Source organism: Medicago sativa, chromosome 4 (genome assembly GCF_051527215.1).
Source record: "Medicago sativa cultivar Bolivia chromosome 4, Bolivia_mono, whole genome shotgun sequence".
Lineage (NCBI taxonomy): Eukaryota > Viridiplantae > Streptophyta > Magnoliopsida > Fabales > Fabaceae > Medicago > Medicago sativa.
In genome coordinates this window covers 61523079-61595167 of record NC_140752.1, presented here as the reverse complement: position 1 = coordinate 61595167, position 72089 = coordinate 61523079, and the positions used below count along the sequence as shown (strand labels likewise).

At 32.8% G+C, this 72089-nt stretch overlaps 2 protein-coding genes, 2 long non-coding RNA genes and 3 pseudogenes across 7 annotated transcripts; 3 read left to right on the top strand and 4 right to left on the bottom strand.

The window, feature by feature from the left end:
- Positions 1–12918: 12918 nt before the first annotated feature.
- LOC146930439 (uncharacterized) lies at positions 12919–16863 on the bottom strand. Its single transcript, XM_085701984.1, has 3 exons — positions 16709–16863; positions 16519–16609; positions 12919–13348 (listed from the first exon to the last, which is right to left on the bottom strand). The coding sequence occupies exons 1-3, from the start codon at positions 16779–16781 to the stop codon at positions 13087–13089; spliced, it is 426 nt and encodes a 141-aa protein (XP_085558110.1). The 5' UTR covers positions 16782–16863; the 3' UTR covers positions 12919–13086.
- A 12782-nt stretch (positions 16864–29645) lies between these two features.
- LOC146930438 (uncharacterized) lies at positions 29646–30399 on the bottom strand. Its single transcript, XR_015008333.1, has 2 exons — positions 30202–30399; positions 29646–30069 (listed from the first exon to the last, which is right to left on the bottom strand). It is a non-coding gene; the product is annotated as an uncharacterized LOC146930438 (long non-coding RNA).
- Positions 30400–33876: 3477 nt separating this feature from the next.
- On the top strand, positions 33877–36474 carry LOC146930437 (protein indeterminate-domain 7-like). Its single transcript, XM_085701983.1, has 3 exons — positions 33877–34393; positions 34564–34963; positions 35397–36474. The coding sequence occupies exons 1-3, from the start codon at positions 34249–34251 to the stop codon at positions 36346–36348; spliced, it is 1497 nt and encodes a 498-aa protein (XP_085558109.1). The 5' UTR covers positions 33877–34248; the 3' UTR covers positions 36349–36474.
- An 8255-nt stretch (positions 36475–44729) lies between these two features.
- Positions 44730–45997, top strand: LOC146930436 (fasciclin-like arabinogalactan protein 11 pseudogene; annotated as a pseudogene). The gene has a single exon (XR_015006380.1). The product of XR_015006380.1 is annotated as a fasciclin-like arabinogalactan protein 11 pseudogene (transcript).
- A 10729-nt stretch (positions 45998–56726) lies between these two features.
- LOC146930435 (fasciclin-like arabinogalactan protein 11 pseudogene) lies at positions 56727–57881 on the bottom strand (annotated as a pseudogene). Its single transcript, XR_015006379.1, has one exon. The product of XR_015006379.1 is annotated as a fasciclin-like arabinogalactan protein 11 pseudogene (transcript).
- Positions 57882–60550: 2669 nt separating this feature from the next.
- On the bottom strand, positions 60551–61656 carry LOC146930434 (fasciclin-like arabinogalactan protein 11 pseudogene; annotated as a pseudogene). Its single transcript, XR_015006378.1, has one exon. The product of XR_015006378.1 is annotated as a fasciclin-like arabinogalactan protein 11 pseudogene (transcript).
- An 8284-nt stretch (positions 61657–69940) lies between these two features.
- Positions 69941–71878, top strand: LOC146930433 (uncharacterized). Its single transcript, XR_015006376.1, has 2 exons — positions 69941–70087; positions 71586–71878. It is a non-coding gene; the product is annotated as an uncharacterized LOC146930433 (long non-coding RNA).
- The last annotated feature ends 211 nt before the right edge of the window (positions 71879–72089 follow it).

The following is a 72089-nucleotide window of genomic DNA, read 5'->3' as shown; positions in this document are numbered from 1 at the left end:
ATTCTATTTTTTTTTTGAAGAGAAAATCTTTTGAAGGCTCTTGTTTTTCTACTTATTTTTTATTTTTTTTTGTAGACCATCATTTTAAAGTTTCATCTACATTTTTATTTTTCATATTTTTTTTCATAAGCAAGCTCTACTAGTACCCCACCCGAAACTTAAGATGTTGCTAATTCCAAAGAGAAATCCTAAACTTAATTTCAAACCATGACAAGTATTTCAAGAATCTATCTAACTCCAAATAAATCAAACAAATATATCATTATAGGGTTCAAAAGTTGTGACATGATTCAAGTCACATAAGTAACCAAGAAAGAAATATTGCATGGAGGCTTAAAGTGGTTTCACAAAGGATATAACAATAATAATTCAGGGTGGCTTGAAAAATTCTCAAGGTACAAAAACAAGTGCCTCATGCGTATGATAATGTAACCAATAGTCCATAGAGAATGACCATAATTTCGAGCAAAAATAACAATCCACATGGAATACACATATAGAAAGAGTTATAGTAGAGAGAGTGTAATATATATTTGGCTCAAAATTAATATGGTGAATATTTTTGAGTTTTTCCACAGCACGTCCCAATAGTTATCGTGGTCTTGAACTTCGGAAGAAAGCTAGACCGCTGTTGTTAAAGGTTGGAACAATTCTCCAAGACTAAAACATCATTTTTAAAGTTCTTGGAAAAGAAAAGGTTATGTAATTCATATAAAAATAGCAACCTAGTCACTAGTTAGCAAACAAAAATATTAAAGAAATTGTTAGATTGAATGGCTATGTAAAATACATGACTGGAAAATAAACTTATGGGTTGCCTCCCATTTAACACGTGTTTAATGTCGCGAGTTTCATGGATTTGTCTATGTGAGCTAGGGAACCCCAAACCTTCAGGCTCCATGTCTTCTTCTTCCTCATCTTTATCATCTTCTTATGAATTTGTCCATCCATACTACTCCCCTAATTTCTCCACAAATCAACCCATTCCTTAAAAAAATTGAATTTTCTTTTTGGGAGGGGAGTCAACTTGTCTTTGCTTGGTTTTTCCCTTTCAGATTCTTCCATAAATTGCAACTTGGATTCATGGAATTTAGTGAACCATGTGATGTTGTTCCAGATCATGACATGTTTCTACCTTATCTCATATTTTAAAAGCTGGTTTTTCTTCAAAAGCTCATTCGGCCCCAGATAGCTAGATATTCCCATATGCTTGTTTTTTCACCTAGCTCTTCCTCTGACTCTTTAGTTTGTTTAACTATGGGCCTCTTGAGTGTTGTAGTTTTGTGTGAATACCTTACCCTTTCCATCTTGCATCTCTCATCAGAGGGTTGTCCTTCTACATTTCTAGCAACATTATAGGTCTGAGAATCACCATTCGATCTGATCATGATCTTCCCTTTCTCCAAATCTATGAGTACTTGAGCACTAGCAATGAATGATATTCCCAAAAGAAGGGAACACACTTGTTAATCTGTCATCCCCATAACTGTCATATGTGTAGGAAAAGAAAATTCATGTACATCTTTGACTATCCCATCTACTTGGGTTTTTGAACCATTTGCAAGTCCTATTATATCATTGCTTGGTTGTAGGTGCAGCCCTCCAATATTTTCAATAGTTTCAAAGGGTACCAGGTTAATGTTGGACCTAGTTCACATAAAGCTTCACCGATGTAGGTTAAACGGGGAGATTGAAACAACTTGGGTTTTCTACCTTCTTGAGGTTTTTTCACTTGGAAAAATTTGTAACTTCTTTAACAAATTCCCTTCTGGGAAACTCCAAATCAGAAATCAAATCAATCACAGGACACTCCAAATCTTTTGGGAACTCAATAGCGGAAGAGACTAGTGTTTCAAGGTAGATCAAACCATACTCTTGATACCATGTTAACAGAGACAAAATAGAGAATGCTAGTATAGGAACGACAAAGACGACTAGGGTTTTGTCATACCCCAATTTTTGACCTAAGGTCCCACATTCATGCGCCGTTTGACCCTGATTAGTCTCTGACTTTTTAGTGAAAATTCGGCAGAGAGGTATTTTAAAATACCTCATGTTTGGTTTCAAGTCAGGCCCTCTTCTCTCCTTTCTTTTTTTTTTAGTAAAATTTTCATCTTTTATTAATTTTCTTGTAATTTTAATTTTAATTTTTAGTTATTTTTATTCTTTTAATTTAGTCACTTTTTTTTTCCTTTTTTAAATGTCCAAAAAACATAGTTCAAGTCTTGTTTACACCCCACTTTCAAAGGCACAATCTCAGAGTCAGAAACTTTCTTTCCTATTATTTTCCATTTTACCTTTTTTATTTTTAGTTTAATTACTTCTATTAGTTTTTTTATTTTTTATTATATAACTTTTTTTTAATGAGTCAAAAAATCCAAAGTGTCCGGGGTCCAATTTTTCTTTCTTTTCTTTCCCATGCCACAATCATAGGCAATCACCAAAGTCATCCTATTTTCTTTCCATTTCAAGCCAAAACGCGTTCCATTCCATAAATTACCATCAAAAACCATTAAACCACTTTTCCATTCTCATCAACCTCCTCACCTATAAATAGAGTCATCATTCCACACTTTAAAACACACCAAAAGTTCTCTTGAGTTGTCAAAGAACTTTTCTCTCTTCTCCCTCATTTAGCTTGTGTTGACGAGCTATTCTTTTCTTCTCCCTCTTTTTCTGTCCCTTCGGAAAAGTCCCTTCGGAATTTTGTCCCTTCGGTACTTTTGTCCCTTCGGTTGTCCTTTTCTATTAGTTTCTTTTATTTTTTTACTTTTTAGCATTTTTGCCATTTTATTTTATTTCTATTTAGCATTTTAATTATTGTCATTTATTTTCTAGCAATTAGAATGTATTTAGGTCCAATGTAAATATAAATGAGAAACAATGTGTGTGTGTGTGTCTTTTATTTCTTTACCGCTTTATATATATCAAAAAATACAAAAAAAATTAGATTAGGGATTTTGTGGTGATCCAACGTCACTACGAAAATCCACGCGCTTTTATTTTTATTGCTCCGTTAGTTTAATTTTCATTAATATTCAAAAACAACAAAAACATTCAAATAATCAAAATCACAAAAAATATTTTCATAATAAACCTTGATCCAAGATCAAGTGATCGTTCTTTTTATTTTTCTTTCTTAATCCAATTCCGAATCAATTTTAATTCTACTTTGAGTCTATTTCTTTCAATATAAAAAATACAAACCAATTCTTATTTACCACTTGGCTTTTCACTTTAAAACTTTTTTTTTTCAAAACTAATAAAAAACACACAACCAATCAAACGTCAATTTCTACCCTGAACTACGAGGTTTTGATCCCTTACGGGTACGTAGGCAAAGGACCATGTCCTTCCAAATCAATAAAAAATGTAAATAAAAAACTTTCCTTTTCTTTTATTTAATCATCACTCTAATTTCTTTTTTTAAGAAAAAGCAAGCAAGTTTGAGCACAAAAAGTTAAATAAAATCAAGAGGTTCCCGTAGGATACTACGGACATAAAGGGTGCTAATACCTTCCCTTTATGTAACTAACCCCCGAACCCTAAATCTTTTCAAAATGTGGGGTAGTTTGAACTTTTTTTCCCTTTTTCCTAAAAAATAAAATGTTCAATCGTGAAATAAAAAAAGTGAGTCAAAAGCTAATCAAATAACCTTGATCTCCGAAAAATGACACGACAGGTTTCATAGAATATCAAAATCTTAACATTAAAAAGATTATAAGAGACTATATAATAAAACATAATAGACTCTAACTTACTAAAATAAAGGCTCAATAGATTAAGTCTAATACTTTATTATCTAACATCAATTGCCCCTAACTGCAAAACCCTAGAATATCACAATCTGACATACGAAGAACTTTCAAATAGTAGAATGTAGAAGAAGAGGTTTGAGAAAGAAAATTGTGAATATTCATGTTTTTAGAAGTGGCGAGATATTTCCTTTATTTAGGTTTTTGAGACGAGTGAGAAAATGAAGTTAAATAATATGTTGCCAAAATAATAGGGTGGATCGATTCACTTTGAGGAGTGAGATGATTTTCTTTTTGTTTCAAGACATGTGAAATGATTCACATAGAAGGGTTTGTGAATCAAAAATATGGAGGGTCGTGCTTAAAATATGGAACCGGTGCCCAAACCGAATACAGGTTAGCAAGACCTAACTATTTAGCTGTTTTTCTTCCCTCCTTGCTGTTTTAGGAGGGTTTGTTTCTTTTTGTCGGATTTGTTTCTTTTTGGTTCTGTTTCTGAGACTTTTTGTATGAGGTTCAGGCTGCACCTGACAACATTTATTGAATTTTTAGCTTTATCAAAAAAAAAATGACTCACATAGAAAAACATATAAAAATATTTTTCTGAAAAAGAAGTGAAACGATTTAGTTTGAAGAGTGAAACTGTTGTTTTTGAATTTCCAAACTGTTGTATTTGGATTTCCAAATTCTATTATCTACCGAAGTTGTTACTAGGTTGAGTCACGACCAGGTCGCTCTCTTTAAGACGTTTCGTGGCACTACCCAAAATTGTGCAAGGTAGACTATCAACCACGCCGCCTCCAGGATAAAACAAGCCCAGCTACAACTGTGCGGTTAACTACTGCACCGTAGAAAACCGTTCGAGAATTACACCTTCAAATATGGTACTAAGACCACTCATTAATACTGAAACCAATTTAATATGGTATTATTACCATTCTATATGGTGCTAAGACCACTCAAATATGGTGTTTCCACCATTCTAACTTTTAAGTTCTCCAAACTTTCAATATGGTACTACGACCACTCAAATATGGTGATACCACCATTTCTCCTCAATTAGAAAAATATTTAAATAATTTATATACTGTTAAGATCATTCATAATTCCGACGGGACATTATTATTACGAAAGGGACTATGATCTTAATAGTACTCTTTATTCCGAAGGGACATATATTATCGAAAGGGACTATGAACTTAACTATGAACTTAAGACCACTCTTAATTCCGAAGGGACATTAAACCGAAAAGGGACTATGGTCTTAAGAACACTCTTAAAATATGGTTCAATCGATTGATCGAAGCCACTCGATACGGTACGTAACCGCTCTATTTGAAACCGAAAGGGACAGAAAGGAGTAGAAGCAGAAGAAACTTGTTAACACAAGTCGGAGGGAGAAGAGAAGAAAAGAATTCCCGACAACTCAATGAAATTCTTTTCGGTGTATAGAATGCACTGTGTGAGCTCTCTATTTATAGAGAAAATTCACAACTAATAAGTGAGAAACTTTGGGAACAAGTAATATGAGAAACTTTGGGAACAAGTAACATATTACTTTGCGATTAAGTAATTCACATATTAGATCTAGTACGAAAATATCTTAATTGAGTACTAAAATATATTAAATTTAGTACAAAAATATATCATATTATGTACCAAAATATTTTAGCAAAACTTGGGGACTAAGAAAGCACTTTCTAATAATGATTAAATTAATTATTTAATTTATCATTTCCAAATAATAAAATATATATCAATATATATTTTTTCTCTAGTGCTTATGTACCCCCCATTAATTAGAGGTACACCCCCACTATATAAACACTACTAATGTGTGTGTTCCATCCGATGTGGGACTTCCACTTTTTTCAATTCACACAACACTAGTTCTACCCGACATGGGAATTTGTGTTTAGTCTTTTTTTACTCAATTTTCACACATGTTCCAACAATCCCCCACTTGAATTTAAAAAATGGTTTCAGAAATAACGTCAAAAACGTCTCCATAAGATTTGCTAGTAAACAAAGGTGTCGCCTACAACTTGAACCTCTGCATAGCGAGTAAAATTCTGATTAACAAGAGTTGCTTACAGCATTGAACTCTATCTCAGACATAGAACCCACACACAAACCTTTTCATAAGGTGTATTCTAAAAGCCCGTGCGTTTATGGCCTTGCACGTGTATCCCGGTTTAACGAACGCTCTAGGTATTCTGCCCCGAATCCCATAGGAACCGACCCTTAGTTCCACATTCGTATAGGTGAGTCTATCAAGAGTACTCCTGTAGCTATGTACTCCACTCCAAATAGAGTATAGATCTCATTAAGAGTTTCTATTATCTCATCCTTCTATCGCTGCAGGAATCATGCTTTCTTACCTTTAACATAGCATGTTCTATCACTTGTGACTTGTTATTACCCATTGAACCTATTTCTTGGGATCTCCAGTCATGTAGGTCGGGTTACCATCACTTGTGACCTTTGGGCATTAGTCCCATCCTATTGGATGTGTTTAGGACTTTCTTTTTAGTAATTCCTTTCGTCAAAGGATTAACTAATTCTTTATCAGTACGTACATGATCTACTTTAACCGTTCCTTTTGAGAGTAGCTAGCTCTCTAATCCTTTATGTGTTCATGCCTTAATTATCGTCTCTTACCATTGTGGTAACGATTCTCAATTTTGTAATAGCTGCAGACTATCACAATAAATTAACACTTCTGGAAACGGTTTTACCCACTAAGGGTTCTTAGCTAGCAAGCATCTTATCAACTTGCTTCTTCACTAGTTTTCTCTAGTGTTCTCATCTCAGATTCATTCCATAGTAGACTGAGTCAATATTATTTGTTTTAACAAACAACTCCTCTAGTGATGCTCAATGTGCAAACACTAGTCGCTAAATATTCATCTAAAAGATGTTCTATTTATATCTTGTACCATTTAATATGTTACTCCTCATAATTTAATCTTAGAGTCATAGTCTTCTTAAGGCACCTCATGACTCTTTCAATAGCATGTCAATGCTTCTCATTTGTCTACTAGTAAACTTGCACAAGAGTTTCACGACATCAGCAATGTCGGGTCTAATACATTCAATGACATACCTAAGTACTGTCAATAATGCTCACATATTATGTTTTTCTAACTCCATCTCAAATGTTCCAACACTTGGATCATAATATATGATTGCAAGTTTACGGTCAAATAGTTACATTTCCTTAAGATCTTCTCAACTTTGTGAGATTTATCAAAAAGGTTCTCTTTTATGATCTAGTAATCTTGAAACCAAGAATTACTTCAACTTTGTCTAGGTCTTTCTTATCAATGTTGTTGATAAACAATGATTTCACATAATTCATAACATGAATCTTTAAACCAAATATGAGCAAGTTGTCTTCATAGAGACATATGATTGTGCAAATATTCTTTGTCACTTTCATTCACTTTGTACTCATTCGATAGCATTAGAATGTCAAATTTTCCATGTCATTCCTTAAGAGTTTATTTTAGACCATACAAATAATTATCTAACTTACAGACCTTGTTTTCTTGTCCTTGAATCGCAAAACTTTCAGGTTGTTTCATATAGATTTCTTCTTCTAGTTCACCATAAAAAGAGGCAACTTTCACATCCATTTGGAGTACTATCGAGTTATGAACGGCGGCTAAAGGGACTAGTACTCTTATGGATATGATTTTCGTGACTGGTGAATGAACGTCGAAGAAGTCTATATTTTTCTCTGTCTAAAACCTTTGATTACAAGGAGGGCCTTGTATTCATAAACCGTACCATAAGGTTTTAGTTCTTTTTCCCAAAATCCAAATACAACCGATTGGTTTTGCAACTATGAGACAAGTCAACCAAGTGCCATGTTTTGTTAGACTCTAGAAAATTCATTTCAACGTTTATTGCTTTTGCCATAATTCAGCATCCATTGAGGATATAACTTCTTTAAGGCTTAATGAATCTTCTTCCAATGTATAAACCAAGTTCATACTCTTTAGCTATTTTAGCTTTCTTACCTCCTTGAGGTTCTATAACATCTCGTATGATGTTTTCATAACTATTTCTAATTACATGAATGTGATTAGATATAGCGCCCCACTAGTTCTTAATTTTTAGAAGGGAATTTAGTTTAGCCCCACTAGTGCCCCCACTATTCTTTAATTTACAGGGGTACTTACTTACTTCATAGAAATCAGCATCTTTTAATTCTATGATCACTTTAACATTTAGGTCCTAAAACCTATATGCTTCGTTATTTATAACATACCTAATGAATACACATTCATAGGCTCTACTAGTGAGTTTAACTCTCTTGGGGTCCTCAAGCCAAATATAGTCCGGACAATCCCAAGTTCAAAAATAAGACAAGTTGGATTGTCTTTTCTTCAAAAATTTCTTAATTAGAATTTTTGTTCTTAGACTTGGGTACTCTATACATTTCAATTTTTGTTATAAAAATTGAACATTCAAGCATATCAATTTTATTTTCCAAAATTCACAGTCATCAATAAATATGATAAAAACATCATTTTATCATTTCTAATTTATGTGTCATCAAATTCACACATATCATAATTTATTATGTTTAGAGATTCATATTCTCTAAATTCTGATTTATATGAACTTTTGGTTTTGGTTCATATATCTTGACTGCAATAAATAAAATTGTCTAATTATAACGTTGGAATTAAATCCAAGTTACTCAAATTTAAAATTAAACGCTTGTTCACACAATAAATTTTTGATATGTCAAATATTAAAATCACACAACTAGTAAAATAGAAGGAGAATTTAATTTTTAACATACCATCAAAGTGCAGTCTTTTCCCACAAGAATGCATGGTACACAAGTCTCTCTTTAAGTCTGAGTCAACTCAGTCTTATTCAATAGAAATCTGAAATTCAGATCTGAAATTCAGATTCTTTCTTATTTTTAGAGTAACTAACTTCCGAATTTTAGCACTCCCTTAGAACTAAAATCATGTTAGTTCCTTCAACCAATTAACCAAGGGCACAATTTTAAGAATATTAAATTTGTGCATTTTTCCTGATGGTTATTCCAAGATATTGTCGAACAATTCACTAATATACCAATCGAATCCATCTAAACTAATTGCATCTCAAGAAATTATTAGCACATTACCATCCATTCTTTAATAGTCACTATTCGCTGCATATGTTGGCTTTTCAATAGCAAGAATGACTTCATACGTAAGGTTCATACTTTTATGTATTTGCCTAAAATATTTAGCAACCACAGAAGTCACATTCTTACTTAATTAATACGTATGAATGAAAAGTTAACAAGCAATGCGACATGAAATGGTTCGAACGTGGCTTCTAATATCAAATAAGATCAATATTTTTCTCCGATGGATTTTAGCGTTATTGTTTAAAAAAACAATAAGCACTTCGTCGTTTCAGTCAAAAGATGTAATTCTTATAACTTTATTTATCCTTAATTTATTTAGGGACAACTGAACCTTAATAAGTAACTTCTTCGGTAAACATAGTAGAACGAAACGTCTTAAAATTGTTGTTTTTGAATTTCCAAACTGTTGTATTTGGATTTCCAAATTCTATTATCTACCGAAGTTGTTACTAGGTTGAGTCACGACCAGGTCGCTCTCTTTAAGACGTTTCGTGGCACTACCCAAAATTGTGCAAGGTAGACTATCAACCACGCCGCCTCCAGGATAAAACAAGCCCAGCTACAACTGTGCGGTTAACTACTGCACCGTAGAAAACCGTTCGAGAATTACACCTTCAAATATGGTACTAAGACCACTCATTAATACTGAAACCAATTTAATATGGTATTATTACCATTCTATATGGTGCTAAGACCACTCAAATATGGTGTTTCCACCATTCTAACTTTTAAGTTCTCCAAACTTTCAATATGGTACTACGACCACTCAAATATGGTGATACCACCATTTCTCCTCAATTAGAAAAATATTTAAATAATTTATATACTGTTAAGATCATTCATAATTCCGACGGGACATTATTATTACGAAAGGGACTATGATCTTAATAGTACTCTTTATTCCGAAGGGACATATATTATCGAAAGGGACTATGAACTTAACTATGAACTTAAGACCACTCTTAATTCCGAAGGGACATTAAACCGAAAAGGGACTATGGTCTTAAGAACACTCTTAAAATATGGTTCAATCGATTGATCGAAGCCACTCGATACGGTACGTAACCGCTCTATTTGAAACCGAAAGGGACAGAAAGGAGTAGAAGCAGAAGAAACTTGTTAACACAAGTCGGAGGGAGAAGAGAAGAAAAGAATTCCCGACAACTCAATGAAATTCTTTTCGGTGTATAGAATGCACTGTGTGAGCTCTCTATTTATAGAGAAAATTCACAACTAATAAGTGAGAAACTTTGGGAACAAGTAATATGAGAAACTTTGGGAACAAGTAACATATTACTTTGCGATTAAGTAATTCACATATTAGATCTAGTACGAAAATATCTTAATTGAGTACTAAAATATATTAAATTTAGTACAAAAATATATCATATTATGTACCAAAATATTTTAGCAAAACTTGGGGACTAAGAAAGCACTTTCTAATAATGATTAAATTAATTATTTAATTTATCATTTCCAAATAATAAAATATATATCAATATATATTTTTTCTCTAGTGCTTATGTACCCCCCATTAATTAGAGGTACACCCCCACTATATAAACACTACTAATGTGTGTGTTCCATCCGATGTGGGACTTCCACTTTTTTCAATTCACACAACACTAGTTCTACCCGACATGGGAATTTGTGTTTAGTCTTTTTTTACTCAATTTTCACACATGTTCCAACAGAAACAATTGACTTGCTCTTTTTGACTAAGTGAAACAATTCACGATATGAAGTGAAATGGTTCACTTTCGGCGAACATAAAAATTTAAAAAACCAACGGTTGGTGAATGAATGCAAGGTTTAAAACAATGCAACCTAGATAAGATTGTGAACACAAGACCACATGACCTAGACACACAAACTCTACTTATAAGTTTCGGCATCTAATCAAAACCATCAACAATATATAGAAGAGTGTGCCGTCATCCATTTCATTATTTCCCACATTTTCACCTTTAGTACTTATTCTTACATTCTGCCCAATATCTCTTTCAATGTTTTAATCCTCGTATCATCCAACTTTGGTCATGTTTCTTACAAATCTTTAACAAACAAATAATTGTGAAAAAATGGCCATGCTTGAATTTTGGTAGCCATCAAGTTGTATCGGAGAAATTTTTCATTCTTACAATTCCTTCAAGTTTACATTCTATTTGCATCATATATAAAAAAAAATGTATGCAAAAATACAAGCCACAATGGAATATTTTAATAGGTTGATACATAGACAAACTAAAGAATTTCTTGAATGGATTGGCTGCATAGAAAGAAAAGGTAGAAGAGGTCATGAAAGAAGAGCGAGAGAGAAAAGGAGAAAATACAAAAAGAAAATAGAAAGAATGAAATAAGGGAGAAAATTGTATGAGATATTGGAAGTTTTCAATTTTTTGGGAGAATCTCGTTAAAAACCAAGACAGAGAGAAACACAACAGAGTATGTCGAGAATTGAGAGTCATATGAAAGAAAGAAAAAAAACTATCAAAACTGATGGAAAAGTAGCTGATGATGAATCACAATCACCCCAAATTTTTAAGACTGGTTAACATTCTCCAATTTTATATTATATTTTCATATTGTTTTACATTTAGTCAACAATTTTTTTTTTATTGTTTTACGTGACTTTATGGGTATAATATGTGCCGGTAGTTATTGTTATATATTTTTGTGCTTATTATATTAATAATAAGACTACGTGTAATTATATTGTTTTAAATTACTTCTAACCATAATCCTATTTTTTTTATTCAAAAAATCATATTCTTATTTTTTATTTTATAACTATATCAGCATATTTTAATTTGGCTTAAACACACTTTTTACATTTAACTTTCAAAATGTAACAATTTTGGCTTCCTATTAAAAAAAAATAGTTAAAGTTTTCACTCATGTTTAGCCCATTTTGTAAAGCAACAATTTTGACCAAGTCAATCTCACGTGTTGCGCCACATTTGTTTTTTAATAAAAAATAAATAAAAAAGAAAAAAAAATAAGGAAGAGCCCGTGATCTTCATCAACTTCTCTCAAACAAATCTTCATCAACATCCCATTCTTTATCACCACCTTCAATTCACACAGAAAAGTAAAATTCAATATTGAAAATAAGAAAGAGAAAAAAGAAAGCAAAATATTTTCATCTTCAACCTCTTTATCTTCATACTCGCCCTATCTATCATACAACAAGAACCTTTTTCTTCTCTCTCAGTAACAACAACAACACTCATTTCTCCCACAACAACTTCAATCCAACTGTTCATCCAAACAACAAAATTTTTTGGGTTTTTACTCATTTATTTAAAATTAACTTTAGTAATTTAAAAAAAAAAGAGCAAAACATTTTCTTTTCTCGGTTTTAATTTGGGAGAAAGAGCATATCTTCCGCCACGCACAAGAAGACTCAGATCTTGTTCTACGCTCCATTGTCGGAGGATCTCCACACTGTTTCCAATTGGAGTGTAACCTATGAGGTCCAAACGTGTAATTTTCACCAGCTGGAGAGCCTTGAGCAGTTAGGGCGTGTTGTTGACGAGGCCCTTCTTGGTAAAACTAGTAAAACATGAATGGGATAAGGCTTTCGAGATTTAGGATGGTTAATTTGAGCTTGAAGAATTTGGGACATGGGATGGTTAATCACTTAAATCTGCTTTTCTTTGCAAAATCATCAATGGGTTGATGAGGATGTGATGATGATAAGGAATGAATCTGGGCGACGTTGATGATTGTGGCATGGTTTGAAAGAGAAATTTGAAAAGGAGTGTGGAATTGAAAAATATTGATAATTTTTGGGTTTGATTGTTATGGGGAAGAAGAGAAGAAGACTCATGTGCTTCTCTCTTTTTATGATTTCCTTTTTTTATTTTTTAAATTCTAGAAATACACACGTGGATTTTCAAAAAAATATAATTCAAAAAATACACAGCGGACAATTTTTTAAGTTATGTGGCATGACACATAGGATTATTAATGTCAAAATTAGTGTTTTGCAAAAGGGTCTAAACATATGGGGGACATTTGCTATTTTTTTAATAGGAGGCCAAAATCGCTACATTTTAAAAGTTAGGGGGTGAAAGTGCGTTTAAGCTTTTTAATTATCTCGACATATTAGTAATGTTGTAATACATTTTCTGATTATGTGTATTTAGTGTAGTGTCATTTTGTTTTTTAACGGCAAACAACATCTGGAAGGTTGAACCACATATCAACATCGTCTTCTTCTTCTTCTTCATCATCATCATAATCATCTTCTTCTTCTACTTGGTCTTTGGTTGCAGGTGTAGGGATACCATCGAATAGTAATTTCTTTGTAATTTTCGCCTCTCTTGCATTGCCTTGTTCTTCAAGAACCAACTTTTGATCTATTTTCTTTAAGGCTTTGACTAATACAACTTTTTCATCCCTTTCTCCACATTTTCCTTTGCATCTCCTATAAATCAAACAAAAAGTAGTAAAATAACATTACAATCACACAAAAAAATAAAAATAAAGACATAAAACCATATAAAACTTAGCTATCATATATATAAAAATTATTTCAATTTAGATAAGCATCATAATTGAATGCTTAGATTTGTTAGAGAATGCACAATAATCAATAAGCAAGCAATTACATGCAGATGTTTCACCAACATTTCAAATTATGTGAATTAATAAATATTCAAGTATAAATATAACACAAATACTCTTACTGAGTATTATATTGGGGTAAGAAGGTACTTATGATTAAATGAAGTTAATCTTGTGATATGATATGTCTATTTGTAATTTCTATTGTTGGACCTATTTGGATATTATGTAACCTTTAAGAAATTGAAAACTCATAGGAAGAACTACTAAGCATAAACTTATTTATATGCAAAAGTATTGTAATTCAAATTGGTTCGAATAACTCTTTTGATGTATGAGTTTGTTATAACATTTTTAGATGTTTTGATCACTGTTTGATAAAATATTTCTCTACACTTATATATGTTACTTGAAATTCATCATTCATTATATAAATTGTAGGTCCTTGACTTTTATGAATTGTTGTTTTCCCTATCGAATACAAAGTTATACAATGTTGAATATAACTTCTATTTTCATAGATAAGTGTTTTGACCATGTTTAAAGTGGTAGTATTAAAATTCATATTTGTTTGTAATTAATTATTGTCATCCAAATATGAGACTTTTAGATTAACTATTTAATTAATAAATGTTGATGTCTTGAAAATTATAAATTATAATAAATTGTTATTAATTTATAGTATATTATTATCAAACACTGATTAATTGATGAATATGTGTTGAATTTTGTTTCTGAAAAAATTGTGACAAATTGGACCGTTCTATTAAGCCCAATATGAGGTCACTATCGTCTACATTTTTTTCTATTTAATTGTTGTCCATTAGACGATTACCCTTACTTAAAACCCTAGACAGTAACAGGGGTAGTTTGTCTCTCAAACTTCCTCTCTCAAATTTTAAATGGTATGTTCATGATCTATCTTTAATGCATTACATAGGTCAAATATCTTATGTGATTTTTCAAGTTAGATATTTATAACAGTTTCATCCTTGAAGTATTTTTTGTTATAAATTGGTCATTTAAGTTAGAAAATATCACTTTGATCTTATGTTCATCAAACTCAGTCAAAAGCGTTTGTGTGGAAACTTAGTTTTAAGTTAGTAGGCCCAAATTTATTGCTCTCAAAACTAAGGTTGATAGGTATATTATTCAGTCTTAATTTAAAATGAAATTGATCGATTACTTGATATAATATTGTTGATGAAATATTTATCTTTAAAATTAGTCTTGAATTCAAAACCAGTAAGAAGAAAATTTGCGTAAGTAATCATGTTTGATATCATAAGCACTTTTGAATTTACCACCTCAACACTAGATGGTCCATAAGAACTTTTTAACAAACTTGGTTGAAAGAATTGGTAACACTGTAAATACTATATTACTTAAAGAAAAAATTTTAACAAAAAAAAAAAAACCATAATGACAAACTTTTTATAAACATCTAACTTAAAGTACCACTAGAGATATTTTGCCCATTAGATATGCCTTAACTTGTATCTATAATTTGGCTATACTATTAAAATTCCATCATATTGATCATGTGAAAGTAGAATTCTTTCCAAAATAATTAATTGACACTCTAATTGTAAACTATTGTAGTGTTGGGATTGGTGGGTGTTGTTCCTTTGTTAGAGAACTTTAAAACTAGAGTCAACAAAGAATTGTGCAATCCTGATTTTAAGTGAGTTTTACATAATCTTATTTATTGGTTTTTGTCTATAAAGCCAAACCAAATTCATGTATGATGGTTAGAGTGTGTGTGTAGACAAAATACACATATTGCACCAAAAAATATTTTTGAGATAGAGAAATTCATTAGAAGATGATGCATTGGTCTGAATTAGATCAACTAATTCACTCTATATATCTCTTCTTTTCCTTTTGTGTCTTGCTTGATATTTAAATGAATGAATTTAATGTGTCGTATAATTTTCTGGTGATGCGGAGTTTTTTTTTTTAAAACTCGGTATTTGATTCAAGGACCGACTAATTCGAGGGGACCAATCCCACCGTCCACTTGCGGGGGACCCGTTCTAAGCCAAAGCTTTGCTCTGTATGGACTTGCCCACCGAAATTGGCACCAGAGGGAATCAAATCTGAGACCTTGAGAGGAGCACACTCCAAGATCCCAAGTCAACCACTAGGCCAATCTCAAATGGGTTTTGTGATGCGGAGTTGATGTGTCATCAAGACAGACGATCATATGTTTATTTTACATGTCATATCTTAACATCCCATAAGAAATGTTAATATATAAACCATTTTGAATCATTGTGTTACAATTTTATAAATATGTTTATCAATTCATAAATTGAAGAATTATTATTTTCTTGATTTAAATTGGTTAATTGCAACTTTAAAGTCAGCGTCTTGTCAGATGACTACCATGATACAAAGTAGAGATCATATCCTTTATACAATTTAAAATCATAGAGATTGGGCTCCCTATCTCTTTTAATAAATATAGAGAATCCTAACTTGTCAATATCGTAATTCTTGAAAACATAATCTACTAACATTATTGCCTTGACTTTTACATATTTTGAATATGTTAAAAATATAAATTATACACATAATAAGTTTAATGTTACATTCAATTTTTTTTATTAAACCAAGGTATTCTTTGAACTCCAAACTCTAATCCTTCAAGATAGCTAAGACTCGTTTAAGAGGTTGAGCTCTCCCATAATGAGTATGATAAATTATTCTATAAGAACTTATGGCACGAAAGTTTACGTTTAGCTCTTTCAAATGATTTATTTAAATACATATTACATGTAAAAACAGAATAAATAATTAATCTATATAATCATATATTACATTTATTTATTAAAGTAGCTTATTATTATTATTATTATTATTATTATTATTATTATTATTATTATTATTATTATTATTATTATTATGTATTGATGTTGGTATTTGGGATATCTTCTATTAGAAAGTGAGAGGCCGCATAAATATAAATCAAAATTTGAATTAAATTATAAATGTAAAAACAAAAAAATAAATTATATATATACTTACAAGTTGAACTCACAAACATTATCAACACATTTCAAATCAAGAGGTGTAAATGTCTTGAGACAATCATCATCGGAAACACAATAAATTGCAACTACATTGAGAAATAAGACAGAAGGATGTTATAAGACGCAATATAATATTGTGTAAAAGATAAATTTAAAATTTAAAATTAGTGTGAAAAACAACATACTTTTATTGGTTACAACATGAGATGGGAAGAGAAAGATGATCAAAGTATAAACAAACATGACAACTTGAGACATATTCTTCTATCTTTGCATGTAATATATAGAATTTGTTTGATCACTTTATAAGTAAAAATATCATTCTTTGTTAACTTCAATTATCAAGTTTTTATCCCTTAGGAGTTTCAAGAAGCCATTTATTAAAGTTAAATATATTTTTTTCCGCTAAATTAAGAGCATAACACACACAACACATTTTGGCCTTTCGTAATAGATAGAAGAAAAGTTCATGAAGAGATAAACCATAATAAATTAAGAAAACAACTAGTTGTTTAAATAACACATAGAAGATGTGACATTATATTTATTTATAATTTAAAAAGTACAATTGAATGATTTTTAGGCCATATTGTTAGACCAATATTGGTTAAAGAATAGAAGCGTTTAACAAACATATGAGAACAATAAAGATAATCTAATATACGTTTAAGTGTTCAAGAAATTTGAAGTAAATGAAGTTCTGCCTATGGACCAAGTCACTGCTCTGGACCAAGAAATGAATCTTCGTGTCATAGATAAAGACAAGGATCTGTATCAAGATCAAGGCCAAGTTTTGTGGAAGTCAATGCTCTGTGGTTCAAGCCTATGGACTAAGATCCTCTTTACTAAATGCTTGACTTAAGTACACGTCACTGATGCATGCAAGGACTCTATGCTAATTAAGAAAGAAAACTTCGTCCTGTCTGAGTAAAATTCATTAAGGCGTGGAGCCTATCAATGATTTTAAGGCGGGGATCCTATTCTTAATTTTAACGCCCGAAGCCTATCAGCTATTTTTTATTTAAAGCTGGAAACATATCCTTGTTTTTATGGCGGGAAGACTATCTTTGATTTTATGGTGGAGAGCCTATTATGAATTATTACAGGCAGGAAGTCTGGTTAAGGTGTGGAGCTTATAGTTGGTGTACAGGCCGGGAGCCTACCATTTTTCTGTTTAAGTAGTACCCCACTTCAAATTTGAGATTTTGTCATATACAACTATCTAATAAATTTTCAATTTTAAGCTATTGCAGCCGACCTTAGTTTTTCAGTGAGAGAAACTTCACCTTCTCTCCAACTCTACCTAAAATCACCCCCATGCATCTTTGTTACTCTTTCTTTCAATCTATAGAAGTGATTTTCACATATATCAACTTTTTTCTTTTGTGTTTTTTCGTTATTTTGTCGTCCGAGTGCGGCACTGTGTTGTTTGTCGTCTTGTGTGGCATTGCTTGATTTCATGAGTTGTTGCGGTGTTCGTTTGGTTCCTATTGAAAGATTAGCTTCAGTAAATCATAGATTCAATCAATGATTTAGATGTCATCATTGCACATCCGAAAACATGGGTATTCTGGTGATTTAGATTTTATCATATTATTTGTAGGCATTTCACCTTTGTATGCTATTAACTTAGATGTTGTGAGTTTGTTCGCAGATTCAGCCTTTACGTTTTTAGCGATAATGATGTATCTTATGTATTATATCAATTTGACCGAATTAAAGTCGTTTTGCTTTTGTTAAAAAAGAAAAATCAATTTTTCCTTGAGATATTTTATTTTCTTTCCAGTATTAGTGTGTCCACCTCGTTATTTTTCATTATTTTCTCACTGGTAACTCACATTGTTTCTATATTATGTTTCAGATATTCCGACTTATTCCTTCGGAAAAAAGATATTCAGACTTATGCTAATCGATCTCTTCCATTAGGCTCATATGTTCTTCTTGTCATCATGTATTGTTATGTGTGGCGACCTATAATGGCTTGCAGTAGGTATACTTTTGTCAGGAACTAGTTACAAACCCGTGTTTCGCACGGGTTCAATAATATATTCGATAAAAAAATACTTCGAAAGAAGAGATGTTAAAACGATGGAACATTGTGATTCATCATAAAATATGTATGGGCTGATTAAGAGAGCATATAATCAGTTTATGAGATTAGGAATTGACATAATATTTAGGATGAAAACAATTGGAACCAACAAAGGAACCAATGATGTGTGAATTTACATATTATCCAAAATTATAAAGAGTGTTGTTGTTATAGAGTTACCAAAAAATGATTGATATCCATATTTACATCAAATGAAATCAAGCAAAGAAGTAGCATCGGTGAGTGAATATAATCTAGTCTAGGATTAGAGTTAAGGTGATCTGTTGAAAATGCGGATCATGAACACCAAATCTTTATTTGGAAACGACTTGAACGTGCATATTTTTAGGTGGCTTCTCTAGATCAAAAATTAATTTATCACCTACCTCTAACATATGTTCTCGGCAAAATTTGAACCATTGGCCGCTTAAGTATTTTTTGTAACTTGCTCTCTTTGCCGTTATCAAACGACACTTATACCTTTTTTGAGCTTGTTTGTCGATGAGTGTGATTGTTTTCCGTGTTCCTTTTAGAAATGTCATTGATATCTCATTTGAGAAGTGTTAGGTACAAAACAAATTGCAGTGTTAATTAGAAGTTATATATATGTACATTTCTAAAACATTTACCAAAGCATTATAAAGATTTACTGTAGGAAAAGAGCATGTTTTATTTTGTTCAAGAGATTAGGAAAACAACATTACAATTAACATGATACTAATTGGAACCAATGAAGGAACCAACAATGTGCAGATTAACGTTACATAATAGTTAGGTTTATAAAAAAGATTGCAAGTTTCATAGACTAACCAAAAAGGGATTTTTGCCAATATTTACATTAGACAAAATGAAAAGAGCAAATGACATCTCAAAGCCAAGATAGTTTACGACTATAGTCCAAAGCGATACGTCAAAATAGTAGAAGTTCAAATAGTTCAACAACAAAGATCTACTTTGGAACAACTCGAATTTGCAAGTTCTTCTGTGACTTTTCGAGATCAAAGATGAGCTTACCACCTTCTTCCATCACTCGTTATCCACAGAAATTGAACCACTGCCCACCCAAGTAATTTTCATAGCTTGCTCTATCGGCGGTAATGAGGTGACAGTTATATTGTCTCTGTGTCTGGTCATCAATGAAAGTGATTATTTTGCGCTTTCCTTTTAGAATTGTTCTTGACACCTCGTTTGGGAAATTCTAAACATGAAAATAACTGCAATATTAGTCTAATGCATATTTACATGGATTAAATGTATGCGAATATAGTTACATATAATTTATAAAATAAAGGTAGCATAACAGATTTTAAGCTAAAGAAAATGTAGCATGACTTCTAATTTATCTTCCTATTATCTTCCTATAAAGTCTAGATAAATGCATGCATGTATATTATATGTATCCCGTTGACCAATTAACATTGTTGAAACAAATGGAAATGAAGCATCACTTCCGCATGTGCGTATATAGCTAGCACCATTTGACATTGATGTCTTTGAACATTTGGTGCAACTCTCATAATACAAATTTGAATTTAGTTGTTTTCTAAATAGTGATGCAGTATGTTTCCTAACACAAATTATGCACATGAAATAAAGAATAATGCAATATGTATTTTTAATTTGTGCGTAAAAAAACTCAAAGCATGTTTGTGTATAAAAAAAGCAGACATTGACTAAGTTTATAAATTCAGCAATTGGCCTAACCTAAGACAGTTTGGAAAAATCGTTGTACGAAGTACGTTGAGAAGAAGTCGAACTCTGACTTAATATCTAACTGAAGCTTTGACTCTGAACTTGAGAAGTGTTAAGGTTACGACAACAATTCAAGAAACAATCAAATCGGATTGTGAAATAATAAGTTACTCTAACAATGTATTGTGAAATCGTAATGCAAACTTACTAAGTTTTAAACTTCTCAACAACCGGATGATGTAGGTTGATGAGCAGCCTCGAACATGACCAATTGTTACATATATTTGGGTTGCCATTGACTACAAAATGGAAGCAAAGAACTCAAGGTAAAAAGATGGTAAATGATAAAGCTACAGAGTATTTTTCCCATAGTGTTACATCAACTATATTCCCACTACATAAGGAAAGACATATTTCAGGTCATTATCAAACTTATACAAAATCCTATCATCTGATGCTGACAAAATAGAAAATAATACCTTTTCTATTTAGCAATGTTTAGTTTTTTTGAATAAGAAAAAGATATGCATAGTTTGTTATGATATATATATATATATATATATATATATATATATGTATATATATATATATATATATATGTATGTATGTATAAAAGATAAGTATAATTTTTTTAGGCATTTATACCTTTTATGTATGTATGTATGTGTGTGTGTCTATATATATATATATATATATATATATATATATATATATATATATATATATATATATATATATATATATATAAGATAAGCATAATTTTTGTAGGCATCTATACCTTTTTTGAAGAAAAGACATCTAAAATTTTACTTTTAATTAAAATCAAAATTTTATAAAAATTATACGCATTAGCGTAACAAAAAAACAGACACACATAAAGTATTACTCTAAACGCTAATATGTGTGTCTGTATATTTGCGAGGTTGAAGAAAGAAAATAAAAATATTTTGTATCATTAAATGATAGCGTGAATAAAAATATTTGTGAGGTTGTTATGATTAAACGATATTTAAATTAAATATATAAGTGATAAAAAGATAATAAAATTTCTTTGAAAAAAAGGTAATAAAATTAAATGGAACCTCCTTAAAAAAATTAAATGGAACGGCTAAAAAAAATTAAATGGAAGAAAAAAAAATATTGAAATGTAATATTAGAAAATAAAAGAAAAGGTTCCCAACGTGAATTGAAAAGAGATGCTTGTGAAATAAATTGTCGAGAAGTAGTTTTTTGAAGTAGCATTCAACAGCTTTTGGCCAAAGCTCATTCCATTCTATTTTATGCTTTAAAAAAGAGTACCTTTTTTAGTAAGTACTTAATTGATATTGTACTTGACCTAACTTCTCCTTAAAAATGTAGAGAAGTTGAAAAAACCGGGTCAAACGGTATCTTATTCTCCCACAACGGCAGTGTAGAAGCAACTGAATTTGGGAGAAAAAAATTAGAAAATAGTTAAAAATAAAAAATTGGAAAATAGTCAAAAGTTTTTAAAAATATGAAAATTGGAAAATAGTTAAAAAAATCGGTGAGGTAGCACTCAACCAAGCAATACTAAAAAAAATTATATGCATTAGCGTAATAAAAAACAGACAGACAGACATAAAACATTACTTTAAACGTTAATGTGTGTGTGTGTGTATTCGCGAGGTTGAAGTAAGGAAATAAAAATATTTGGTATCATTAAATGACAGCGTGAATAAAAATATTTGTGAGGTTGTGATGATTAAACAATATTGAAATTAAATATATAAGTGATAAAAAGATAATAAAATTCTTTTGAAAAAAAGATAATAAAATTAAATGGAACGGTTCAAAAAAATAAAATAAAATAAAGTTAAATGAAAAGAAAACATATTGAAATATAATATTAAAAAATAAAAGAAAAGGTTCCCAACGTGAGTTGAAAAGAGGTGTTTGTGAAATATATTGTCGAGAAGTAGTTTTTTAAAGTAGCATTCAACAACTTTTGGCCAAAGCTCATTCCATTCAATTTTATGCATTAAAAAAAGTTCCCGTTCTAGTAAGTACTTAATTGATATTGTGTTTGACCTAACTTCTCCTTAAAAATGTAGAGAAGTAAAAAAAATCCGGTCAAACGGTATCTTAATCTCCCACAACGGCAGTGTAGAGGCAACTGAATTTGGGAGAAAAAAACTTGGAAAATAGTTAAAAATAAAAAAAATTGGAAAATAGTCAAAAGTTTTTAAAAATATAAACATTGGAAAATAGTTAAAAAAATCGGTGAGGTAGCACTCAACCAAGCAACAATAAAAAAAATTATATGCATCAGCGTAACAAAAACATAGACAGACAGACATAAAATATTACTCTATACGTTAATGTGTGTGTGTAAATATTTGCGAGGTTGAAGAAAGGAAATAAAAGTATTTGGTATCATTAAATGACAGTGTGAATAAAAATATTTGTGAGGTTGCGATGATTAAACAATATTAAAATTAAAATAATTGATAGTGTGTTTGACCTAACTTCTCCTTAAAAATGTAGAGAAGTTGGAAAAAAGCCGGGTCAAACGATACCTTAATCTCCCACAACAGCAATGTAGAAGCAACTGAATTTGAGTGAAAAATTGAAAAATAGTTAAAAAAAAATAAAAAATGGAAAATAGTTAAAAGTTATTAAAAATTTAAAAATTATAAAATAATTAAAAAAAGGTGAGGGGCAAAATGGGAAATGCTTAAAAGTTATTAAAAATATAAAAATTATAAAATAATTAAAAAAATGGTGAGGGGCAAAATGGGAAATGCACCCTGAAAATGATGAGGTGGCACTAACCACACCCCATCAATAGAAAATTACAAAAATGCCCCTCTTAGGGGCAAAATGGTAAAATCATAGGGATTTATATTTTATATATAGTAAGTAGACTTGTGAGATCTTGTATTTACTGGGATTTTTTTTCCATGACATCAATATTTTGAGATGATCATATTCTTGGGGCAGTTATGTAATAGTTGATAAATATTTATTTGAAATATAGGTTAAATTATTTACTTCTATGTTTGAATCTTGATATATGAAGTTAGGCATTGGTAAGGCTGATTTTTACTCTAAAACTAGAAATTTATCAAACTGATTTTTACTCTAAAATAGACCAAATGTAAAGCTAAATTTGGTCTATTTTTGTGTTTTACTAGGTTTACATTAAGTTTTAGAGTAAATTACTTTAAGTTTTACTTTACAAGAAAGGAGAGTGTATATTTTAACATAAGAGATGAGAGGGAGTGTAATTCAAGCTTTCATTTAAGCGAGGGGAGTCTAATTTACTCTAAGTTTTATAAGTGATAAGATGTCTAAGGTGTTTTGGAAAGTCAATCATAAAAGTTATTTCACAAGTATGTAAATTAGGAACAAGAAAGTTCGAGGCTGCCATTTTACGCCTGGGATCAAAATAATTGGGCTTGTGCTCTACCAATTGATTTCAAGACCCGATCGCTGCTGCCATTTTGCACATGGGCGCAAAAGTGCTGCATCCAAAGCGCCAAAAGTCATTTATATTGCCACTTGGGCGCAAAACAATTGTGATTGGTCCCATTTTCACGTTTAAGCTTTCCTATCATCATATTTTCAAGGGGTTCAGAGATTTTTATATAGAACTTTTTCAACATAAGAGATAGAAGTTGGAGCTTCTCATCATCAATCTTTATGTGTAATTCTTTCAATCATTTTGATTCTATGTAATCATACCATGAGTGGTAATTTCTCTATTGTTAAGGATGAGTATATATAGATGACAACTTTTGTTCTATGACTTGATTTTGATCATTGAAGAAGTTTATTGTGTCATTTTTCTTATCTCCACACTTAATGTTTTTTATCGCTTAGCCGCCTTTAAATTGATTTATCTTTTATATTGTGAAACGGAAGTTGAATTTATAAATGTTTGAGATAGTAAATGCTTTCCTTTGTAGCCCATGCTTTCTTACCCATGAGAACATGAGAAAGATAACAATGATGACCAGAGACCATGTTTAGCTGAGGATGACATGTCGGCATACCTGAACCAAGATGAAGGATTTTGCTCATTTTACCTCAAGTTTTGCTTATTAACACCTCAAAAATACTAAAATACCCCTAACGACAGTTAACAACTGTTGGGGGGAGCGGTAGTTAACTGCCGTTGTGTTGTGGCATGCAGATAGATATCATTTATCATTCATAATTCAATGAAATTACACCAATTCGACATTGAATTAACAATACACAAACATCCAAATTCAACAAAAGTATAACATTACATATTTTTTTAGAACAACTTACATCAATACATAAAAATCCATAAAATGACATCAAATCCCTACTAATAATTTGGGCAGTCGTTGTTGGAATGAACACAAAGATATAACTTATTATTTTCAACCATCGACTTAAGCATGGATGATACACCGCCATCATTCTGAATAACCAAAGGATAATAAACAGTTTTCCAGAGGTCCTCATCTTTTTCCACCCCAAAATCTACGTATTTTACTTGTATAAATACATGAGACGCAGTTTGATTTTCACCAAATGGACAAAGTATTTGTTATGTCATGTCAACTCATTCAACATCAACCAAAAATGTGTCAAGGCCTATCTAGTAAAATTGTTTATTTGTATTCTTGAATAACTTCAAACTATTGACCTCCTTCATCTTCACTATCACATAAAATTGGATTTAGTTGATTTGATTCTTTTTTCAGTCGTTTCTCTACTTTAGGCATGAGGTCTTGAAACAAAGTTTGTCTATCCAAAAATTCAAATTCCCATGACTCAACCTCACCAATTTGTGTAGCTTCCACTCCGTACACAATGGTGGTATTGGGCAATCATCTTTAAAAAAAACATAAATAAACTGGTAGGGAGTTAAGCCAGGGCACATGATGTGGGCATTTGGTTTAAGTGGTCGACTACCTATGATTGGGAAAAATGTCTTACATATACTGATTTTGGGATTTGTTAACTGAACTACAACTTTATTGTAACAAGTTACAACAATGTGACACATGTCCGGTAATGTCAACCACTTATCTTTCTATGCATTTCCATCACAATTTTTGAGAGGGTACATACTATTCATGATATAGTCAAAACGCTCCTCATACCATATATTCGCAGATAACCACTCTCATGATTTTGCAACTCTACAATAAGTTCTCGGTGAACCATATGATGAATTTCTTCATCCATGCCCAAATGTTGAGCTATAACCCAAAATCCGCAATTACCATCGCTTTTAACATTCACAATTTTTTCAATATATGGCCTAATGAACTTTGGTATATGATCAATATGTGGTAAATTTAGATTTAGCTATGAAATAGGTGTTGAAACCAGAGAACGCAATGCATTACCAATACGTGCATTTTTCCTTTTGGAAATGATGACTTTGTTTGTAAAAATCGACTATCAGGGAAATGAGAATCAACATGCTCCCACAAAGATGGAATTCGTCTACTCGAAGCCTCTTTTGGTGTAGATCTCACTCTTTTTTTTCCCCTTGGTTTGTACATTTCTTGGTGGTGGAGTCAACAAAATCGCCTCTGTAAATGTTAACTGGCACATAACCTCCTTGATGTGTAGTTTCGTTTTGTAAGGGACTTTTTTGAGACGTTCTTGAATATCAACCCACTCATCCATGACAGAAAACCATGTTCACCTTCCTCTTCACCAATTTGCAACCTTTGCAGTGAGGGTCTATCGTGTCCAATCAAATATTTCTTCAACTTTCCATGAGGCGATTCAACTCTGTTGGTGGTCGTACAAACTAGATGCAAGACATGGTTTGTCCATGCCCTCACAAATTTTTCCTTAACATTAATCAAAATGGTAGTTTCTACATAGGTAAGGAACTTTGGGAATTTTTTAGAGACGTCTTTGAATTGCCCCATGACATCTACTAATCCTAACTTTGTTGGCTTGACCTAATTTAACCGTTCAATTATTGATTACATTTAAACATAAACTAATGATAATTGCGTACTTAATTTGGTGTTCTTAAAACATAAAGGATTAGGGGATTTGCCAAGACATTGGGGTTCAATAACCGTTGAAGAGAGTTAGTGACCAAGACATTGTCCTAACTATTTTGATCAAATGTCTTAAAGGTAAAGTAATCAATCCAAAATATGTTTATAGTTTATATAATTACCGATTAGTTTAGAGAAGGCATCGAAATGACGTAACTATTCTCCTTACCTTGATCTTATTCTCTTATTTATTTCCTACAAACAAAATTTGTGCCTATAGCAAAATCTCTCAATTCACACATCCTATTAACAATTGATATTGTTGAGTAGAAATTTCACAATCCTTGTGGAGACAAAGTTTTCATAAATATATTACTACTTGTCCAAACACTAGTATACTTGCTAGTGAAGTAGTTCTAAAGGTCTTTTGGTTAAGAAAAAAAATCTTTGTTTTAAAAACTACTTTTAACATGTTTGTTTTTAGACATTGCTTCAGAGTTCTTATCCTTATAAAAAAAATGATCTTAGGAATACCTCTAATCAGATCATGTTTTGATAATTTTGAAATGGCATTCATATATGAATACAATAAAAAAATTCAGAAATAAGATGAACACGTTAATCATCTTCATCTCTTTCCTTTGAATCTTCATCTTCTTCATTTAAATCTTCATCATCTTCCTTAAATAAAAAAAAATTCGACACAAATATATCTCCTAATATCATGAATCTATGTTACATTAACCTCAAATCTTCTTCTAAACACAAATCAAAACCCCAAATTCTTTATATTTTCTTCGTTTTTTATGTCAGATCCAAATCCTCGAAAAAGTCATTTATATTTGATAAAATTTTGATTAACGTATATTTTAATGGTTAGATCTTAAACTGTACTCTATGACATGGGTGTTCCACTTGCTATATCTTAATTTAACATGCAAATTTGTAGCTTAATCTGTGTTTAATTGTTGTACGTGTGTGTGTATATATTTATGTATTTAATTCCTATAGTTTGTTGAAAAATACAAGTTCTCTGAGTTTTATATGAGTTCATGTTATTTGATATTTTCGTTTTTGCGTTAACCAGATCTGAATATTTAGCTTCTACATTTTTTGTTAAGTTAAAACATAATACCGAGACGGTGGAACTAACTATTCTCCCCGTTACTTAAACCTTTGGAATGTTATTAATCTCATGTTTGATTTTCGGTTGTATAATTTGTTTTTTATTTTTGATTTTAAGAATGGGTCTTCTAAAGAAATTTTTGATTTTGTATTAGAAGAAGATTTGATATAAATCTAATATAGATTCATGATATTTGGAGATATATTTGTGTAAAAAATAATTTATTCAAGGAAGATGATAAAGATTGAAATGTAGAAGATGAAGATTCAAAGGATAGAGATGAAGATGATGAACATGTTCATCATATTTTTGTTTTTTATTTTTAATAAAAATATATTTTAAAAAATAAAATTAAGTATTTTTTTATAAAAAATGAAAAAAGGGAATTATATATACTTTTATGAGAGATAAAGGATCTAAATAGAAAAATAAAAATACAAAGGACCAAAGTGTTACAAATAAATAAGATAAAATACTTCCGGTGTAATTCTGCCTTACAAATGTATTTTGATAAAGAATTGGAAAATTTCGTAAACTTATTTTAGTTAAAAAAAAAAGTAATAATACTGCTATTAGCGAAATAATAAAAAGAGTCGCTAAAATATTTCCAGAAATTTTGCATCGGCTTATACGACACTGTCATAATTTTAGAAATTATGTAACGGTAGTCAGGAATTATAACGGTTTTTTCCCCAAAAATTTGTGACGGAAATTGGGTTCTTAAATATATGTATTACAGGAGAATTAGCGACGGATTTTTGAAGTTTGCGACCATTGGACAACTTTTGCAACTTGTGACGGAAATGATTAGCCATCGCAAATGGTTTCCGATGCTCTTTATTACGTCGAATTTCAAATGCGTCGATAAATCCGTCAGAAAATTCTTTGCCACGGATTTTAGCCCTATTGCGACGGTATTTAGCCCTTTGCGACGGTATTTACCCCCTTTTGCGACAGATTCTTACCGTCGCTAATAATGAATTTTCTTGTAGTGATACTTACTCGACCAGTCTTTTTGTGCCATATCCACTTATCCTTTTCAAGAGATAAGAAGTATGATTTAGCTGAACGTTCATCTAAGTGCATAACATAATTTTTTTCATAATTAATCCAATGAAAAGAGTTTTTCTAAAAGAAGTCTATTTAATCTCACAAACATTGGGTTTAAAGATAACTTTTGAACCATTGCCACATAGTTGACTAATTCTTAACATATTTCAAACCTTGAACATAGTAGGCTACAAGATAAATATGAGAATATTTTCTATACCAAATACCAAAGGCCAAAATCAGTTATACCAATTATCTGAAAATTCTCTTCACAATAGTGTGATGAGATTCTTTTGAACAAGACTGAAATCTTTTTACGGAAGTAGGCAAGATATAGTCTTTTTAGTAACACCTTATTACAAAGACTATATCATGTCTACTTGTAGTCAAGTATACCAATGATCAAATTATGCCTCTAAATTCTTTTTTAGAGACAACTTTTCATTTATCACCTTTGTTAAGTCTATATAATGGTAAATGGATGCATAAATGTTGTCATGATCTTTGTTTTATTCATTTTGAATTTTTTAAGTAGATCTTTGACATATTTTTCTTGACTGATGAAAATGCCATCAATATGTTGCTTGATTTTTAAAGCAAGAAAAATCTTATTTCTCCCATCATAGTCATCTCAAATTCATTTTGCATAGGTTCAAAAAATTATTTACACACGTTTTCATTTGGTTAACCAAAAACTATATCATCAACATAGTCTTGGACTATCAACAGATTCAAAATTGAAGAGGTTCTTGATATGATTTTGTTATAAAGTTATTGGTGTTGAACTTATTTTTGTCGTCAAATAAGTGCATTGTAAAATTCATTTTTCCTTTGGACTTTTGGATTTGATTTTAGTGAGGAGGTTCTGGTAGTGTAGTATTTGTTCTTGTGATGGTTGGTCTTCTGTTTGCATTTTGGCATTGTATCGACTCATTGTAATTATTTTTTATCTATTCTACGTACACTTTATGTTTAATGTATTTTTCAATAATATTATTATTATTAAAAAAATTTAGATCATATTTGTCCCCTCCCAAATATTTTGTGCAAGAGAAAATATAGTAAGTCAGCATATACCAAATATGCATGTAGTGTATCTATTGAGAGTAACATTTGGATGATTATGGTAGGAGAATTTGATAGAACCAGTTATAGATCAGCCCTAACCAATCATAACAAAACAAAACAAGCACTCATCACAAGCACAACACAACGAACTCATGTGCAACACATAATCAGATCCACATACAAACAACCTATTAAACAAAGCAACAGACATAATAGCTCTTTGGAGCATAACATTACGGAAAGGAGGCAGACCCAACACCTTGAGACATGCAGGTCCCACAAACCTGGAACATCAGAGAACTAAAGAGCACAAGAACACTATCTTATTCTGTTTCACAAGAACAGACGTGTTTGAACCCAAATTGAGATATGATTCCAACACGACATAAAAACAAACAATATTAAAACAAACAGTACAAACACACAAACAAAAAGCACATAACAGTCGACACGTACAAACAACCACCGAAAATCAAAACAAGTAGAAAAGCAGCAGCGCCACCTATGACTGCAACCACCAATCATCCGTCGTAGAGGAGGTAGAGTAGGAACCTGCAGCATCTCGAGAACAAATTAGAATCAAAACTGAAACGAGCTAGATCTAAAGAGACAAATCCAAGTTCTCCTACAAACAACCAGTAAAAACCCGAATCCAACCCAAACCAGAACCAAATCCTTACGTACCATAACAAATTTGAAGAAGGGAGATGAACCAAAGAAAAAAACTAGAGCGAGGGATCGTCGGAGAAGAAAAAAGGTCCATCGATGGTGCGGGTTTGAAACTCTTCGCACCACCATAGACGAATGTGACAATAAAGCTTGAATTTAAGGGAAGATGGAGTAGGGCGACGACTAAAGTGGTAGTTTTCTTGAGAGACAAAAGAGTGCTACTATGTAGAGAGAGATAGGGAAGCTATAAACAAAAGAACTAAACGAAGAGATTCAAATGAGAGTGGAAAAGGAAATCATATCTTTAATATGCTGCAAAACAATATTTCTTCCATTTTAAAATGATTGTCGTTCTAGAAGAAAAGTTGTTTTAAAATTAATATAATTTTCGTTTTAAAAAATAATAATAATAATAATTTATTCTTTTCGATTATACCCTCTATATACATTACTTCAAAAAACATTGTTTTTATTTTACATTTATGAAGTAGAAAATGCATCAATAATTAATCAAAATAATTATTCTTTTTTATTTTAAAATCTTTAACCATATTAATTTGAAATCAACAATGATAAATAAACACCTTATATTTTTCTACAATATTTAACATTTTTTTTTTCTATTTCTTTCTTTCTATCATATCATCAAACTATCACATTTATCATATAAATTTCTTTTTCATTTTGTTCCTCTTTATTTTAATGTCGATACCCTCAAGAAGTATACAATACATTTTAACGAATTTCTTGAGAAATGTGAATTAAGCACACGATGGAGACTGACTGCATGATTCATGACTCACACACTGTAGTTAGAAAAGACACTGAGAGAGAATCAGTGGCTGCAGGTTTGGCACGTCATGAAGTACCAGTCATCTACGACCATTGATCTTTTATGAAATGAAAACTCTCTCTCTTTTATTCTGACAGTCTTCTTCTGGGCCCACCCCTAACCAGTGAGTACTCACGGACGGCACAACCTTTCTTTCTCTCTCTATCTTTTTTGTGAGATAATTATTGCCCTAATAATACAATTATGGCATAATCATTTTCATTCCTTGCTGTAAAGCTCACTCACTTTTCCTTTGCTTTCTAGTTTTATCCTTTAAATACTATTTTTTCACTACCAAACTCACATTTTTTGTTGTTCCAATTTGTGTTTAATTAGTCTCTTGAGTAATGATGCTTGCTTGATTCTATCTAGCTAGATATTCGTATATAGTAGTAGTATATTACTCCCTCCGTTTCAAAATGAGTGTCATTTTAGGTGTTTTCACACATATTAAGAAATGCAATGATTAAAAGAAAGATAATGATTATTTTACCAAATTATCCTTATTAACTATTGATTAGTTTTAAAAGTAATACTTTGGAAGTAGTGTGCTCAGTATTAATTGGGGGGTACAATTGAAAAGAAAAAGTTATTATTGCATTGGAAACTGAAAGTGACATTCATTTTGAAACAAATTTTTTTGGCTAAAGCGACACTCATTTTGAAACGGAGGGAGTATTATATTGTATTGTGTGATGCTCTTTCAATCTATAAAGTCACTTAATTTGAATGTTGAAACCAACTCATATCTTGATACTCAGGGAGTAAGCTGCTGTTCCCATATTTTCCACCTAAGGGCTAGCTAATGATATATTAATTTTTCTAATTTCATCTTTTTCTGAAAACAAATAATAGTTTTCGTTAGTGTATTATATCATAAGTCGAGATTTTAATTTTAAATTTCATTTTCAAACTCTTTTGAGTGTCACAACTTAACTACTTGATACATGTTTGGTATAACGATAAGTTGGATACAATTATGATAACACACTAATAATATTTTTGAATCTATACATAGTGTATGTTTAGAAATGTGATGTGATTAGACAATTGTAGGATGATTATTCACACCATGAATCAGTGACGAATACAAGATTTTGAATAGTGGAGATACTATATATAAAAAATTATACTCCCTCCGTCCCGGAATATCTGACCCATTTACTAAAAAAAAGTGTCCCAAAATAACTAAGTCATTTCTATTTTCAATACAACTTTCATCATTCCCAATACAATATAACTCTAATTAATACTACTTTCATCATTCCCAATTCAATATATTTCACTTTCCCCTTTATTTATACATTTTTCTTAATCTGTGTGAAAAACCAAACTGACTCAAATATACCGGGACGGAGGGAGTAACATTAATAATTATCCTCTATGATTTTACATATTATGAAAACTTTGAATGATTTTTGCATTTTTGATATCAATAATTTTTTTATGTAAATAACTAAACAATCATTTAACCGATCATCTCCTACTCGATTTCGTATTCAATTCTTGATAATATTCATATTATCAAGAAAGAGTTTGAGGTATATGATTATAAGTGTAAGCCAAGAGAGAAATGATATATGATAAGTGGGAACTATGTGGTCAAAATATCAACTATTGGTATATTGTATTACTAAAAAAAAAAGCTTCTAAAAATTGTGTGCAAGCACAAACCCACACATAGAACAACATGCATCCCTGCCACGAATGAAGCTAGACATTGGAGCTATTGATGTTCATGGTGAACATTAAACTTAAATCCTCTTGAAGCAATTGTACAGTGTAACAACTTTGAAAATAATTACATCTAATGAAATAAATTTTCTCCTTTAAGATTTAAGATACCGACAACAGCTGCATCGTTTAACTGATGTAGGTAGGGGGTTTTTGTCTGTGAACATTGCATTAGAACATGATAAGAATTGGTGTGCTATTGCGCTTCCAAGCATTCACATAAGAGATTGTCAGATATCAAATAAATTTATAATAATAAAAATAATAATAATGAGTGCAATATTTTATTAAATTTACCAAAAATAGCAAGGTCTATCTAATGACTAGATTTAAATTAGACTCATTCTATGCAAACTTTAGTTTGCGAAATTACAATGACTCCTTGTAATCTTGTCATACTCACATCATACCAAAGAAGTACATAATAAACAATTGGTCTTTCAAAGAAATTGGTAAAATTATATAAATTTACAATTCACATAGTTGATATATTTTTGCTAGATGTACATTTTTTTTAATCAGTAAAATTTTATTAAAAACAAGATCTCTGCACAAGACGAACAGATATCGGTGTTACAAAACGTACAAACTAAAGACGCCGTATATAGGCGGAACACCCGAAAACAAACATCAACAAAGACACCCCGAATAAAAAGAATAAACAGCCCGAATAAAAAGAATAAACATACAAAAATCACAAATAGAGGAAAACACAATTAAAAATATGTTCGGTCAATTGTTCATACGTCTGGCGAATAGAATAATTGCTTTTCCTTTGTATTATCAATGAAGTAATTAGAGTTAAAAAAAATTACAATATGTATTTCAACATATTATGACCTAGATTACAATATTACCTATACCACTTATCAATAATTATGAGTCAATTTAACTTTAATGAATTTTCTTTGTTTAAGAGAGAGAAAGTGATAATGATATATAGAGAGAGAGAGAGAGAAGTGGTCCAGCTGAGTCTATGGCTCTGACCGACTCCAAGAGTAGCCGTGTTAGATAAGTAGAGAAAGAAAGAGATTAACTTAGAAATAAATTTTATATATATATATATATATATATATATATATATATATATATATATATATATATATATATATTATTCTCTTCTCACTTCATTCAAACTCTCATTCCAAACTATGACTTTTGCATTCCTCGCCATTCACATGTAGTAAAAAACCTAGCTATATTTCATTTTCTTCTCAGATATTTGTTTTCTTTTTCAACTCTCATTTTAAATGAGAAAATCTTTCTACCAATCCAGTGGAATTTGTTTACAATATATAAGATCAGATATTATATTTTCCTGCACCAGCACAAACACAAGCATCAAGTTTCTAATTAGGTGCTACTAGCACAAAGTTTTTTTGTTTTTTTATTTTGTTTTGGAAGTACCTTCCACTTCAAGTTCAAACTACTTTTAGTTTTGGAATTTGCTATAGGTCTAACTAGTTTAGGACACACAATTTTTCTTCCATTCAAAAATGATGTCTAAACAACCCTTTTCAGTTTCACCTCATTCCAATTCCAGCACCATGAGAGCTTCCTCATCAAATCAAGTCCAACACCCAAACCCTAATCCAAATCCAGTTCCAGCTAAGAAAAAAAGAAACCTACCAGGAACACCAGGCAAGTTCATTTAGTAATATTCATATTAATCCTTTCTCTTCTATATATCATTATTCACAATTATTAATAAACAAATAAATTAATTTCTTGTCTATTTTTTTTAATATTTTATAGTATTTCTTACTAATTAATTGCAATTCAAGTAATTAACTACACATGAATGAATCCAGATCCGGAATCAGAAGTGGTTGCTATGTCACCAAAGTCATTGATGGCGACAAACCGTTTCTTATGTGAAATCTGCAACAAGGGTTTCCAGAGAGACCAGAATTTGCAGCTTCATCGGCGAGGACACAACCTACCATGGAAGCTGAAGCAAAGAGCAAACAAAGATCAAATTCGAAAGAAGGTTTATGTGTGTCCTGAGAAGACTTGTGTGCACCATGAACCTTCTAGAGCTTTGGGAGATTTGACAGGAATAAAGAAACATTATAGTAGAAAACATGGTGAGAAGAAGTGGAAGTGTGAGAAGTGTTCCAAGAAATATGCAGTTCAATCTGATTGGAAAGCTCATAGCAAGATTTGTGGAACTAGAGAGTACAAATGTGATTGTGGCACAATTTTCTCCAGGTATATATATTTACTATCTTTCGCCATTGCAGTCACCAAGAACACGTTGGATTTGAGATAGACACAATTTTTCTAAACTCAGATCCAATGACTCAGTAGTGGCTGCAATATACGGCGACATAGAAAATAAAAATACTAATGATTAGCATTTCAATTTCAAATGTCCTTAATTTCATGATTTTAATGGCGGTTGCAATCGCGACCAATGCAACCGAAAAAGTAGTTGTGAAATTGGTGGGGAGATCTAAAAATCCTTTAGACTGCTGCAATTTAAATGCCTTCTAAATACATTAAGTTAAATTAATTTAATGGATGCATGTGACAGATATAATTGAAGGAATGTTTGTTTGGAATAAATAATAAATGAGGATTGTTAATTCATGTTCAACTAATTCATTTATGTATTTATTTATTATGTGTGTTAACAAATCAGGAAGGACAGCTTCATAACACATAGAGCTTTTTGTGATGCATTAACTGAACAAAGTGCAAAGATAACAACGGTTCCAGCAGCATTAAGCAACTTTCGGAATGATCATTTGACGAATACTCAAACTCCAAGAATTCCTCATATTTTTCCTGGTTTTCAGTTTCACTCAGAATTTGGTAATTCAGCAACATCATCAGAACCACCATTGGGAAATTACACTAACATTTCTCATCTTCATCAAAATTCTGATATAATGCAAACAATGGATGTGTTTGGATCACAACCACAGTGGCTGAATTATAATAATACTAATCCATCTTTGCCAATGCTACATGGAGTAATGAAACAAGAACAAGAAGAAAACAAAGATTTGTCTGCTAGTGTAATAAGCTCTTTGTACTTGAGTAGAAGTCAGAATCAGAATCAACAAGAAGCACCAAATCACTTGTCAGTAACAACATCACTGTTGCAGAAAGAATCTCAAATGGGATCTACAAGGACAATAATTACCAATGATAATAACACAGTCTTCAACAATTTGAACCACTTTCACATTGTTAATGAGGTTCAGAAATTTTATAACAAGCAATGTGAAAGTGAAGAGTTGAATAAGTTGGTGAATTTGGAGGGAAACAATAGCAGCACCAATCTTGGAGGTGGGTATTTATTAAATGATTCAAATTCAAACAATATGTTTGGGATTGTGAATGGTACAAAGGATTTGGAACATGTGGTTTTGTCTGTGGATAAAGAGACAACAAATAGACAAATGTATGATTCAGGTTCAAGGTCAAAAGAAAAAAACCAAATGGGTTTTACAAGAGATTTTCTTGGGGTTGGAGAAGATGTCTCAATGAGTAGACCTTTTTTGCAGCAAGAACTTGGTGAGTTTAATGGAATGGGATCATTAGGAAATAATCTCCAGAGCCAGTATGGTGGTGGACACTACTGCTAGAGTTCTCTATTTCAATGAAAATGTAGCTCAAAGAGCTACAAAATTACTAGTGAGTGTAATGAAGTTACTATGTACTCTTATTAGCAACAATATGTGAACTTAACAAGAGATTAGGGATTTCTATCATGGTTCTAAATTGTAGTTTGATAGTGGTAAATGTGGTTGCAATGCCGTTGTGGAGCCCTAATCTAATTTTTGTTCTGGGCTAATTAAGTAAATGGTCCCTATAAATATTCAGAATTTTGTTTTTAGTCCATACAAAATAAAATCACACTTTTTAGTCCCTGTGATATTTTCCTTTAGCATTTTAGGGACCGAAAATGCTGAGGTAAAATTTTTACAGGGACTAAAAATGCTGATTGAAAATTTTACAAAGGACTAAAAATGCTGACGAAATTTTTTATAGGAACTTAAAAATGCGATTTTATTTTGGAGGGACTATAAATAAAATTCTGAATATTTATAAGGACCATTTACTTAATTAACTCTTTTGTTTATATTAATTGCACCCACGATTATTCACCAAAAAATAAAAACAAAAACCGGTGAGCTATTAAATTTTTTAAATTATGACTATAATAATGCTAAATATGAGTAATTAACTTAATTTTTTTACCAAAAAAGCTGGTGAGATGTTAATTTTATTAATTTTGATAAAATAATTTGAAGCATCCATATAACAATGGGTGAATTAAACAACAATGAACTAATTCAAATAATAAGAAAATTGAACACAATAAGTAAGTGGTTGATCTCATATTTTAGTTGGGAGTGGAGAGCTCATCTTATATAGTATATACTCCATATATTATCCAACGAATATTAGTCATTTTTAAACGAGAATGAAATTTTCTTACAAATAGCATGGTTTAAAAATAAGATAGGGCGGATTTGAGAGTGAAATATGCTCATGCACAGTGAACATATGGGATCTATAAGTTTCACGTGTGAAAGAAATGAGAAAGAGATCTCGTGAATGAGATGGGGACCATTGCATGTTAGAAGGGACAAAAACCATGCATAGGTGTGTGAGATGATTCCAAAACGTACAGGATGACTCTCTCAGTTATGGAAGGTCCCTACCCTACACTTCTTACTATATAGTCTTGATCTTCTTCTTGCATGTCTCGTCTTAGAGGTGTAGAAGCAGTAGAATTAGTTAAGTTAATTGAGTTTCTGTTTTTTTCACTAGGCTTTTTCTATAAAACGCTGATAGAACCTTTCAGCATCGTACCATTTCATTACCTACCTGGTGGCTGTGACCTATCATCTTTCTTTTTCTTGCCCTTTCTACTGTGGAGACCGTGATGCTTTCTACCGTGAAATCAAATAAAATATTACTATATAAAGACCTAAATGCTTTATGTCGTACTTTCCTATATATTATGCTCTAGATTAAAGGATATATATGCACTATTAATAAAACAATTTTACACGTAGGTCCTTTTTAGGACCCAAAATAAAAATAAAAATTACACTATCTCATATCCTTATAAATTAACAAGAAGTTCTAATTCAAAAAATGACTGAGATCCAATTAATGACGTTATGCATACCGCTAAGCATGAAATACATCTTCAAAAGGTTTTCTAAAATCTCAATATAGGTACTTACGATGAGTACAATAAAACGTAGCATACGAATAAGTTAAAGCTTTTAAGTTTTTGTATTTGGTTAGGTCATGTCTTGGTAATGATCACAAGAGTTTAATTTATAATGTTTCAAGCCCATTTGGTTGCAACAACATGAGAGCCTTTCTCCTGAGCTTTAGCTGGGTTGTTCCTATAGCGGCGGACGCGTAAGGCTTATGCGTATCAGGATATCTCACCTAAACGTACGCCTTGACTTTAGATGTTCACTTTGGTTTAAGGGATGAGGGAGACCACACTCACCTTTCACGACGCCCTTATCCTTGACATTTATCTTTATCCTAAGATGAATGTGTTTAGTCCCGATATGGCGGTCCACAGCCTCCCAAGCATGAGTCCTAGTTAAGGGCAAAATGAATTGCGTGAGATGTGACGGGAGGACTCCGTAGTTTTGGGCGGTCTACGAGATTGATTGGATGACTATTCATTTTTGTAGTTGTGTCACTTTCTCCTTGTAGATGTTACCTTTCTTTGACACGTGTCTCAATCATTGCTTTTCGACGTTTAGTAACCCGAGGTGGATTTATTGTTGTTTTTCATATCTTTTTAAGAGTGTTTCTTCTCCATTTCCTCTTTTCCTCTTGTTTCTCTTTGTTTTCGTTTTTTCTTGACGTTTTCCCTATGTTCCAGACCTTCAGGTGTCTTTGCTTTCGTGCACCTCTCTTTATGAGATCTCTTTCTTCAGGTACTTTTCCCTTTCCTGTCTTCCATACGAATTTTACTACTTCGCTTGGGGGGGCAAAAATAGTTTTGATTAGGGAGTGTGATGACTCTAGGAAGGTTGTCAGTCCTGACACGTTTTAGGAAAAGTGTAAGTTGTGGAGTGCATGTATAGAAAATGTGAAACGCCTCGATATAACTACAAATTGGGTTGTTTTCGAAACTGGTTATTATTGTCGTTCACTGTTGGGCAAGCTTTCGAGTGATTCTGACAGTGGTGGTGATAGTTCTAGTCAGGATTGTGTTTTACTTGTTCCCAAGGGGTAGTTTGGAAGAAAATTGGTTATCCCATGTCTTCTGATGAATCAAATGTCGAGACCTTTGTTGAGGATGTCGTGGATTCTCTCTCCATAACCAAAGAAAGTGTGCCTTTTTTAGGAGTAAAATTGATATCTCGTCTACTGGTAGGGAGAATGATGTTATTTTGGAAACTTGTAGACTGATGATAAGGTGTGTTTTCACATGTATTCGTGTGTTTTGAGTATTTAGGGGTAAAGCTTCCTTTCATTTCTATTGAGTTCGATGTCCTTAAGGCGATTAATGACTCCCCCCTCACAAATTCAGCCAAATAGTTGGGCGTCTAGGCGTGGTTTCGAGATATTGTCTGAAGGTTTGGGATTTCAGCCTTCAATGGGCATCGTCTTTACCTTTTACAAACCGAAGGGAGTTGATAAAAGGTTTTGGGTTTCTATCAGCGCCCATCCAAACAGGAGTCAATTTCAAATTTATACGTCAAACTATAAGAACTTGAAAGAGAAGTATTCTCGAGTCCAGGGCGAGAAAGATTGTCTTATGGCTTCTTTGGTTTCTGAAGGCGGGTGTAAGTTTCTTTTATACTGCATTAGTGATCCCACCTCCTCCGCCGAGTATGAATTTGGAAAAATGAACGAGTAGAAGCAGGATGTGGTCTTTTTCCTATAGAGGATGTAAGCTGGTAATATCAGGGAGTTGCTAAACAAAGAAGGGGGCAACGTAGAGCTTGAGGCCTATTTACACGAGTGTTTCTTCTTTATTTTTGTTCTTTTTGCTTTGAATAGTTTATTTATTTGTTGTTTTGCTTTTCTTTTGCACAACAAATGGCGCCTATGTCTGCTCCTGAGGGCTTTCATTGAGAATTCAAAGGAGAAAAAGGCTAGAAAAAGGTTGACGATCCTATCCAAAGTGATCCTACTGAAGTACTTCATCGGAGGAATAAAATTGAAAAATGATGTTGGTAGTTCGAAGGTTTTTGTGGAAACCGAGGCTGAGACTCGGCTCTCTGAGGTGTCTCCCGTAAAGAAGAAAGGAAAGTGTGATAGGGTCGAGGCGGAGAAGAAGAATGTTGAGCGAGTCCTTGAGCTTGTAACCGGCGGTTCATTTTGGGACGATAATTTTGATTGGTCTGGCTTCGTGAAGGATTTCAACCTTCATGAAGATTTTGAGGCAGCGGGGAAGTATAATCATTCCAACTTGTTTCGAGATGCCAATGTTTCTTGTCTGTGTTCTATGGTTTTGCTTGAAGTGATGTAGGACGAGTTTCAGGCCGTAAAATCGCGGGAGGATAAGCTAAAGTAGGAGAGTGGGGAATTAATTTTGAAGGTTAAATCCTCGGAAGATCAGTTGAAGGAATCTAGAAATTCCTTAAAGACATCGAGGCATGAGAAGATGAAAGTCTGGGAGGATAAGCGAGATGCTGAAGCTAAGCTTGTATTACTTAATAAAAATCATGACGCCTTGATGGTCGGATTTAGGCAAGTGTACCAAATCGTTTACCAAATAATAAAGTGTAAGTAATGTATCGTATCCATAGGGATATATTGTTGTTTCAACCAAATAATTCGTATTACTTATTTGGAAACAATAAAAATAAATAAAGATAAGGGTTTAGAGTTTTCGCAATTTAAAGACTGACAACCCTATTATGAGAAAGTACGAACCAATTTTTTGCACACTCTCCTAAAGTTATCCTAAAGGTTCCCTCGCCTATTAAATCTTAGAAGCACATAGTACACACTCTCTCTCTCTCGGTAGTTCTACAAACGGGAAGCTCTATCAATGTCCACCTTACTTCCTGATTGGAATAGGTTTGCACCAATATTAGGCATGTCACCTTCCTAAGTACCTTTATCTCAGGGTTCTACTCTATGGCTTGTTTCCCAAGTTACTAATTAGTTACTTTCTTATTAAGACAAGTATACACCAATATTAGGTATGTCACCTCCCTAGTGCCTATGTATCAGGGTTATAACATAAATAAAGTAACTAAATAAAAACTTCAATTTGAATAAGTTATCCAACAACCAGAATAGAGGTTCATCTTAAAACCGTAGCCTAAAAAGATTTAGTTACACATGGTAACTAAAGACAAATTACAAAATAAATAAAACATACCCTAGAGACTCTAAGTGAGGAGAGAAACTCCTCCCTTGGAAGTTCCTAGTGTTTGCCTTCTTCTTGAACCGATTCGTTATGAATGAGAAATTATAAATGAGAGGGGTGATATTTATAGAGGGAGTTTCCACCTGAAGTTGAGCTAAAAATCCGGGCTTTTTCCACTAAAAAGTAGCAAAAATCAGTTCTGGCCCGTTTTTGCCATGCTCGGGGTGCACACATGCATGCTCGGGGCGCATGTGAGAGAGCCACACCAGGCTCCAGGCGCCTAGATCATGCTCGGGGCGTATGGTTTCATGCTTGGGGCGCATGTGAGTGTCGTCCGATGCAAAAATGCTTGTTTCTTCGTCTTTTTAGGTGTTTGCTTTCATATAAGATGTCTTGGGACCTAGGAACAGAATTCCTCCCTCTGTAATGTCTTTGAGTCCTCTTGAATCTTCATTCTTGATCTTCCCAAAGTCTTCACAAGTCTCCAGATGTCCTGCTTTGCCGATTTGCATGATTTCTTCGTGAATTACATCTAAACACCCTAAAATTGCAATGTTTCGAGAAGAATATAATTACATGAATCATATATAGAAAATATTACAAATGTCCCGAAATCATAAGCAATTGCTCTAATTCTCTTCTATTCTGGTTGAAAAACCTACCGAAAATGACTGAAAAACATGTTAAGAATAACGTAAGATGGCATGTCATCACACCTTAAATGAGGAGCTTGGGAAGAGCCGTCAAAATATTACCGAGTTACATGAGGAGGTAGAAAATGCTAAGATGAAGGCTGCTGAGAATATGGAAAAGGGGTTTGATCGAGCCAGAGATCAAGTCTTGTTATACCCGGCTCTTGATCAAAGTAGCCTCTAGTCATTCAAGATTGTTTAGGGCGGGGCAGGGGCGGAGCCACCACCCGGCGAGCCCGGGCACTCGCCTGGGCTCAATCGATACTTTTTTTATATTTCGCACAACTCAATAGTCCATTAACCCACTAATTTTTTTTTTGGGCAAACTCAATATTTTCACACGCACGCGCACAAGAATTGACTTTATAATTTTTGCTCAGACTCTATAAAATTCCTTGCTCCGCCATTGGGGCGGGGAGTTGGTCGATGAGCCATGATTTGTAATGGTCTAGTTGCCGGTTCAAGCTTTTTCAAATGGCCTTTTAAAGCGTCTTTTGTTTCCTATTTCATGTTGTAAGCGTATGGCGCCCTTTCTGACTCTTTGCATGTAGTTAGGCGCTTTTCTTTTTGGCTTATTTTTATTTTTATTTTTTGTTTTTGTTTTACTTGTTGGTTATTTTTTCTGAATTTGCGAAAGTCATTGCGTATTTGGGTGCTTTTTTTCTTTTCCGGTTTGTTTTTCTTTCTCATTGTGAGAAATCTTGCAATTAATAAATAAGGTGCCTAATAATTTTTTTTTTTTGAGGAAGTATAAGGTGCCTAATTAAAACCCATTGCCCTTGCAGACGAAAATACTGCTACGTTATACCACTTTGTTAATGTCAAGAATGAAAATTAAATATTTACATCAGTTTCGAGCAGCGTTAATTCAATATTTGTGCTCGCCTTTATTCAAAAGATAAAAAAAAAAAAACATAAAAATAACCACTTGCGAGCAAGATGAGAGAGATAAGATATGAGCAAGATGATTGAGGGGAGAGAGATATGAGACCAGCCAAGAGAGATAATATTTTTTTTTTAGTAGAAAAAAAAATTATATTTAAGATAGTTCTTAGTTGGACAAAAAGTTGTCTCATGGTTAAGTGAGCCTTTAAAATTTTTTGTTTTTGTCGGTTGCTAAATCAAATAGTGTACAATTATAATTGTCCCATGAAAAAATATAGGGTTAAATGTGTTTTTCGCCCCTATAAATATACCAACTTTTCGTTTTAGTCCCTTTAAAATTTTCCTTCAACTTTTAGTCTCTATAAAATTTTCAATCACTACTTTTGGTCCCTATTTTTAAGTTAATTTTTGTATTTTTTTAATGAAATTGTGCAGAAATGTGTAAATATTGTAAAAAATATTCCCCCAAAAAATTAGAATTTTTTAACAAAACATAAATTAATTATAAATTTTTAACTGACAAACATATAAAAATTCATATAAATTCATGTTTTGTTAAAAAATTTTAATTTTTTTTGGGAGAGATTCTTATAATATTATGAATTTTTCTGCAAAATTTTATTCAAAAATATGTATTCTACATATGAATTTACTTTAAAATAGGGACCAAAAGTGAAGATGGAAAATTTTTGAGGGACTAAAAGTTGAAGGAAAATTTTAGAGGGACTAAAACGAAAAGTTAGTATATTTATAGGGACCAAAAACATATTTAACCCAAAAATATATTTGTATAGTTACAACCTACAAAAAATATTCATCTACGAACATACAAAAATACATCTCATTTAATCATTTCAAAAATAGATATCTTTACGTTCTTTATTCTTCTAACCGTCTTCTCCTCTGTGGGTGTAGTATGATGTTTAATTGGAATTGTAACCACACAAATACATTTTTTGGTATTGGTAATTCCCTTATCTTTTAGCAAGCCAAATGCACAATTTTTTTGTTACAAAAATTTAGGGTGAGGGGATGGTGGCGTAAAAAATGCTCACAAAAGTATTTACATATTTACCTTCCTCCAAAAACCCTAGCAAGACTTGAACCTGTAACTTTCGTCTAATACACATTAAACATTGATTCCATTTACAAATCAATTTAGTAAGTATAAGTAGATCCCTTCACATAACTTGTGGAGTAGTGTCTCCCAAACGTGGGTGGTGAAGTTCTTATTAAGTTAGTTTCACAAGCTATTCTGTTTTATTTTATGAGAATCAAAACAAAGCCATATGTTGACTTTCATTTCATGGAATTGTCTATGCATATAAATGATGGAAGTATGAATTTTAACAGCATGAATATTTGGAGTATAGTGCTTATGTCTTTTTTCATTGTCCTAACAACATGAATATTTGAAGTATGAGTCATAGTCTAACTAAGATGACCACATTGTTTGCTCAAAAAAAAAAAGATGACCACATTGTGTTAATTTCAAGTCTTGGGTAACGTAGTACATTGTATTGAACATATTTTGAGTAATAAAATGCTATAAACTAGTTTTTGTTAAAAATAAAAAAAAACTACGGCACAACTAACATTTCCCACTGATAAATTGGGAAATATTCTATATATGAATTTATCAGAAAAATTCAATTACTCTTCTTTAATTACCAGCCCGTATGAAAACTTAATATTTTATCGCCAAAAAATAGGCATAACAGAACACAATGAAGACATCCACAGTTATAACTACCTGGATCCAATTCCACTGGAAAATGAGTTTTAATGAGCTAGAAAATAAAAAGGGATGGATTTTACATTAATCCTAACTGAAAGTTACACATAACCTAGTATACAGCCATCCAACTAATTTGGTTACATACAACTAAGCTCTCACTTTATCATTGATGCCTCACCATAACATCATTGTCAGATATGTCACCATGAGAACTTCACAACATTCAGGAATCAAACTCATGTATCTATTCGATGATGCAACACCTTATTTTATAAGGTTACAAATCACAATTATAGGTTTATAACAAAGCCTTTCACCAACATGTCATTCTATCAAGCCTTTATAAATGCATGCGAATTCTTAGTATCATCAATGCATCAAGTGCTAACTGCAACAACAATTGCTACCATCTACAAAACTTCAATATCACATAAACCTACCTTTAACAAAATTCCAAGATGATTAGAACTCAATCTCTCTTGTCCTTCTCAGTTACAATACTAGTTTCCCTATTGTATTCAACCACCACTACTTTATCTGAATTATCACCTGCTACTGCTCCTGTACAACCTACACTACCAGCTCCAACCACACCAGCTGCAGCTCCTAAACCATTGGTACCTTCATTACCAGAGTCACCTAGTGATTCCACCCCTGACACCGCAGGCACTGTTGACATCGTCGGAATCCTGAGAAAGGCGAAGGCATACAATGTCTTCATTCGACTCATGAAAACAACTCAATTGATCAACCAACTCAATTCACAACTATTGGCAACAAAAACAGGTGGATTAACAATTCTTGCACCGGATGACAGTGCCTTCTCAGGACTCAAGGCGGGATTCCTAAACTCTCTTTCCGATGGGCAAAAGCTCGAGTTGTTACAGTTCCATGTTATTTCAGACTATGTATCTAGCTCTAACTTTGATACTCTAACCAACCCTGTGAGAACGCTGGCCGGAGCTAAACCCGGAAAGGTGGAACTGAATGTTGTGAGTTACGGAGGAAGTGTGAACATATCGACAGGGGAAGTGAACACGACAATCAATGGCATTATATATACCGATAAACGTCTTGCTATTTATAAAGTTGGCAAAGTGCTTCTTCCTATGGATTTCTTTTCCGTTTCTAAGGCACCGGGGAAGGCACCATCTTTGGCACCAGAACCTTCAACTGATACAGCAAAGGCGCCTAAACCTGATAAAGATACATCATCAGATTCGTCGCAGGTAATTAATCCAACTGAAAACAAGTCTGGCTCTATCAAGATTGTGTATGGAAAGTGGATGTCACTTGGACTTGTATTAGCTTTCGCGTCGATGATTCAAATTTGATATTGAGAGATGAGCATATGAGTTTCATTCTTCAGAATACGCACCTTCTGTTATAATTTTTCTGGGTTTTGTCTTGTTTTTGAATTCTTATCTTAGGGAGTATAATTTGAGAGGAGAGAGCTTTGTAATGGTTTGCGTGACTATGTTGTGGGTGATGCTATCTTATGGTATTTATTTTATTTGCTTGTATACAAAACTCAGCCAATTATTATCTTTCTTTCCTAAACAATTTGGACCATTTTTATTGAAGTTTATATTGGATTTGGAGTATCACATTGCCAAAGTTCAGCCGCTGTTGACGTTAAATAGACTTGGATTTCACTCTAAAAAACTCCTAATTAGAAGAGGGTGTTCAAGAAATATATAAAAATTCAATAATCCAAGAACCTTGACAATGTGAAACAGAATTGGCGAGGACCACTTTATGGACGTGAGAGTGAGCACTGAAGTAGTATAAGATTTCTACATTGTTAAGGTTCTGACACAAAGATTTAACTCATTTAACATTTTCATCGAAGAGATAATTAAGTGTCATATATGACGTAAATGATTCCTAGTACACAAAGTTGTCAAAATTGTGATTTTGTTTTAGATCGAAAGAGAACAACAAAATTGGAAATTGTAAAATTGCAATCGAAATCCAACTGAAGACAAGTCTAGCTCTGTGAAGATTGTGTATGGAAAGTTTGTGTCACTTGGACTTGTATTAGCTTTTGTGGTGATCATGATGCAAACATGGTATTGAAACAAGTGGATATGCTGTTGAGCTTCATTTTTAGAACATGCACCCAGAGCCGGTCCTAGGATTTATGGTGCTCTGGGCGAAACAATAAATTGTACCCTTTTTTTTTAAGGAATAAATTGTACCTTTTAATTATTCCAATATTTTTTTCTTGCATTTTTTGTTGCAAAATATTCATTTATAATCAAAGTTATCTAAAAATATATTTTCAATAGAATTAATCAAAGTGAATTAAAAAGAAATATATCTATATAGTACTAACTACTAAGTAAAAATAATAATTTTGGTGCTCCTAAAAAAGTGGTGCCAAGGGCTGCCGCCCCTCGTGCCCGCCCTCAGGGCCACCCCTGCATGCACCTTCTGTTACATATTATCGTTTTTTCTTGTTTTTGAATTCATAGCCTTAGGAAGAATACTTTGAGAGGCGAGAGCTTTTTGGAGGTTTGCGTGATTATGTTGTGGTTCTATTCTCTTACAGTATTTATATTTAATTTGGTTCTACACGAGCATTGTTTTGTACAATTTATTAAAATATGTGAGGTGCTATATGTCGCGAAGATTTTCCTCGCGAATTTCACAACCTCTATGGTTTTCTTAAATATGATAGGTGCTATATGTCCCTAATTATCCTTTTCTCAAAATTTGTATTGTTCCACCGGTTTTATGATCGATTCTAGCGTGAAGGATCAATTAAGTCCCTCATCGGTGGACCAGAACATTAATGTCATTAAATTGAATCAATGGTTCAGATTTATTAAAAATAACAACGAGAATATTCACACAATCTTTCCCTAACACGGTTTCTCTTTTTGTTGAAATCATCATCTTCAACATCCCCAACTTAGGAGTTGTGCTGAAAAAGAAATCTGCAGAAAAAACTAAGTGTCGCTTTCAAAAGTTTATGGGTTTTGCTAATAACATAGTTTATGTGTTCAAATGACGGTGACCTTTTAATACACATAAACTAAGAAATATTTGTTCTTTGAATTCACATTCAATAAAAATGAGTTCTTGTAGTTCTACACTGAAAAAAACACATTGAATAAAATATTAACCAATTCAAGAGGGTTACCGTTAGTGACTTCCATTTCCAACATTTACCACTCCATTACATGAGGAACATTTCCAACATCTGTGTCTTGTAACACTTGTTTGATTTTCAACGAGCGTATCTTTTGTAGATTTGTGTTGAGTTTGAGAGGTAGCAGATGGGTAAGTGACAATAGCAGATTGAGTGTGGAAATTTGTGGATGTTCTCATTTTCATTTTTAATAAATCTTGACTATAGATTGAATCTAATAGGTGAGAGACTTAATCGATCCCTCACCCTAGAATCCACCATACAGATTCTAAGGTGAGGGTCCAATTAGGTCCCTCACCGCCCCGATAGGCCATGAGAAAAACACCAATAAATTAAGACTCTTGCTAGTCTCACCCCATATAATTCTAGTTACACCCAAATTTATTTAAAATTTTACAATAATACCAAAATTGCTCTCTTCATGTAAATTTCTAAACCCATCTTTTATGATCATTATGAACCCTTACCCCCTTTCATCCACAAATCACCATAGATTTGCAACCAAGATCTGAATCAACATCTTTGTCGTTGATCTGTACTATATTCATAAAGGTTAGTGAATTTCATGAATTTCATTTTCGATGAGTTTCTATTTGTTTATTGTTTGTTTTGGTATGAGATATGCCTATTAATTTGATTTTAAGTGAGAGGTTAGTGTAAATTTAGTTTATGTATGTATATAAGAGGTTAGTGTAAATTCAGTTTACGTGTTCAATCTAGGTTATTGTAAATTAAGTTTACTTATGTTCAATTTAGGTTAATGTAAATTAAGTTTACGTATGTATATAAGAGATTAGTGTAAATTCAGTTTACGTACTTTCAATCTAGGTTGGTGTAAATTCAGTTTACTTACGTTTAATCTAGGTTAATGTAAATTAAGTTTACTTATGTTCAAATTTAGGTTAATGTAAATTAAGTTTACTTATGTTCAATTTAGGTTAATGTAAATTTAGTTTACGTATGTATATAAGAGATTAGTGTAAATTCAGTTTACGTACTTTCAATCTAGGTTTCAATCTAGGTTGGTGTAAATTCAGTTTTCAATCTAGGTTAATGTAGATTAAGTTTACTTATGTTCAATTTAGGTTAATGTAAATTAAGTTTACTTATGTTTAGGTTAATGTAAATTAAGTTTACTTATGTTCAATTTAGGTTAATGTAAATTAAGTTTACTTATGTTCAATTTAGGTTAATGTAAATTTAGTTTATGTATGTATATAAGAGGTTAATGTAATTTCAGTTTACAAAGGTTAGTGTAAATTAAGTTTACGGATTTACAAATTAGGTTGCTCATGCCTGGTTTATACACACTTATACACACGCGCATCAACTTAGTTTACTTAGCTGTAAACTCAGTTTACATTAACTACGTAAGCTCAGTTGGGAGGATCTTACCTTCAAACTGTGACGGGCTCTGAAACGAAGTGGTGGAGATGCGGCGAGCGTGCGACAATTGATTTCAGAGAGAGAGACTCTGTGCACGCAAGTTTGATGAGAAAGAGTGATAGCTTTCAAAAACTCGGTGTGAGTGTTTGGAAGGAGGAATACGTGAATTAGGATTACGTTTCCAGGTTTCAGTGATTAAGCGATGGATGAAAGGATTTTAGATTAATTTGAAATTTTTATTTTAATTAAAGGGTATATTAGTATTTTAGGGTGTAACGTGTTTTTTTGGGTGTGAGTAGCGTCAGTCATAAATTAAATAGATGGTTCATATTTATTCAAATTATAAGTGAGAATATATACAATTACTCACATTCAATCCTATCCTAAAATGGTACACTAAATCGGTGTCAATCTCCAAAATTGTACACTAAACTAGTATATCGACCCGTGCCAAGCACGAGCTAGAATTTCTCCCTACTTTAGTTATTTTTCGTGATTTCTTCGTCTTAGTGTGATGTTTGTCGTCTTGGTGTGATTTTGTTTTTGTTTTCTCGTCGTCTTTTTTGTGGTGTTAGATTACTTCAGATTGTCAGATCAACTTCGATCAAGTGCAGATCCAATCAATGTATATTCCTGAGATATGGCTTTAGATTAGCTTCGATCAAGTACATCTTATCACAAATGCAGAGATATGGCTATTCCAAACAATTGAATATAGTCATATTTGTAAGCTTATGTATTTTACCATTTTAGGTTATGAACATGAATGTTATGAGTTTGTTCGCAAATTTATCATTTTTGTTTTTAGTGAATTTGTATTGTATCGGCGTAATCTAACAATTTGAATGAAAAAATGTTGTCTGTTTTTAGTAAAAAAAAGAAGTACTGCAGTAAAAAAAGCCAAACAAAAATATCCTTGCATTATAGCTAACTTAATAAATAAAGACATTATGTGATTATGTAGATTAATTATTTATTCTATTTCTACTTCTAACATTTTTTTACTAGGAAATTTAGTATGTATTTACAAAGTTATTCAAACAAACTAAACCTAAAACAATTTGTTATGTTTATGTGAGCATAACTCGGTTGATAGAGACATTGAGATATAAAAGGGCCAGAGTTTGAATTTTGAATTCCCCACTTATTTACCTTAAGGGGTGAATTTTTAGTCATTAGACCACTTGATCAAATAATGAAATAATAATTTGTTATACTCTTGTCCTTGTGAGCTTAGCTCAGTTGGTATAGATAATGCATAAAATATGCAAGGTCCGGGGTTTAAACCCCGGCCACCACCAAAAAAATTGTTATACTCTTGAAATAACGCTACAATACACATCAGATGTATGTAATTTAAATATCTAATATATTTTGAAAAAATAGTATTTTAATATAATGTATCATCTATGTTTTTTTTGCTTTTGATATAACTAGAAAAATACTCGTTCTATTATGCGGGTTTGTTGAATATATCGTTGGTATGGTAATATTAGCAAAATATAGAATGAATAACATGATTGTCTGGTTTAACTAATACAATTCAAATTGCACAACATAAGTAATAGAAGACATGTTTTTCATCTGTAATATCCCACTCGTTAGTATCAGAATTATATCAAATGAAGGTATACCAGAGAACATGTTCATGAGATTCACTGCGATGAGGAATGTTTTACGAGGCGGTGTCAGTTAAGCACGAGTTAATTATCAGTGTTACTATAAAAGCGATTAAGACAAGGGCATTTCAGTACTTTCTCTCAAGGAGTTTATAAGTGGGTTTGGTCACAAATTATTCATTATGCATTGTTATTTCTCTCTCTAACTTCACAAGAAATGGAATTCTCTCCTCCCTCTCTCTAGAATGTCGCCCCCAATCTCCCTCTTTAGCTAGCAATCTTTCCAAATTGGTACGAGTGGTAAGCAAGCATGAATCATAGGTACTTCATAAGCAAGAAACATCAAGAAGAAGAGGGTTTGGTGTTGAAATGGAGATTGCGGAACATTGGACAAGGGCCTCAAGAGCTAGGGTTTTGGTTGGAGAAAAGATAGATGTTGAAGCTTGAAGATAGTTTTATACATAGTTTTCCCACCCTCAAGAGCTAGGGTTTTGGTTGGAGTAAAACGTCAAGTGAGTTTTATAGATAGTTTTCCCACCCTTAGGTTGTGTAAATTCTTGTGAGAATTATGAATTATGTTATGTAGGAAATAAGAACCCTAGTGCCCCTTTTGCTAAATCTTGTGATGTATATGTTAAAATTTTCATGCAAAATGTTTATTACTGTCAAAATATGTTGCTGGATGTATATGGTGCATTTTTGGATCGATTGGACGAGTTTTGGGTCAAAAATGTAAAATCTGCGCCACAGACCCGAAGAAACTCGCTATTAGCGAAATATTTCACTAATAGCGAAATCTTCCCAGATGAATTTCGCTAATAGCGAAATGCTGCTTCCTGGCCAACTTTTCATTGGCTTGTTGGCTCATCTTGGGGCCGGTGGTGCAGTCTGAAGCCTTTCTTACGTCGATTTCCAACTTCATAACCCCTAAACAACATCTAAGCAATACACATAACATCAAATGATTCATGAAATGAAAATCATGGCAATCTTAGCATGTACGACAAGAATAGTACAAGAGAGTTTAGGTATGTTAATCGGGTAGCGATGACTAAGAAAGGGGAAAAGCATAGAACCTCGACATAGATCGTCGAGAACTAGATGTTAGCATGAACCCTAAGTATGATAAGGCATGAATATTGAATAAGTATAATCTCTTCACATGTATAAGAATGTCTATGAAGTAGTTTACCGCTAATCGGGTAGATCACGGACCCGTGGTAAACGAGCAAGCATGTTAGGTTAATTCTTTTACACATGTACATGAACAAGACCTTAAGTAAGATGTAGGTGTCGTGTCTCTTACGATCCACGCAAGGTTGGGATCTCAAGAGGTTCATGCCAGGGGAACGGGATAAGCTCTGCAAGAGGGGCCCGCACGACACTGAGGGAGTCCGATGTACCTTAGCTAGGTTTTCATCGGTCATGTATGGGAATGTATTTGGGGTTACTCCACGCGATGCACTTCGTAAAATGAATCAAGATAATAATGTTTGTTCAACGCTAACCTCTAACCTAATGAATGAATATGACTATGTATGATTACTATGTGATCAAGAATATGATATGTTGTTAGACATATACAGGTTTATGTAAATAGAGAAAGCTATGAAGTTATACCGATGGCGATCTTAGGATACCCCGAGCATCCGGTTTAGGATCGTGTCATGAATATGTTATGTTTAGGCCTCGATGCGTTTAGCGTATCTTGTCATAGCGGTATTAGGTTCCCTTTAACCGCCATGACACGTATAATGTAAGTCAAGACCCATGACAAGTTAAGATGAACCTACGACGGATCTAGTATGCACGACCGTCTTGGCAAGCATGATCCACACACGTATAATCAACCGACAGGTTGTGTTGTAGACATGTGGTGACCCTAGGTTTCCCCGAGGTTACCTATAGCCTAGGATTAGGTAGAACTCACTGAGACATTATGTTTCATCCCAATCCTTATTTGTTTCAGATCAGCAGATTGGTTCAGCAAGAGTTAGCAAGTCGTAGCCGGATGGATAATCAGCAAGTGTTCGTTCGTACCCGCTGCAGGATGTTTGGATTTCAAGGATGTATTTTCTATGTTTTGGACTAGTAGTAGTGTTTTGTTAATTGTACGAACGCATATTGTTGTCTAAAATATTCATCCGAAGAATTATGTTGTAAATTTTAATGTATCCAGTACTAAAGATAATGCACATGCTAAACTTTCTAGATACGTTTAGTGTGGGCGTTACATCATCGAACATATATACACTTTTAACGTAAATGAATAGAATGATTATGGTCATCGTAATTTGGTTTTGGATACGTACACTTAATTATCAGGATTTGTTTTTACATCTTTGAAGCAGATTTGATTTTATGGTTCATCTCTTTTTTTATGAATTCATGAAAGATATTTATCCTATGTTTTTTTATAAAAAAATTATTAAATATAAATATTTGTATTTTGCTTATGTGTGTGTGTGTGTGTGTCACATAAAGGAATAAGAAAAAGAGCAGCCACATGAAAGGAGAAGAGTAGAAGGAGAGAGCAAGGAGAAGAAAACCACAAACCTGCAATCATTGAAGAATTCGAGGCAATGGGGAGAAACCTTTCATCATTGGGTTGTATATGGTGGAAAGGGAGAATTAGGGTTGATAAAACTTTTTTATTATTATATCTATGAATTCTGCAAAGTAGTGATGAAGATAAGATTAAAAGGGAGAAAAGTGAGGAAACTAGGGCTTTGATCAAAGGATTGAATCATGTAAAAAGTTGTTAGAATTAAGGAATTGAATAGAGAATTAGTGTTGGGATGTTAGGGTAACCATAGGGTGTTAACTAGGGATGTTAGACCCTTCTTTTTGAGTGTTGCAGGCTCATGCAACAGTGAGGGAAGACTGTGGACTCTTTAGATATTTTAATTTTAAAAGGAGAACGAGTTCTATTTTTAATTGCAAAAAAACGGCCCTAGTTTTTTAGTGAGAGTAACTTCACCTTATCTCTAAGTTTTCTTTCTATTTCACTCATCGAGGAGGGTTGGGTTTATGTCATTTGGTTCTTATTGAAAGACCAACTTCAGACACTCACAGATTCAATCAATGATTTGGGCCTCAACATTGCAGATCCGAAAGCATGGGTATTCTGGAGATTTAGATTTTATCGTATTTTTTGTAGGCTTTTAACCGTTGTATGCTATTAACTTATGTGTTGTGAGTTGGTTCGCAGAATCACCTTTTACGATGAAAATGATTGAGATCAATCGTGAGAACGAAGACAATCGGTATAGAGTTAAAAAATCGAGAACGACGATTGAGAACTATTGGGAGCTTAGGGTTCTTGATTGTGTTAGAGATTAGGGTTGCTGAGTGAGAAAACACAAAAGAATGATGAAAACGATAAAATGAAACCTGTGTTAGTGAAGTGAAAAGTGTGTTTTCCCCCTCAGGTACTTTGGCACTGATGTGAAAGACCCCTTAGCATTTATCTTTCACCTTGGGTACTTTGCCACCAACGTGAAAATCGCATGTTAGAGTAATATGAAAAGTTCATTAAAATTTGAAAATTGTCGTCGTGTCTATCTTTTCCCAAGATCGATGGAAATCAAAAGACACGATCCAATGGTATGGGATAACCTCGAAAAACGCAGCGCATTCAAAAGTCATAGGTGCGCGAGTCTCGCAAATCGAGACACGTACCTACCATGCAAACGACCCATGGGAAATAAAACTTAAAATACATCACGTCAAAATCTTTTCATGTTTCAACATTTAATGCAAACTACCCCACTCACATTACAATGAGCGCGACTTCAAACAAGGTGCCCTCAGGTATTCCAAGACCGCCATGCAACGACACCGCCAAGGAAAACGGACCCCGAGAACAAGTCAATTATGTCATAAAGACAGTAATGACTTGGGGGGCAACTGTTTCGGACCGAAAAAAGCCCAATAGCAAGTGGCCCTACAAGCCAAATCCCAAGAGCACTCAAGGCCGAAAAGGGTGTAGGTGCATGCAAGACTTCGTGCGGATCACCGCACAGGAGCCCGTCTCAATCTAATCCCCGTCGTCCATCACATCTCTATATAACTGCCTCTTGGGATTGCACTGCATATCATAGAGACAGTTAGAGATTTTTGTGCCTAACATAAGGGTGATTTAGCGTCACCCACAAGGTACGTTTTTCATTCACCCATTTTTCGCACATAACAACCTCTCGTACACAGACTTGAGCGTTGGAATGCTAACGTAGACATGAGCATTGAAATGCTAACGTGTCTAAAGACACAATTTTTCTTCGTCGTGAAAGCTCAACGTTCTCCACGCCGGAGCACCGTAAACCACCACGTCACGTCTTTGATCTTCACCGAACCTTGTGTGTTTACTCTCTTCGCTCTCAAATATAAGCAAGAAAAAAAAAACAAAGTTGATTTATCAAGCTCAACTTTTTAACGAGATACATCTCATTTGGTTGACTTTTTGTTTATATTTAAGAACATAGTTGTACCATTTAATGATAGTTAATGATTCTTGATTGTTCTTAGACCTTATTCTTTGCAAATGTCTGGTATTACTGTCAAAATGGGATGTTCCAATAATAATTCTTGATTGTTCTTAGACCTTATTCTTTGCAAGGGAGCTTCTACGGTGCAGTCAGTAAACTGACTTTTTTGAAAAAGTTAATTTTGATCTTAATGTTTGATTCATTTTTAAATTGTTGATTACTGATTAATGATCAATAGTAATTCATCTAGTAATGCCTGCAACATCTTGGACTTACAGATACTATTTTATCGTTGGAATCTTTAACATGCAAACATAGTTGATGATAAAATTTTAAGTGTTACACTTTGTGGGGTGTTACGCTTAAAACAAGGTAGGATAAAATTAGATTAAGTGTAACCTTGTTAATTTAAGTGTAACCTTGTAAAAAGATTAAGTGATACATTTTTGATGTTATAGTGTTAACTTCACCAGAAAAGTCATTCTCATGACTTCACCATAGAATTTTCCTCTTTGCAAATGTCTGGTATTACTGTCAAAATGGGATGTTCCAATAATATTATGGACAAAATCACGACTTAAATCCCAAAATTCAGGATTGTGTGACTTTACTCACCTTCATTTATCCAAATCCATTATAGAATCTGAAAACAGAAAAATCCTAGTAAAATCGCATAAAATCGTGAAATCCTTGCAAAATAGCAAGTCTTTAAAGGATTTTAAAGGATTCTAAGAATTTTTTTATGCAAGTCGACATTAACTCAGTTTGCATAAAATCGCAGGTTTTCTGGCATCTAGATTTTGAGTCATTTATGTATAAATATTTTGTGGACTTGAAACTTTGATTCATTTATGACTACATACAATTTAGGCTAAACTGCATTTTTCGCCCCCTAAGTTTCAAAATGTTTCGATTTTAGCCCCTATTAAAAAAAATGGCAAAAGTGAACCCATGTTTAGGGAAATATGCTCTTTAGACCCTCTAGCATAAGAGAAATATGATTTTTTTGACTCCTTGTCTTCTCAAAAAGTTGCGATTATGGCCCCTATTTTGAAACACGTGGCGTCTTCTCAGAAATTTTGGGACAAAATGGGCCAGAATTGCCATTTTTTTTTATAGAGGGCCAAAATCGCAACATTTTGAAACTTAGGTGGCGAAAAGTGCAATTTAGCCTACAATTTATTACATATATTTAGCATTATTTTTGTTTTGGTAGAATCTTTTTGATTGCGATTTTACAACTTCGATTTCGATTGCAATTTTACAATTTTCAATTTTGTTCTCTTTCTATCTAAAACAAAATCACAATTTTGACAACTTTATGTACTAGGAAACATTTGCCTTATATATGACACTTAATTATCTCTTCAATGAAAATGTTAAATGAGTTAAATCTTAGTGTCAAACCTTAACAATGTAGAAATCTTATACTACTTCAATACTCACTCTCACGTCTATAAAGTGGTCCTCGTCCAATTCTGTTTTACATCGTCAACATTTTCGGATTGATGAATTTTTATATATTCTTGAACACCCTCTTCTTAGGAGTTAGTTTTTAGAGTGAAATCCAAGTCTATTTAACATCCAACAGCGCCTGAACTTCGGCAATGTGATACTCCAAATCCAATATAAACTTCAACAAAAATGGTCCAAATTGTTTAGGAAAGAAAGATAATAATTGGCTGAGTTTTGTAAACAAGCAAATTAAATAAATACCATAAGATAGCATCACCACAACATAGTCACGCAAACCATTACAAAGCTCTCTCCTCTCAAATTATACTCCCTAAGATAAGAATTCAAAAACAAGACAAAACCCAGAAAAATTATAACAGAAGGTGCGTATTCTGAAGAATGAAACTCATATGCTCATCTCTCAATATCAAATTTGAATCATCGACGCGAAAGCTAATACAAGTCCAAGTGACATCCACTTTCCATACACAATCTTGATAGAGCCAGACTTGTTTTCAGTTGGATTAATTACCTGCGACGAATCTGATGATGTATCTTTATCAGGTTTAGGCGCCTTTGCTGTATCAGTTGAAGGTTCTGGTGCCAAAGATGGTGCCTTCCCCGGTGCCTTAGAAACGGAAAAGAAATCCATAGGAAGAAGCACTTTGCCAACTTTGTAAATAGCAAGACGTTTATCAGTATATATAATGCCATTGATTGTTGTGTTCACTTCCCCTGTCGATATGTTCACACTTCCTCCGTAACTCACAACATTCAGTTCCACCTTTCCGGGTTTAGCTCCAGCAAGTGTTCTCACAGGGTTGGTTAGAGTATCAAAGTTAGAGCTAGATACATAGTCTGAAATAACATGGAACTGTAACAACTCGAGCTTTTGTCCATCGGAAAGAGAGTTAAGGAATCCTGCTTTGAGTCCTGCAAAGGCGCTGTCATCCGGTGCAAGAATCGTTAATCCACCTGTTTTTGTAGCCAATAGTTGTGAATTGAGTTGGTTGATCAATTGAGTTGTTTTCATGAGTCGAATGAAGACATTGTATGCCTTCGCCTTTCTCAGGATTCCGACAATGTCAACAGTGCCTGCGGTGTCAGGGGTGGAATCACTAGGTGACTCTGGTAATGAAGGTACCAATGGTTTAGGAGCTGCAGCTGGTGTGGTTGGAGCTGGTAGTGTAGGTTGTATAGGAGCAGTAGCTGGTGATAGTTGAGATAAACTAGTGGTGGTTGAATACAAGAGAGAAACTAGTAGTGCAAGTGAGAAGGACAAGAGAGATTGAGTTCTAATCATTTTGGTTTTTTGTTAAAGAAAGTTTTAGGTGATATTGAAGTTGTGAAGATGGTAGGAATAGAAGTTGCAATGAGCACTTGATGCATTGATAATTCTAAGGATTAGGCTTTTATAGAGGCTTGGAGAATATGACATTTAGGTAAAAGGCTTTGTTATGGACCCTTAATTGTGATTTGCTAACTTAAATTTTGGTATCTAGCATGAAATTAAGGTGTTACATCAATTAAGGTCTCATGATATCATTTATCTGAAAAGGAGGTTATGTTGGGGCATCAATGAAGATTAAAACAATAGAAAAAGTGAAAGCTTAGTTGTAAGGAACCAAATTAGATGAATGGATGTGTATTGTGTAATGTGTTTCTTTTTTTCTTTTTGGTACAATGTAATGTGTTGCTTTCAGTTGGAACTAATGCACAATCCATCTATTTTCAGCTCAAAATAGTGGATTTGGATATCGTAACCATTGATGTCTGCATATAAAATACAGCTATCAGATTGTTCTATTCTGCCTATTTTTTTGTACATAAAATTGATTTTCAACATTATTTTAAAACACACACTTCAATATATTAATTGTGCTTGTTCAAAAATACTTATATTAATTGTGCATATTTCCTCTTCTCTTAAAAAAGGTAACTCTTATTGACTCTCTTTTAAAATATGATTTCAGCATAAATCACTTAAAAAAATATCAATTCATTTAATATAAAATATTTCAAAACATTAATTTATCAAAACTGGAATCAATCCGACCATAATCTGCTCTTTTTTTTTTATGTGAACTTGCATTATTCTTATGATTGGATTCCAACTCAAAATCTTTGTTTAAGTTGGAAGAGATCCTTTGTCATATCATCCAAATATTCTTAGATTATTCTATTTTCTACAAGAAAGCATGATTATTCGAGATGCGTTGAATACCATGGATACCTCTTTTCTTTAGAACTCGCATAATATACTTTTAATAAAATGGAAATAGAAACAACTAAACTAACAAAAACATTTAAAATAACAAAAAGAAGATTAAGGGGGATGTATTGGATTAGGATTCTAAGGGATTTTAAAAGACTTTTTAATTATGAAAAAATCTTGTGGTATTCAATCAAGACTCTTTGCAATTTAAAAAAAGTCTTGTGGTATTCAATCAAGATTCTTTGTCATTTTAAAAAAGTCTTGAGGTATTCAATCAAGACTTTTCATCACTTAAAAAAAGTCTCATGGTATTCAAAATCATTCAAATTTCAAAGGATTGTTTAATAAATTAGATTTTGATGGATTTTGTGAGATTGTCTAGTGAAATTTTAACAAAAAAAAGTCTTTCATGAAGACATAAGATTTCTTGGGATTGTTTTTCTTTAAAAAATTTTACATCTCTTTCTTATCCCTTCTTCCTCCTCTCTTCTCCCTTCCCTCTCCTCTCTTTTCTCCCTCCTCTCTCTCTCTCCATTCTCTCTTCGTCTCTCTCTTCTCCCTTCTCTCTCTCCTCTCTTTTCTCCCCTCTCTCTCTCTCTCTTCTCCCTCCCTCTCTCTCTCTCTCTCTCTCTCTATATATATATATATATATATATATATATCTTCTCCCTCTATCTCCTCTCTTTTCTCCCTTCTCTCCCTCCTCTCTTCCCCCTCTCTCTATCTCATAAAAATAAAATAAAAAATAAGAGTATGTATTCAAAATATTATGATAGAGAGTGTGTTTTTTTTTTTGACGAATATGATAGAGAGTGTGTTGTAATCATTTCTTTTCAATGAGTCCTTAAAATTTATAAAATCTTTTGAAATCTTATAAATTCATAAAATCCTTTAAAATCCTTTAAAATCTTATGATGTAAATCCATTGAAATCCAAATTGAAAATCCTGATTGTCTTTTAAAATCATGAAAGTCATTAAAATCCTACAAAATCTTTTAAAATCTTTGAGACTTTTTTAAGCAAAAATTGTCCTTTAAAATCCTAATCCAATACACCCCCCTAAATATGTTTTTGATCCCTATAAATATACCAACTTTTCATTTAAGTCCTTCTAAAATTTTCCTTCAATTTTTAGTCCCTTTAAAATTTTCAATTACCACTTTTGGTCCTTATTTTTAAATCAATTCATGTGTAATATTTGTATTTTATAATGAAATTTTGTAGAATATTGCAAAACTCTCCCAAAAATTATAGATTTTTTCAACAAAACATGAATTAAATATGAATTTTTAACCGTAAAAAATATAAAAATTCATATTTAATTCATCTCTCCATCTTCTTCAATAATAATGCTAAGGTGAAGAGAGCGCCATACCATGCATAGTTGTTTAAGTAAACGTTATCTCGTAAGCAATGCTTTGATGATACATGTGGGTCTATTTGGCAAGACACTTTTTTGAGCTTATATAGCTTATGTTTTATAAGCTCATTTGACTATAAAAGATCTATTTGATAGCCATTACTTTATCATGAGCTTATGGTTTATTTTTACTAGCTTATAGCCTTTTATGATAAGTTAATTCAAGTAGCTTATAGCTTAACACTTTTATATTTTCATTTTTTATTTCAATTTTATCCATGTAATTGAAAAAAATTAGATGATAAGTAAATATATATTTTTATGTCATTTCATGTTTTTAAGCTAGTTCGACCGTTAATTTTACCAAACACTATAAATTCAATCAACTAACTTATCCACTATAAGTTATAAGCTAACTTATTTATCAAACGCATCTCATTAAATTGAATAAGCTTATATGCTAATCCAATAAAATTTGAAGTATCATCCAAATCAAACTTTTTTATACAATAAAAATGACACAAGGATTCATACACAAGAAATCAAGAAACCATAGAAAATTTCAAATGAAAAGCAACAAAAAAGTGACATGGTGTAATAGACATAGAAAAGAAAAATGCAACTTCCAAATGGAAACCATTCATCAACTCCACATCATTGCTACAGCAACAAAAGACACCAACGTTGTTCCAAGAATTCCACACAATCTCACTGCTCCAGATTTACCTTGATCCTGATCATTTTGGTCTTGATCATCAGCAGAAGAATTCTCCTTATTAGCAGCTTTAGGAGCCTTAGCAGCAGCAGTACGAGTTGGAGCCAAAGCAGGTGCCTTAGTAGCGAAGAAATCACGAGGAAGAAGCACTTTATCCAAATGATAAATCGCGAGCTTGTTATCAGTGTACACAACACCCACAACGGAAGCAGTAACAACCCCGGTTGAAAGACTGACATTGTTACCTGATGCATAAACATTAAGTGGAAGCCTTGTTGGGTCTTTACCAGCTATTGTTTGAACAGGGTTGCTTAAAGAATCGAAGTTTGAGCTCGCTACATATTGAGGTAAGATGTGGAATTGTAAAAGTTCAATTTTTTTGTTTTCGTCTAAGGAGTTAAGGAACCCTGCTTTGAGGCTTGAAAATGCTGAATCGTCTGGCGCGAGGATTGTTAAGCCGCCGTTTTTGGCTGTGATGAGCTGTGAGTTTACGCTGCTCATGATTTCTGTTGTTTTTAGGAGACGGATTAGGACGGAGAATGTTTTCGCCTTTTTGAGGATTGTTGTGATGTCGTCAGGGACGGAGTCTGTTGAGTCTGGTGATTCAGGTAATGTGGGGACTAATGATTTTGGTGATGGTGCTGTTGCTTTTGGGGTAGGGGGTGTTTTTTTTGGAGATTTTGGGGATGATTCAGGTGCTTGTGAAAGGGATAATGTGGATGAAAAGAGAAGAAAGAGTGAAAAGAAAAAGAAAAAAGTTGCTTGTTTCATCTTCAAGCTTCTTTGTTTTAAGCCTTGTTTGTAAATAGAATTTGTTTATGGTTTTGATGGCTATGATAGAGTGTGAATGATGAAATATGTGTTTGATGATTGGGGAGTGTGGAAGAGAAGGGTTATATATAAAGAGGTTGATTAGTGAAATGATAGGTTGGTGAAATATTATGGTTGTGAGAATAATTTATAGCTGTGTTATGTGAAGGTGGTATATCCCATCTATCATGTAGAATAAGGATCTTTTATCTTATTATTACTAAAGGCATCTGGGCCAAATTGATGCATTAGTTGATATAGAAGATGCATGAGATACCTTATTTTTAATATCTTTGTAGAAAGAATTAATGTATTAAGAAAAGGAGAATGACATTACATTGAGAGTTTAGTAAATAGTGCTGCAGAAACTTTAATGCATATATCTATAATAAGGTGTAATGTCAAGAAAAAATAGATCACTAAATAGTGAGTAGCAAAACCAAAAAAATTATCATACATTTAACTAGGTTTACTTTTTTTTTTTTTTTTGAATAAAATTTAACTAGGTTTACCAAGTTCCTGCTAATAATAATTCAACTATATATAATAGTTATAATACAATAGTAGGTTTGGATGCAATAACAAATTTAAAAGTGTATCACATGAGCCTTTTTATTTTAACCAATTTAAATTATGATCTATTACGTAAATTCAGTTTTATATATATCATATATATCTAAGCTGTCAAGTGTTTTCTTGAATGATTCTCTACTTATAAAATTTGCAGTATTTTTTGTGAAAGAAAAGATTTGCAGTATTTAGTTAAACTTATAAAGCAACCCATTATTCATTGTAATACAACTTAAACACCATACTTTAAGCATAAGAGTGGTTTTGAGTGTAGGTTAGACACCATACTTTAATCATAAGAATTAAACACCATATTTTAATCATAAGAGTGGTTTCATCATTTTGATTTTTGTTAATGACCTAAGTGTGGTATTCGGATCATATTTTGGGTTATAATATGCAATTAATTTGATTACTGTATTCTTGTAAGGCTTATTCAATTACCTACAGCTAGTATGTTCAGCCCGAAGTCAAATTGTTTTCATCCTCTTTAACACCCTTATTTTCCATATCATATATTTTCATATATGTGCGGAGGGGTATTCTGCATTCATCTCTTTTTTGTAGTGTTGAGGATCGAGGCTGCTTTCATATGTGGAGGCGCGCGCTTCATTGATTTTTCACATGTTATTCGTAGATGATGCTTACACTCAATGATAAGAGAAATGAGAGAGTTCAGAACGTTCAGATCTGTGTTAAGAATAGAGAGGATGAAGAGAGTTTTGTTTATGGTGAATTGTATTGCATAGTGGTTATGATCATACAAGATATTGATGTGTGATATGAATTATATCAAATGAATACAAAACAAGCACTTATAGGCTAAGTTGAGTTATTTGCTCTTTATAGGCTAAGTTGAGTTATTTGCTCTACAAGCCAACTAACTAACCAACAAACATAGTTAAATTTATCCACAATAGAAAGGAGTGTTTGGTTAAGGTTTAAGTCTACCAAAGTCAGAAATATGTTGCCAAAAAATTTCTCAAAACTCTTCAAAATTCAATTACTAATAATTTGGGTGTACATGCGATTTCAGGTACTAGTAAGTACCTCAGGCTACCATCTAGATTGAGAGGAATAAGTCGGGAACTTTTAGCTTTGTCAACGATCTAATTTGGAAGAAAAAAAATTAATTTGTGTAGTAGTAAGTGTTTATCTAAGGTAGACTGAGAGGTAATGATCAATTTTGTATTGCAATCAATTCCTTCTTATGTATGAGTATATTCCTCCTACCTACTTCTCTTGTGTTGACTATTGAGAATATGATGATGAACTCTGCTTGGTGGGGTCATGGTGGTTCAAATAACTGTGGTATTCATTTGATGTCTTGGAAAAATTTCGACTTGCTTAAATTGTACGGAGGTATTGGGTTTTGAAGACCTCGGTGCTTTCAATTTGCCTATGCTTGCTAAACTAGGATGGAAATTCCAAATGGAGCAAGACGCCTTGGTATCCCATTGTTCAAAGCTAGATATTTCCCTCACAAGAGTTTTTTGTCTTCATATTTGGGTCATAACCCAAGTTATGTGTGGCATAGTATTTTCAATGCAAAATTTATCGTTCGAGGTGGATCCAGATGATATATATTGGTTCTTGGGACATTATCCTTATCTTAGATGAACCTTGGCAGATGGAATGTGGCTGCATTTCATGTATTTCACTGTGTGCTTCTCACTTCGTAAACGCAACAGTAAATAGTTTAATTGATCTTGCAAGCAAGACTTGGAACCAAGAGGTTGTGCAATATTTGTTTAGTGAGGACATAGCAACTAAGATCCTAAAAACACCCATTCTTTCCCATGTACAAACATACAGAGTGATTTGGAAAGATGGAATAAAATGGACACTATTCTTTAAAGAGTGCTTATCGACTGTGTATGGAGGAGCTTGTGGACTATTCCCATCTTAGGTGTTATGGTTATTGGTGCATTGTATGCAACTCAAATCCCCTCACCCCCACCCAAAACTAAAGAACTTGGTCTGGAGAATGTGTAGAGTGTTCTTTCCAATAAGAGCATTTTTTTAAGCAAAGGAAAATTTATAAAATAAAGAGAAAGTACAAAAAGATGAGGGGGCATGAACCTTACTAAGCAACCACATAATCAGTCCTAAAAGGGTATTACAACAAATATTAGCAAATGAGGTATAAATAAACACAAATTCCTAACAGACTGAAATGTAAACACCCTAATTGAAAATGTTTTACACTTTGTTTTGAGTCGAGAGAAAAGAGCTATCCGTTAGATGGAGCCGCCCCTATGGAAAGGCCACCATTAGGAGGAGAGAGCTATCAACGAGATGAAGCTAGTTCTCGATTCACCTATTTTGATTATTTTCACTAAATTGGTTTTCCTATACTTTAAAAACATTTTGTTTTGAGTCGAGAGAAAAGAGCTATCCGTTAGATGGAGCTACCACTAAGGGAAAGGCCACTCTTAGTAGGAAAGAGCTATCAACGAGATGGAGCTAGTTCTCGATTCACCCATTGATTATTTTCATTGAAGTTGGAGTTCCATGCTTTCTTTAAAGTTTATTATTTTGGTATAATCAAATTGAATGTGATTTTATATTTTATTTGAAGTTGATTATTTTGATCATTTTCACTAAATGGAGTTTTCTATATTTTCTTTAAAGGCTTTTATTATGATTTTCATCAGTGTATTTTTAAAGGCTTGTAACCTATTTTTCACCTCTTCATGCTATTGGATTTTCTTTGAATTATTGTTATTTGATTGGAAATATTTATCATGTGTAAATTTTCATGCGTATAAACGATTGCGGATTAATAGAATTTTATACGGTTACTATTTTTATAAATTGACATTAGATTTGAGAAATTAAATAATCGTGTCCTTGTGTGTTTCCCTTCTAGTTGGTGGTGGTTGTTGTCTCTCACTAAGTCCTTGTGACTTACTTTTTTATATTCTATTTTTTTTCCAGATTTCCAAGCAGCTAAGTAGAAAGTTGCTAGTAGACTCAAAGTTCAGCCGTGTCACTCTCTTCGGTACGCTTCTTTGATGGATGTCTCTTTTGTTTATGTATATGTTGAATCAGAGCATCTGCAACTATTTGGAGTCTAGGAATATTTTATTGAGATGTACAAATATGTAAATATGTCATTTTGAAACTCTGGATGAGAATACAGGTTCATAAACAGGATTAAAATCTTGGAAAATATTCAAAATACAGAGGATACTCTGTCGAAATTTCAGTGGATATCATTTTAAGTGAAAGTCAATTTGGAAATTGTTTAAATTATAATTTGTCAAGTGTCGTCAATAGGCTTGCCAGACTAGGATGCTCTAGTTCGTGCGCCGGTCACGATTGTGAATTTTGGGTCGTGACAAAGTTGGTATCAGAGCTCGGTTGTAGATCCTAATAGCTGCAGACATAGAATGAAAATAGATACTTGCTTGTAAATTGTGAACCGCGGCACCATTTGCTTGCAAAAATCTATTTGCATTCTATGGTAGTGTCATTTGTTGTCCAATCTTATTATTTCTTTTGGTCTCTGAATTGTTTCACTTTGTTTCTCGTCTCGTCCTATTTTTTGTCAATTTTCTTTCATTTGATGAGTATGTCACCCAATTCAAGGATCACCACTAGAAGGGAAGACAATTCCTTATGGGTGTACTTCCCAACCTTAAGACCCTAGTGAACGAGGTCGTGGTTTGGTCCGCACTTATGTCGTTCATGTTGACGGACGTAGCTTGGTTGTAGGAGTAGTTAGTGTTAAGGTTCCTAGAGGAAGGCAAATTTTGCCATGGGTTTTGATACAACTTGTTGGGGCTGTTGTTGGGAAGCAACATCATAATCTAGACAAACAAATCTTGACGGTCAACACAGAGTAGATGTCAAATTCATCTGGAGGGATTAAGGTTGCTCTAGTAATATTCATGAAACTTAAACTCTGACCTTTTCTACGTCTAGTGTGCGTAAGGATCCATTGATGTTGTATAGAGATTATGAAAGGCATTAGGATGCTCAAATATAAAGATGTGGGAGTTGATTTCATTTTTGTTGGAAGGTGTGGTATATGGTTGGTTTGATACACTTGCGTGGAAAAGAAGAAAAAAAAGGGGAATAACCTCCATTGGAATGAAGTGAGATCATTTGATTGTTTATGATTGTTTCCTTCTAGAAAGTGTTGGAAATGGATTCCCTCAAGAGTTGGAATGATCGGACCAGATCGATTCCATGTCAGTTTCATAGTACAAACCCCGTTTTACTGAGCTTTCAATGAATGATCTTCACCCTATCATAGAAGAGATGTGTATCAAATGGTTCATTAGAGGATTAAGAGATTACATAAGTGGATTTGTGGTTGGATCTAATTGTCCTAATTTGCGAAGTTTTCAAGTTTGACACTTCAGATTTGGCAACAAAAGCTAAAGGGGGGGTAGTAAATTGGATTCTCGTAAGAAACAAGTTGGATGATTATATAATGATTATTTTTAACATGGCGGTGAAGTTATATTTGGTCATTAAGGGCAACAAATAGCAATATCACGGAAGGATGGTTATGGTAGACAATTTTGGGCATAGTGCAGAATAGTATATAAGATCATGGAGCATGTAGATAATCCACTTCCTCCTAGAGTAATCTTGATTCTATTATGGTTGATTCAACTATGGCAATATTTTAAAATATGGTAAAGTACGCTTTCAATATTTTCAACTAGGTTATAATAGGAGGGATCATCCTCGAAAACTACGACACAACCATTAGCTAGTCTTGTATGAACAACAATAGCTTTAGTATAGTTTTTTTTAGAATTTGAGTGTGAATTGGTTGTTCTTCGAGCATTTTTCTACTATGTTGAGATATTGGGTAATCATTTTTCTACTTTTGAGGAAAAACGGGTTGGGTAGCATATAATTTCACCTTAAGTTAGGAGCTAACAAGTTAATGAAGAGAGGTTATCCAGGATAATTGATCTTGATTAAGGATATATAAGTGGGTATGTAAGGGAGAATTATAGAGTTACAAGCGTGTGGGTATCATAATTTTTCCTGAAGAATTTCTTGGATTTCCACTTGGTAGTAAGATTGAATTCTCTATAGACTTGGTTCATAACACTCAGCCCATATTTAGACCTCTTTAGCGTTTGACCTAGCAAAACTTTAGATGTTAATGGAGCAGCTACAAGATTTTCTCAGTAAGATATTTATTTGCCAAAATTATTTTCATTGAGGAACACTGGTATTGTTTGTAAGGAAGAAAGATGGATCAATGCGATTACGTGTGAGTTATAGAAAATGACTAAGGTGGTAGTAAAGAGTAAATATCGTTTAACGAGTTGTTTGATCAATTTTAAGGATCTCGTTGTTTTTTTTTTCTTCCAAGATTGACGCGTGGGTTGGGTATCATTAGTGGAAGATTAAGTGGGAGCATATATCAAAGAAAACTTTTTGTACACGCTACGAGCATTTTAAATCCTGATTATGACTTTTTTGGGTTTACTAATGCTCCAACATTTTTATGGATTTGATAGGCCGGGTTTTAAACAATTCTTAGATCAATTCATGATATTGTTCATCTATGACATTCTTGTTTATTCCAAGAGTAAAGAAAGTAATGATCTAAACTATCCTACGCATAATTTGAGTATAACAACAATGATTTTGCTCTTAAGATTTAGAGGCATAATCTAGATGGTAAGACTCATGAGATTTATACCGACCAAGATGGTAGGTATTCAGTATATCTTTCAACATCGATATTTAAATTTAAGACCAAGAAGGTGGATGAAGCTCTCTTGAACATAAAAAGTTTTGATTTCGCGGACCTATATACCCTTAGAAAGGAAATTGTTGTTGTAGATGATTTAAGTAGAAAGTTCATGAGTAGTCTTGCTCATTTAGCAAAAATGAATGGGGCTATAATTAAATAATTATGAGAACTTGTTAGAGGCAGAATTCAATTTGAGTTTGATCATTTAAGGATATTGTTAGCCATGTGTAAATTTGTTCCACCATAGTTGATAATATCATGGAGGGTCAGTTAAGATTTAGACTTGGTAAGTTGGTAAATAATGTGAGTAACAATAAAGTTATGAACTTATTAGTTGATTTTGATGGTGTTTCGTGGTTGAAGTCTTGACTATATATCCCAAATGTTGGTGATTTAAGGAGAAATATATTAAGAGTCGGTTCTTCATTATTGTTATACCATTGTACTAATACTTGAGATAATTATACCGTTGGAATTTGATGAAGAGGGATGTAACATATTTTGTCTTTGTGTTCGGTGTGCTAGTAAGTAAAGATTGAGCCTTCAAGTTTACTTCATCTTGTTGGAGCACGTGAATGAAAGTGGGTACGCGTGGCTATGAATTTCACTACAGAGTTATATCTTTCTCAAAGAAGGTTATCACTAGGTGCATGTTATTATAAATCAATTGATAAAGTTGAAAATATAAGATGAAGGGGCTATACGCTTTATTTAGAGGAAAATTTATTTTGCATGATTTGTCTAAGTATGTTAGCTCTTATTATGGGGTTGAGTTACTGCTCAGTTTTGGAAGTTTTTCCAAGCTGCATTGAGAACTGTTTGGATCTTAGTGCAACTTTTCATCCTTACACTTATGATCAATTTGAGAGGACTATATAAAACTTAGAGGATATGCTTTGTGCTTGTGTTCTTGATCTTGGAGGGAGTTGTGACTGATGGTTTCCTATAATGGAAGTTGCATATAAATAGTTACTAATCTAGTATTCAAATCACATTGTTTCAGGTTTTGTATGATAGGTTGTGTAGGCTTCCAATATGATGGTTTAAAATGGAGAAATTAGAGTTGATTCAAGATGTCATTCAAAAGGTTGAATTGACCCGAGATTGTTTAGTAACAACTTAGAGTAGGAAAACTACTATGCTAACTAGAGGTGTCGTCCCTTGGAGTTCAAAGTGGGGGAGAAGGTATTCTTACATGAGATTTTGGAGTGTTTGAGCTTTTGAAGAGTCGGACTTGTAGCTTATCGTTTGGTATTTTAACTGGATATCTCAAGAGTTCGTCATGTCTTTCATATTTCTATGCTTCGAAAATACCTTTACGACCTTTCTCATGTGATTAGTAAAGAAGATGTGCAATTGGATGTGAATTTGTCATAAACCGAACATCTGGTAGCTGTAGTAGATAAGGAAGTGAGACGTTTACGTTCAAAAGAGATTGTTTCAATGAAGGTTCTTTGGAAAGGACCGTCCGATGAAGAAACAACATGGAAACCTAAAGAAGTAATGTGCGCAAAGTATCCATACATGTTCAAAAATCAAGGTTAGTAGTTAAAATTCGAGGACGAATTTTTCTTAAGTGGGGAAGACTGAAACGCACCGTTTCATATAAAGACATATTATATAAAAAAAATAAAAAATAAAAATTAAATTAATTAAATAATAATAAAATGGAAACAGGGGAAGCTTCTACACACATTTCCTTATACTCATTTTCTCTTCCCATGCTACTTCACTCTCGTCCCTCTTCTCTGTTACTCGTATTATTTTTTTTTATTCTTCAAATCATCAAATTACTTCGACAAATCAATCACCCATAAGAAATATTATGCATCTAAGCAAGCTATTTCATAGTACAAGCTCTATTTGGTGAAATTTTGGGGTTAGGGTATGTGCTTTGGGAAAGAAGAGGAATACCCATATTGTGAAAGTTGCTAATTGAAACTTCTTGAGGTATATTTATCAATTTACAACTCAATTAGTGCATATTTAGAAATGATTAGTTTTTAGAAATTAATTTTTGAGATTAGAGTAGATGATAGGAGATTTTGTGGTTAACTATTGTCAGAGAAGTAGTAGAATGAGTTTCTAATTCATGAGAAAATATTATTGGTGCTCAGATATGACGCTGGACGCTTCACATGCTTCTTTTGGAGTGGTTAGAGAGCAAACTTAGTTGATTCATCATAACTGTGAGTTGATAACGATCATTATCACATATTTTCACTATTAATATTATTGATATTTTGATAATTTTCTATGTTTAAGTGTTTATAAAAATGGGGAACACACCCTTTGAACATTTTTCTTCTCATTGATACTTATGTTTAAAGTCATCGATATTATTATGGTCTCTATTTGAATTTATCTATGACTTATTGAGCAAATGATTTGAAAATAGAGGTTTGATTGCATATACTATGACATGCGTTTTGAGATATGGAGAAATACGGTTTTGAGATATATGTTTTTGGGAATTTTTGATATTAATATATACTCACTTTGACGCTACTTGTGATTTACAAAGTTTTGGATATATTTAGGATATATTAATGGAGATTTGATTGCATATATTTTGGGCACTAGTTTTGATATGGTTCTAAAAACTAGTTTTGATATGTTTTTGGAATTGTGCTTTTTTTCGAAGATTTTGGTATTAATATGAACTCGACGTGGATTTGATTTGGATTTACTTATGACTACAAGGGGTAGATTTTCAATTGAGTTTTAATGGTACATATTTTGATCCGATATGTTGAAAATATGGTTTGTGAGATGTTTAGAGAATTTGTTTTGAAAATTATGGTTTTAATGACGACGACCTAGGTGCACCTAGTATGTGATTTCAATTAGGTAGAGTTACTCCGTTAGATGGAGCCGCCCCTATGGAAAGGCCGCCATTAGGAGGAGAGGGCTATCAATGAGAGGTAAACACCCTAATTGAAAATGTTTTACACTTTGTTTTGAGTCGAGAGAAAAGAGCTATCCATTAGATGGAGCCGCCCCTATGGAAAGGCCACCATTAGGAGGAGAGGGCTATCAACGAGATGAAGCTAGTTCTCGATTCACCTACTTTGATTATTTCCACTAAATTGGTTTTCCTATACTTTAAAAACATTTTGTTTTGAGTCGAGAGAAAAGAGCTATCCGTTAGATGGAGCTACCACTAAGGGAAAGGATACCCTTAGTAGGAAAGAGCTATCAACGAGATGGAGCTAGTTCTCGATTCACCCATTGATTATTTTCATTGAAGTTGGAGTTCCATGCTTTCTTTAAAGTTTATTATTTTGGTATAATCAAATTGAATGTGATTTTATATTTTATTTGAAGTTGATTATTTTGATCATTTTCACTAAATGGAGTTTTCTATATTTTCTTTAAAGGCTTTTATTATGATTTTCATCAGTGTATTTTTAAAGGCTTGTAACCTATTTTTCACCTCTTCATGCTATTGGATTTTCTTTGAATTATTGTTATTTGATTGGAAATATTTATACATGTGTAAATTTTCATGCGTATAAACGATTGCGGATTAATAGAATTTTATACGGTTACTATTTTTATAAATTAACATTAGATTTGAGAAATTAAATAATCGTGTCCTTGTGTGTTTCCCTTCTAGTTGGTGGTGGTTGTTGTCTCTCACTAAGTCCTTGTGACTTACTCTTTTATATTCTATTTTTTTTCCAGATTTCCAAGCAGCTAAGTAGAAAGCTGCTAGTAGACTCAAAGTTCAGCCGTGTCACTCTCTTCGGTAGGCTTCTTTGATGGATGTCTCTTTTGTTTATGTATATGTTGAATCAGAGCATCTGCAGCTATTTGGAGTCTAGGAATATTTTATTGAGATGTACAAATATGTAAATATGTCATTTTGAAACTCTGGATGAGAATACAGGTTCATAAACAGGATTAAAATCTTGGAAAATATTCAAAATACAGAGGATACTCTGTCGAAATTTCAGTGGATATCATTTTAAGTGAAAGTCAATTTGGAAATTGTTTAAATTATAATTTGTCAAGTGTCGTCAATAGGCTTGCCGGACTAGGATACTCTAGTTCGTGCGCCGGTCACGATTGTGAATTTTGGGTCGTGACACAGACAAATACACACCAGCACACCCTAGCGAACCAAACACGGGGAACAAAACTAGATTGCATAGAAATGACGTGTTAAAGGTCGTAAACATCATAATG

Excerpts from the sequence above, each read along its gene's own strand:
- LOC146930437 (XM_085701983.1), top strand. The coding sequence starts at position 34,249 with ATGATGTCTAAACAACCCTTTTCAGTTTCACCTCATTCCAATTCCAGC. Across the intron at positions 34,394-34,563 it reads AAACCTACCAGGAACACCAG|ATCCGGAATCAGAAGTGGTT; the intron begins GCAAGTTCATTT and ends GAATGAATCCAG. Across the intron at positions 34,964-35,396 it reads TGTGGCACAATTTTCTCCAG|GAAGGACAGCTTCATAACAC; the intron begins GTATATATATTT and ends TTAACAAATCAG.
- LOC146930439 (XM_085701984.1), bottom strand. The coding sequence starts at position 16,781 with ATGTCTCAAGTTGTCATGTTTGTTTATACTTTGATCATCTTTCTCTTC. Across the intron at positions 16,610-16,708 it reads TCATGTTGTAACCAATAAAA|TTGCAATTTATTGTGTTTCC; the intron begins GTATGTTGTTTT and ends TTCTCAATGTAG. Across the intron at positions 13,349-16,518 it reads AATGTTTGTGAGTTCAACTT|GAGATGCAAAGGAAAATGTG; the intron begins GTAAGTATATAT and ends TTTGATTTATAG.